At 41.4% G+C, this 71,295-nt stretch overlaps 3 protein-coding genes, 1 long non-coding RNA gene and 1 pseudogene across 6 annotated transcripts; 1 reads left to right on the top strand and 4 right to left on the bottom strand.

The window, feature by feature from the left end:
* Nucleotides 1-1,783: 1,783 nt before the first annotated feature.
* On the bottom strand, nt 1,784-5,734 carry ARF6 (ADP ribosylation factor 6). The gene is made up of 2 exons (XM_036274003.1): nt 5,628-5,734; nt 1,784-5,529 (listed from the first exon to the last, which is right to left on the bottom strand). The coding sequence occupies exon 2, from the start codon at nt 5,053-5,055 to the stop codon at nt 4,528-4,530; it is 528 nt and encodes a 175-aa protein (XP_036129896.1). The 5' UTR covers nt 5,056-5,529; nt 5,628-5,734; the 3' UTR covers nt 1,784-4,527.
* A 13,154-nt stretch (nt 5,735-18,888) lies between these two features.
* RPLP1 (ribosomal protein lateral stalk subunit P1) lies at nt 18,889-21,244 on the bottom strand. Its single transcript, XM_036269177.1, has 4 exons — nt 21,031-21,244; nt 20,013-20,087; nt 19,254-19,371; nt 18,889-19,025 (listed from the first exon to the last, which is right to left on the bottom strand). Exons 1-4 carry the CDS (start codon nt 21,100-21,102, stop codon nt 18,946-18,948), a joined length of 345 nt encoding a protein of 114 aa, XP_036125070.1. The 5' UTR covers nt 21,103-21,244; the 3' UTR covers nt 18,889-18,945.
* Nucleotides 21,245-26,881: 5,637 nt separating this feature from the next.
* LOC118635630 lies at nt 26,882-27,157 on the bottom strand (annotated as a pseudogene).
* Nucleotides 27,158-36,946: 9,789 nt separating this feature from the next.
* KIF23 (kinesin family member 23) lies at nt 36,947-70,648 on the bottom strand. 3 transcript variants are annotated; one of them, XM_036270274.1, is made up of 24 exons: nt 70,623-70,648; nt 68,696-68,765; nt 66,610-66,738; nt 61,002-61,107; nt 60,646-60,782; nt 60,325-60,434; nt 59,718-59,888; nt 58,357-58,398; nt 57,594-57,706; nt 57,121-57,242; nt 52,356-52,458; nt 48,463-48,542; nt 48,262-48,381; nt 47,633-47,759; nt 47,159-47,317; nt 46,214-46,371; nt 44,857-45,030; nt 44,403-44,582; nt 43,576-43,887; nt 40,478-40,708; nt 39,199-39,281; nt 38,946-39,024; nt 37,982-38,052; nt 36,951-37,201 (listed from the first exon to the last, which is right to left on the bottom strand). In XM_036270274.1, the coding sequence occupies exons 1-24, from the start codon at nt 70,631-70,633 to the stop codon at nt 37,186-37,188; spliced, it is 2,904 nt and encodes a 967-aa protein (XP_036126167.1). In that variant the 5' UTR covers nt 70,634-70,648; the 3' UTR covers nt 36,951-37,185. The 3 variants fall into 3 exon arrangements, with proteins under 3 accessions (XP_036126182.1, XP_036126167.1, XP_036126176.1); XM_036270283.1 differs by lacking the exon at nt 58,357-58,398 and having other exon boundaries at nt 36,957-37,201; XM_036270289.1 differs by lacking the exons at nt 66,610-66,738; nt 68,696-68,765; nt 70,623-70,648 and adding an exon at nt 62,457-62,489 and having other exon boundaries at nt 36,947-37,201.
* Nucleotides 38,082-43,731, top strand: LOC118635633. Its single transcript, XR_004960544.1, has 3 exons — nt 38,082-38,099; nt 40,669-40,762; nt 43,623-43,731. It is a non-coding gene; the product is annotated as an uncharacterized LOC118635633 (long non-coding RNA).
* Nucleotides 70,649-71,295: the final 647 nt, after the last annotated feature.

The following is a 71,295-nucleotide window of genomic DNA, read 5'->3' as shown; positions in this document are numbered from 1 at the left end:
GAGGAAGGAAGGGAAAGGAAGAGATAGAAACATTGATGAGAGAGAATAAGGACTGGCTGCCTCCTGCATGCCCCCCACTGGGGATCCACCAGGCCAACCTGGGCATGTGCCCTGACCGGGAATTGAACTGGCGACTTCTTGGTGCATGGGTTGATGCTCAACCACTGAGTCACACTGTCCAGATTATCACCTAACATTTTTATTCATCATCTGATCTTTGTCTCCTCACCTCTATTGCTGCCCCACCACCACAGAGATAAATTCTATGAAGGAAGATCGTTTTTTTTCACTGACGTTACCTCCTATCCCTAAAACAGTGTCAGGCATATAGGTGCTTAATATATAAATCTACCCTCACACTTACAAAACAAATACTATGGAGGAAATATATAGTATCCTAATAAAACAATTTAACATGTGAAAAGGTGTAAGGACACGAATAACAAATACTTTCACTTTAAAATTGTTTCTAGTCATAAAACATTTTAAAGTAAAGTAAAGAAAGGTTCAAAATTAAAGCATTTTCTCCGTCCCACAATGTGAAGTTATCTCTTATACAGTGATTTCCTGGACGTTTACAATTACTTTAGCTTATTTAATAACAAATTTCAAAATTGTCATTCCTAAACCCCTTCCACAGACCTGTTCTGCCTCTTTGATCTTATCAGTACTATTCCCTGCCCATTAAACTCACTAATCCAGTCTGGCAACTTCAGAGTTTAGTAAAGCAGGGAAAAGTTACTTTGGCCTCATCTATGGCTCCATCTCCCAATATGCCCTTTTAATAAACTTCCTAATATTGTCATCTTTTGTCCTATTTTGTCCTTACCATTCAATATAAACAAAGCAAAAAGGTGTTTTTATTTAATGTTATATTACAAACACATTCTCAGTGATTAGTCAGACTTAAAAGTTACTTTTAATTGCTGTATGTGGTTTTACAATTTCTACCTATGAAAAAAGAGACAAGATTTGCCTTACCATCACCCTGATACATACTTGGCAAGGTACTGAGGAAATAACTTTGGGAATTTAGTAAGCACCACCACCATTCAGAAGATGGCTACTATATTTCTAAACTTCTATTAACATATAAAAACCCACTAAACAGTAAAAAAGTTTCTACTGCTATCACTCATAAATTGACACTTGATAGCCATTAGTAAATGATAATAATGTTAATAACATCAACGTGAGGGTTAAATCATGCTAGAGATCACACTAAGGCATTCTAAAATCAAACTACAGTAACTGCTGATACATGAAGGAATGCTTACAGCAAAGGAAATGTGTTTTAAAAACCCTTCTACCCAACAAGTTATTCTTCATCTACTACTTTTTAAATTGCTACAATTCTGCCATTCTTATCAGACAAGCAACAAAGTCCAACTTTAAAACCAAGTCAGTTGTTAAGGGTTAAGATGACTCTTCAGGCCAATTCTTTATAGACACAACTCTATACTCCTAAAAATGCTACGGTTGTGGTTTTGAAAAAATTAGAATAAAAACTATCGAACTTTATTTTCTAAAAATTATTTCAACTGTCTTTGTGTCCTAAATTATCAAAAAATCAGATTAATTTTGGTGGAACTAAATTAGGGCAAAACCTCCTTATAGAGCTAGCTTATAATCAAGAACTAAATTGATTCTCTTTTTTGTTCTTAAAAAAGCTTGGTGACTCCCAAATTAAGGCACTTTATACCATATGTCCCTGGAGAATAACATGGCCCAACACACATGTCCCACTTAATCTAGTTCAAAGGAGTAACATAACGTGAGAAACTGCACTGTGTAATTCCTTTATTTTCTGCATATTAGTGCTTTACCAACACTACAACCATTAAGAACACAATTCCAGGTACTATACTTTTTAGTTTGGGGCAATCAGTCTACAGACTCATTTATTTATATTAGACAAGATTAACCTCATTCAAAACTTACTGCAATTTATAAATTCACATAAATACAGAAATTGATGCAATTAAACAAAAACTTTAGGATCTCATTTTTAAAATTCTTAGATTATAACTGTCTCTTCAGGCTATAATTACCTGCCCCATGATCAGCAATAGTTATGGTTCAATTTAACTACATCAAGTATCAGCCTTTTATATCCTTAAAAAAAATGTAAGTAAAAATTACAATTTCTTACCAAAAAGTTTAGGATTTTCCAAATTTCAAATATTTGCTTCCCCCCTCTTCCACCCCTCCAGTTATTCGACAATTCAAATAAACTAAAAATAACCACATCTCACCTGCAACATTCAACAGCAATCACTTGATATATAAAATTTTAACTATGCTCCCAGTTACTTTAAGACACAAAAAAATGGCTGCCTATCAATCTAACTTTCATAAGTTAGAAATACTACATTTAAGAATTAATATGAGGGTTTCAAGTTTCCTCCAGTTTAGGCATTTATACCTTTGTGCTTGTCTTGTTCCAGGATGTTATTATAGTATTGATATTTGTATTACCCATGTATGTACCTTAATGTAATCATTTAAAACACTAAGAATTAAATTTATGGTGGAGCCTTGGGAATCTTAAAGCAACTAAAATGTTCTTGGATGTGTCTGCCAGCTTCATTTCTAGAGATACTTCTACTAAAGTGAAACTGAGAATTTTATACTTTTGTTGCATTTTTAATTCAAAAATCCCTCTGCACCATCAGGAGCCTACAGCATAGCACCTTTGCTCATCTGCTTTAAGTAAAATGTTTGTGAAGAGTTTTACTTTGAATAGTTAATTTATAGCTTTATGCTCCTCATACATCTTTGGTAAAAGCTCCATTATACAATATGGCCAAAGCACGAAGGACCAATACTGTCCAACTACATACCATGATATCCCGCTCAATTTGTTTTCTGACACCCTCATAAAACCCACATCTTTTTCTGTATACTGCCTTTGCAGTCTACATTTCTGAAATTCCCTAAGTTTAATTCCTTGAGGATCTCTAAAATTAATCCTCAAGGTTATATAAGAACCAGATGCTGCTTCACAATTCTTTATCAAGCATTAACATTTGGTTCAAAGTATTATACTGGTCTCAATAATCTAGTTACTGGTCCTAACCAGCTAAGCAAGTAATCTTGTTAGGATCTGGATACCACCAAGAGAGCATACTGCTTACATTGAAGAAAAGTAAGTTTACATTCATTGTCATCTGTAGGTTCTTTCTCTTCATCCTACTTCCCCTTTAATTGTCATTCTTCAAGTCTACACGTCATTCATTCATCACATTTCCTTCCTTAAAGGAGACAGTATTATTGAACCAACAGGATATCTGACGTACTATTTGCATGAGTTAATACTACACTCAGAATTAAATACCTTTTTTATAAAACATTTTTTCCAGTGTTCTTATTAATGGAGGTGTAGATCACTTATCTATAAAAAAAAGGCATTTATCTTCAATCAGTTGCTATGATGTGAAACAGGAATGTATAGTTTTCCAACTAGGTAAAAGGTGCATACAATTTGAATTGTTAAATGCTTTACTAATGAACAAAATAAACATTCTAGTAATTTAAAAACTGTTGGTCTTAGACTTTTGAAACATGGTAAAAGTATATATTCCAGTTTTGCCCAAGTCACTTAAAATAGCTACAAATGTTTTGACTGTGTGTGGATACACCATTATTACTCCATTTTCTGGAGTCTTTTTAAAGTTAAAAAAGGGAACACACAGCAAAGATGCTAACTTTGCAGTAAAAAAACAACTGTGTTCTTGACGGGTTACAATTCTTATTTTTATGCAGTGTAAGTTGCTACATAATGGGGAATTTGAGTTTTATCCCTACTCATGCATCATGTATGTTTCAGAACTTAATAGCTGGTATTTCAAATAACTTCTCATATTACCTTTTCAACACACTGATCTGCAACTGGAACATATTACAATGATATTACTCATTACTTGCCACTGTGGGCTAAGTTTTACTGTACTGGTCTTAGATATAAAAGATCACATTTGAAATTACTAAGTTAAAGTTAGAACTCATAAGGGAGGGGAAAGGGGCCTTAAATATAAAAGACAAACGGCAGTTTGATTAAGCAATAATTTTCAGTTTACTAGATGAAACAGACTTGCAACATAGTCTGCAGGAAAGCAAAATAAGCCATCTACAGCAAGTGATAAGGAAACTGGGCAAAAAGAGAAAAAAGCATACAATGGGAAAAGAACTCTCTCGAAATAAAAAAATCATACCATTATTATAAAGGACTTTACCAAGAACTGCTATATTTTCCCCACCCCATTTGCTGGAAAGTTAACAAGAGTATCTAGCACTTTGTGTTCATGTCAAATGTCAGATCACAGCATCCTAACGAAAAGCAAGAGGAGAAAGAAAAAAAGAAACAAAAAGGAAACCCCTTAACCACCCCCCTCCCAAACGATAGAACAGTAACTCAAGAGTTCAAATTCAAGAGAAAGTGGCAATTGAAAGAGGTGATGATGGCGATAATCCTATGAATGGGTTTTTGATTTCTCTCCTTCCGGGGGGATGGGTGGAGAATGCTCATTAGGATTTGTAGTTAGAGGTTAACCATGTGAGCCCCTCATAGAGTCCGTCCCCTGTGGTGGCACAGGAGGGCTGCACATACCAGTTCCTGTCCCGAATCCGGGTCAGGCCCAGTTTCTCCTGGATCTCGTGGGGTTTCATGGCATCAGGTAGGTCCTGCTTGTTGGCGAAGATGAGGATTATGGCGTCCCTCATCTCCCGGTCATTGATAATGCGGTGCAGCTCCTGGCGGGCCTCGTCGATGCGGTCGCGGTCGGCGCAGTCCACAACGAAGATCAGACCCTGGGTCCCCGTGTAGTAATGCCGCCAGAGCGGCCGGATCTTGTCCTGGCCGCCCACATCCCACACGTTGAACTTGACGTTTTTGTAAGTCACCGTCTCCACGTTGAAACCCACGGTGGGGATGGTGGTCACCGACTGGCCCAGCTTCAACTTGTACAGGATTGTTGTCTTGCCGGCCGCGTCCAGGCCCAACATGAGGATCCGCATTTCCTTGTTCCCGAAGATCTTGGATAGCACCTTCCCCATCGCGTCGGAAGAGCCGGGGCCGGGGGCATTCAGGTGTTCCGGGTCCTCTCAGCCAACAACGCCGCCGCCGCCGCGAAACCGAAACGAAGCCTCCCAGCCGCGAGGGCGCCCGTGCGGCCTGCGTGGGAGTTGCCTCCTCGGGGCAGAGGCCAGGGCCGGCGGCTCACTCGGACATCACCGAACGCACAACTTGACTCCTCCGGTCGCCGCTGCCGCCGGGGCCCTGAGGCTGCGACGGGAGAGCCGCCGCCCTGCTGAGGCGCGGCCCGGCCCGGAACTGCCCTTCCCCCCCGCAGGCGCCGCGCGAGCGCCGCTGCGGTTCCCGCTCCTCCGCCTCCTCCTCCCAACGCCGCGGGAGACTACGACCCTCCGGTCCGCGAGCACCGGGCTCCCCACCGACCTAGGCCACCGAGAGGCAGCGAGGCTCCGGCGGCTCCTCAGGTCATTGATCCTCGCGGGAACTCGGTGCGCTGCCTGCAGAGACACAGAGAGGGAGAGGGAGTTACTGCCGGAGTTCCAGAGGGGAGCAGGGGCCGAGGTGGCCCGCCTTTCCAGCTCGGCCGGGAGGTTACCTCTAGCCGCCGCCCCGAGCGCGGGCTCCCTTCGGCCGCCACCTCCTCCTCCCAGCTCTGCCTCCGCCGCCGCCGGAAAAGGCGCCGAAGAAACCGCCTCACTTCCCCTCCCGACCACGCATGCGCAGGCACCGGCCGACCGTTCGGACTAGAGCGACCTCTGAAAGGAGAGCGGCCCGCGCGCCAAGCGTCATGGGCGCCACGCTCAGTAGGGGCGGGACTACGGCAGCCTGGAGAGCTTGCAGGTGCCGCCCCCCCCCCCCCCCACCCGCGACTCTTCGGCTCCGACCGCTGCCCACCTGTCGCTACTCTAGCTTCTCCTCCCCTTTCTGCTATCCTCTTCCCCAACACCCACACTCGAACTAGAGAAGCAAAAAAACTGGGGAGCTGCACAAGATGGGGCCCGCTCCCATGACGAACGCCTCCCCACACTGCTTCCAGATCTTTACTCAGACCTCGTTGCCCGCCAGATGCTCCCAGAGTTCCCTCCATGCCGCCCCTGCCTTCCCTCGGTCTAGCAGGAAAGCCCTGTTTGCTGTTTTCACCTTCTCCCCAACCGTTCTTCGGCTTCCTTTATTCCTCGCGCTCTCCGTTTCCTGAAAGACACGTGGAAGACAACTATTTCCTGTGGAATCTGCTAGGCAGTGAGTGCGGTGCTTTCAGTAGCTTGGGTTTGCTCTGAAGCCCATCTTTTAAGTGCTGAGCCCCATCTTTATACATCTCGTCAGGACCAGTCCGCGTTTCTTAAAAATTAGTTATCAAGAGTTTCTGTGCCTTGCCGCATTTTCAAGTTTTTAGAATGTAGTAACTTTTCATATCTAAATATATCCTTTTAGTGTGTTGGAAGTAGCTCCTCACCCCCCACCTTTCTTTTAACTTTGAGAGGCCTAGCTAGATGATATAATTTTAGCATAGGATTTCGAATGAGAAGACTACTTCTAGGCATTTAACCTTTTTTTTTCTTTATTGATTTTAGGGAGAGAGAGAGAGAGTAACATCCATGAGAGAGAACATGATTGGCTGCCTCCTACATGCTCCCCACTGGGGATCGGGCCCACAACCTGGGCATGTGCCCTGACCAGGAATTGAACCTGCGAGTTCTTGGTCCATGGATTGAAGCTCAACCACTGAGCCACACTGGCCAGGCTGGAATTTTTCTTTTCTTTTCTTTTTTTTTTATCCTCACCCGAGGACATTTTTCCATTCTTTGTTCAGGTAGAGTGGGAGGGAGAGAGAGGAACAGAGAGAGAGAGAGAAACATCGATGCGAAAGGAACACATCGAGTGGCTGCCACCCGCACAACCGACTAGGGCCGGGGACAAACTGCAACCGAGGTACGCGCCCTTAGCGGGAACCGAACCCGGGTCTCTCAGGACCGCAGGCTGACGCTCTAACCGCTGAACCAAACCGGCCAGGGCTGGAATTTTTCTTTTTTAAGGAAGATGGTATAACAGCCCATGGTAACATACTTTTTATTTAATAATTTAAGAAAATTTGATGATGGTAGATAGGCTAAATGATAACCTTATAAGCTCATGCATGAAATAACTAAAGTTATTAATACATGGATAATGATCTAATTTACTTTCCATCTGCCTTAATATGCACTTAACCCCAAGAGACCTGAGGGATGGTAGCATTAATATGGTCCCTTTACACTTGAGGAGGAGGAGCCAGGATTCAAACATAGATAGCCTAATTAGCCCAAGTCACAAAACTATACTTTCTTGAGGAAAATGCCCCTGTCTGGGAGCCTCACTTTACTGTCATTTCTACATGGACAGCCCTCCTAGACGTTCTTCCTGGTGAATTTGCTCCCAGCGGTAGCAAAACTGGAAAAAGAAAGCCTGCTTTTCTCCCATGTCCCAGCATCCAAAAGGGTCCAATGGAGGCTGCTTGGTGAATGAACTGGCCTTGCTTAGGCAAGGACAGATTACCTATGTCTCTGTCGCCCCCTCTCGTTACAAAGGAGAACTTCACATGTCCATAGCTCTTGGGGAGCATCCCAAGCCAAGTACAGGCTGAAAAAGGTGGTCAGGAGCAGTGCTTTCTAAGGCATCTGTGAAGAATGACCAGGGCATGGTTGTTGTTTTTTTATTTTGTTTTTTAATCCTCACCTGAGGATATTTTTCTGTTTATCTTCAGATAGAGTGGGAGGGAATGGGAGAGAGAGAAACATCGATGTGAGAGAGACACAACCGGTTGCCTCCCACATGACACTGATCAGAGATGAACCGCGACCGAGGTAGGTACCCTTGACCAGAATTGAACTCACAGCTCTTTAGTTCACGGGCTGAAACTCTAACCACTGAGCCAAACCAGCCAGGGCTGGGTGGGTTTTTTTTGTTGTTGTTTTTGTTTTTTAAACTTGCTGTTAACTTTTTGTAAAATGCAATAAAAATGAATTAGTTAAAAAATAAAAATAAGCCCTGGCCGGTTTGGCTCAGCGGTTGGAGCGTCTGCCTGCGGTCCGGAGAGACCCGGGTTCGGTTCCCGCTAAGGACATGTACCTCGGTTGCAGTTTGTCCCCGGCCCTGGTTGGTCGTGCGGGTGGCAGCCACTCGATGTGTCCATTTCACATCGATGTTTCCCTCTCTCTCTCTTCCTCTCTCTCCCTCCCACTCTATCTGTACAAAAAATGGAAAAATGTCCTCGGGTGAGGATAAAAAAATAAAATAAAAGCCCGGCTCAGTGGATTGAGTGTCGTTCCATGGACTGAGAGGTCCCAGTTCCATTCCCAGTCAGGGCACATGCCCAGGTTGCAGGCTCAGTCCCCAGTGGGGGACATGTAGGAGGCAGCCAATCGATGATTCTCTCTCACATCGATGTTCCTAATAGTTCATGAGCCAGCACGGGTCCAGGGACCACACTTGGAGTAGAACTGGTGAAACAACCACTGCTGACCTGAGGTCACATTCGCTGGGGCACTGCCTCAGCAGCCTGCAAGGAGTCCTGTGCCATTCTGAGACTTGGGTCCTGCTGCTGACTCAGCTCAGCTCTGGACCTGCAGCTGGAGCACAGGTGTAACTTAAGCCTGAAAGAGCCCCAGGGACAGTGCCCAGAAGCCAGGCTCCGGGCTCTGCCCTCTGTCTGTGAGACAGACCAGCAGGAAGTCAGGCTGTCCAAGCCAGGAGGCCTCTAGAAATACAATTCTTTCCCCTGACAAGCTGGGATGTGGGAGTTTGTAACCTGATATGGGGGCAAGGATGGTGGATGTCCTGGGTTTGATTCCAAAATTGTATAGCCACAACACCTTGCCACTCTAAGCTTCCTCCTCCAAATGTAAGAAAGGAAAACGTCCGGTGCACTCTGAGTCCCTTGTAAATCTAACACGTTGTGCTTGTCCTGGAGAATCTACTACCTGCCCTCAGGGGCAGCAAGACTAATGCACCACCCATAGGACAGACCAGACTAAGCTCAATGAAATGGGCATTAATTGTGCCTTACAGGCGGCCCCCAGGGCTTCTTCAGGGACAAGGAAGACCCTGCATTAAAGAGACCAGAAAAGGAGCAAGAAGCAAATACATTATTCATTTGGGTCAATTTAATTGCTAAGATTGAGCATTAAACTTGGCACTGTTTCTCAGCAGCTGAGGCAGAGAAGTGAGTGCCGTAAGTCACAGAGCACTTATTATAAAGGAGGCATGGCTACCAATTACCCAGAGGATAGAAACTTTCTCCTGGGCCTAAATCGTAAACGAATTTTTCACAGGTGACCTTTATTTATAGGACAGTAAGGACACAGCAGCCCCCACAGGTTTTATGGCAAAAGCAGTAGTGTTTTTTATTTATTTATTTTTCTTTATTGATATTAGAGAGAGAAGAAGGGAGAGGGAGAGGGAGATAGAAATATTGATGAGAGAGAACATCGACTGGCCGCCTCCCGCATGTCCCCCACTGGGGATCAGGCCCACAACCTGGGCATGTGCCCTGACCGGGAATCAAACCGGCAACCTCTTGGTGCATGGGTCGACACTCAACCACTGAGCCACACTGGCTGGGCTGTCATCTTAGTTTTTAGACAAGAAATGAACTTGAGTATATTAAAAGGAAAAGTCAAACGTGCTAAGTAAATTACACAGGAGGCAAAGCCATATTAGAGGGCACTTGGTTTCCTCTTAGACTGGTTATTGGTAGATATGCAAACATGCCTTTCCTTTCCAAAGTATGGACTGACTCACCCCTGGGCCAACATTGAACTTCCTCGCCTGCCTGACTCTCATACCCAGGCCTAGGGGCACTCTGGTATGAAGAGGCCAATTTAGCCATGCCTATCATTAGCCACTGTTGGGCAGCATTGAGCCAGCAACTGAAAAGCAAACTTGCAAAAATTCCCTTTGTAAACAAAGCCATTCAGTTTGTGTGCAATTCTACCAATCTACTAATTCTATTAATCTTAAAAACCCAATATTTAGCTGTTTTAATAATTTAAAGGGTGTAAAAATGAAACAGCAGTTTCAGTAGTAGGAATTATTTCTCAGATTCTTTTTAATATTTTAAATGTCAATCTATGAGAAATAGCAAAGAAATGCTAACATTTTTTAACACAAATTGAAGGTGCAATTTCTAGATGATGATGACTAGAATCCAGTCATTTTACTGGAACACAAAAATATACAAGGGCACTTAACCCTGCACAAAAGATTTGTGGGATCTCACAGCTAGAAGAGGTCCCTGGAGTCCACACTTTTTTTTGAAGCAGGTTATCCTCCCATCTCAGCCTCAGCCTAATGCCCACTGAAACTTTTCCTTATTTTGAGCTAAAACTTTCTAAAACTTGGCCAGAGTTCTTCCCTCCGGAGCTTCTTGGGATAAGTTGAGTTTCTTTTCCATATTAAAGCCCCTTCCAATTAAAAAACATTTTTTTTCTTTATTGATGTCAGAGAGAGAAAAGGAGAGAGAGATAGAAACATCGATGAGAGAGAACATCGATTGGCCGCCTCCTGCAGGCCCCCCACTGGGGATCGGACCCACAAACTGGGCATGTGCCCTGACCAGGAATCAAACCAGCAACCTCTTGGTGCATGGGTCGATGCTCAACCACTGAGCCACACTGGTGGGGCAAAGCCCTTTCCAATTTTTGAAAAAAATAACTAGCATTAATTGTTGCTCCCCACCCCTCAAACAGCCCTATGGCAGAAATAGTGTCTTTATTCCCAGTTTACAAGTATGTTCCATCCTGCTGGTTAATGAAAGTGCTGAAATCTCCTGACATATAAGTTTCACAACAGATCAATATTGGAAGACGATTATTAATTCAGTCATTTAGTGTTTAGTATGCACCTTCTACTTGTCAGGCACTGGAAGAGGAGCTGGGTTTGCTCTAACACAGGAGTCCCCAACCCTAATCATCAGACTCTTCAGGAGATCTTGTTAAACTGCAGATTTCCAGCCACCTCCCTTGGTTCAGTGGCCTGTGGAGGAGCCCAGGAAGCTGTGTAGTTGTTTCATTCTGTTTTTTATTTTCTTTAAGATTCCCAGGTGACTCAGCTAAAAGATAAGCAGCCAAAAGTAGAGCAAATCTTTTCACTTCTTTCGCTGGACAAAAATGCTTTCTGGAAATGAAGGTGCTGGGAGCAGTCTGGATCCACTTCCCCAAAGCAAAAGATAAGGGAACCAGGAGACGTGATCATAACTAGTAATGCCCAAACGCTGAAATCTATTGTCATTTCCTACCCCCTCAAAAAAAAACCAGCGCTGTGGCAGGAACGGGTCATTATTCCCAATTTACAAATATGTTCCATCTCATCCCTGCTGGTTAACGAAAGTGCTGGCATCTGATATAGAGATTTCACAACAGATCAGCTGCCTTAGTCCACTAACCCGCGCCTGAGACTGCGAGGTCTCCACTAAACCAGCCTCGAAAAGCTATTAGCAGGACTAATGCTAGTGGGCATGCGCAAAAGGCCCAAAGGCTCTTCGAGCGCCCCTAGTGGTCAGTGGGCCTCAGTGCAATTGAGAAGTTCGGTCACCCTCGACTTCTAGCCCCGCCTCTCGTCCCGCCTTTTCCTCCCAGTGCGGACGTTGACTGGCAAGCGGCGGGCTAGAAGAATTTGAACGCGGGCGCAAGACTCTCACGCACCTGTCTCTGTCCTGAAGCTTGGTTCTTCATGAATGAAAGGCTGAGGAGAGTTGTGAACACTTCATCCGGCCACCTGTCTTGAGTCTCCGAGCTTTCTTGCACATCTGTGACGTGACCTGAGAGATGACAGGTCATCGTGTCCAGAAGGAAGTTTACGGACTCAGGGATGCCACGCCTTGGTTTTACTCTCCCACCTGCTGAGAATTCTACCTTCATCAATAAGGCCTGGCATAGCCCTGGCCAGTTTGGCTCAGCGGTTAGAGCGTCGGCCTGCGGTCCTGAGAGACCCGGGTTCGGTTCCTGCTAAGGGCATGTACCTCGGTTGCAGTTTGTCCCCAGCCCTGGTCGGTTGTGCGGGTGGCAGCCACTCGATGTGTTCCTTTCACATCATGTTTTTCTCTCTCTCTCTGTTCCTCTTTCTCCCTCCCCCTCTACCTGAACAAAAAATGGAAAAATGTCCTCGGGTGAGGATAAAAATAATAATAATAATAATAACAATAATAATAATAATAATAAAAATAAGGCCTGGCATAGGCATCACCTGGGGGGTTTCCCTGACGCCTTTGCGTCATCTCTGCGGAGTTGAGTCCTCTGGGTTTAGGATTAAAGGATGTATAAGGCCAGACCTGGTACCAGCGAGTCGGCCTTCCGTCCTCTTCTAGGTCCCTGGGTTCCCATCTCAGGACTGAATACCCACATCTGTAAAGGTGCATACTAAGTATGAATTAAATGAGTGACTGAGCCTTGTGGGGACCAGGATAGGTTTATGTGGCATACTACAGTGCAAAGAATATTTGCTGGGCCAGGGACTTGTGTTCCAGTTCTGGCTCTGTTAATCATTGATGCTGAATAAGTTCCTCTTCCTATCTGGGCCCTAATTTCCTCACAGTTAAACGAGAGGTTGAATGCCAACAATGAGCTGGGCATTGTGATAAGCACTGAAAATATAGGAAAGTAAACAGACAGCCCTGATTCCCAAACTTACCGAGTAGAGAGGGAGGATATATATATATATATATATATATATATATATATATATATATATTTGAACGAACTATCACAAACACATAATTACACATCTACCTTTAAAAAAAAATCCTCAGCCCTGGCTGGTTTGGATCAGCGGTTAGAGCGTCGGCCTGCGCGGTCCAGAGAGACCAGGGTTCAGTTCCCGCTAAGGGCGTGTATCTCTGTTGCAGTTTGTCCCCGGCCCTGGTTGGTAGTGCGGGTGGCAGCCACTTGATGTGTCCCTTTCACGTCGATGTTTCTCTCTCTCTCTCTCTCTCTCTCTCTCTCTCTCTCTCTCTCTCCCTCTCCCACTCTATCTGAACAAAAAATGGAAAAAAATGTCCTCGGGTGAGGATTTTAAAAAAATAATAATTAAAAAAAAAATCCTCACCCGAGGACATGTTCATTGATTTTTAGAGAGAGAAGAGAGAAAGAAACACGATCTGTTGCCTCCTGTACAAGCTTCGACCGGGGATAGAACCCACAACCTAGGCATGTGCCCTGACCAGGAATCAAACCTGCATCCTTTCAGTGACACTCTGACCAACTGAGCAGCACGGGACAGGGATACACATCTATTTTTAAGATGTGAAATACAGGGAATTTAGAGCAGAGATTTAATATAGCCCAAGGTAGGCTTCTTAAGACTGAAAGTAGAATTAACTGGAGTAGGTAGTCAGTGGCCCAGAGAAAAGGAGGATAGCAGTACAAAGATCTGGAAACTGAAAGAAGAACATTTCTTATTGTAATTGGACATTATAATAACCCTCAAAGTATATGAGGGTTGGAAGCTTCAGTGAGTTAAATTGAATAGAACTTGAGGTATTCTTTGGACCCCATTACTATTTCAATTCTGTGAAAATATGTGATGGCCCCTGACCCTGTGTCCTGATATGAGTATTTCAGAACATTGTTGAATCTGACTTGAACAATCAGGTTTCATGATGCATCCTGGGTGGTAACTGTGATCTTACTTTTGATGGACATCTCCTGGCTCTTTCAGAAGAACTAAAAACGTTAGTGCTCTCTTGAAAGCAGTCCATTGTCTATCTCAAGCTTAATTATCCAGACTTGTTTGCAAGATAAAGAGTGAAGGGGGAGTGGCTTGTAAAGTGACAGAGAAAAAAATCAAGGGCTGGTCATTGTACCTTAAAAAAGTACTTGTGTGAAAGGGACACCATGAAATGGTAGAATTGCTGAATTGAGACAACTGAGGTAGCAGGCCCAGCTTTGCCCTGCACTAGCTGTGTGAACCTGGCACTCAAACTCGGATCAAGTTTCTTGATACAGGCATACTGCATTTTATAGCACTTCGCTTTATTATGCTTCACAGATGTTGTGTGGTTTTTTTTTTTTTAGGTTTTTTTTTTTTTACAAATTGAAGGCAAAAGAACAATAACAACAAACTGAAGGCAAGACACTCCACCAACTAAAAGATTACGAATCACTTTATTGTGGTGGGCTGGACTGAACGTGCAATATCTCTGAGGTGTACCTGTTTATAAACAGGGCTATTGTAGCCCTGGCCAGTTTGGCTCAGCGGTTAGAGCGTCGGCCTGCGGTTCGGAGAGACCCGGGTTCGGTTTCCGCTAAGGGCATGTACCTCCATTGCAGTTTGTCCCCAGCCCTGGTTGGTAGTGCAGGTGGCAGCCACTCGATGTGTCCCTTTCACGTCGATGTTTCTCTCTCTCTCTCTCTCTCTCTTCTTCTCCCTCCCACTCTATCTGAACAAAAAATGGAAAAATGTCCTCAGGTGAGGATAAAAAAAAAAAATTAACAGGGCTACTGTAATTATGTTCTACTGATGTGGTGAAGTTCAGAATGGGAGAACATGTGAAAGTTATTTCTAAACTATAAAGTGCTGATACCCTGGCTGGTTTGGCTCAGCGGTTGGAGTGTTGGCCTGCGGACCAGAGAGTCCCAGGTTCGGTTCCCGCTAGGGGCACGTACCAAAAAAAAATTAAGTAAATAAATAAAAACAAACTATAAAGTGCTACCCAGCCAAATCAATAATCACCTGGCTCACACTGTTCCTTCAGAGTTTTACTGTATATGCTCTTTCAAATTATGGGAGAGCAAGAATTTGACACATTTTATTTGAATTTGCAGCAATATACCAAGTTGTTTTGTTGTATAATTATTTTGAATTCTTTCATTTTAATTAGTGTTTATTTTTTCCAAAAGGTGGTTTTATTTTTATTTTTTTATCCTCACCTGAGGACATTTTTGCATTTATCTTGAGATAGAGCAGGAGCGCGAGAGGGAGGAAGAGAGAGAGAAACATCGATGTGAGAGAGACACATCAAGTGGTCACCACCCACACAACCCCAACCAGGGCCAGGAACACACTGCAACCACCCACATGACCCCAACCAGGGCTGTGGACAAACCATAACTGAGGTACGTGCCCTTAGCGGGAAATGAAGCCGGGCCTCTCTGGTTAGATTCTCTAACCGCCCAAAAGGTGGTTTTAAAATTTCACATGTAGGCATCCTCTCCCTCTAGGGAGCGGGCCAGCAACTTTCCCTTTCCCCTCATCTTCCCCCAGGCCTATTACCATTGCCTTTTTCTCCCCTGAACGCCAAGGGCCCTTCTTCTGCCCTGTAACTTGTTTCCTGAGCTTAGGCAGCCTAGTTGGCTCACTTGTACTACCTTTGTAACTTTCTAAATAAACTTTATCTAATAATTTGAAAAATAAATAAAATTTCACATATGGTTTTCTATTATTTTTAATTGAGAAGCTAAAAATAGCCCTGGCCGGTTTGGCTCAGCTGTTATCAGCCTGTGGTCCAGAGAGACCTGGGTTTGGTTTCGGCTAAGGGCACGTACCTCGGTTGCAGTTTATCCCCCGGCCCTGGTTGGTCGTGCGGGTGGCAGCCACTCGATGAGTCCCTTTCACGTCGACGTTTCTCTTTCTCTCTCTGTTCCTCTCTCTCCCTCCCACTCTATCTGAACAAAAAATGAAAAAATGTCCTCAAGTGAGGATTAAAAAAAAAAGCAGCTAAAATAAAAATAGAGGAAAATAGTTGACAGGAGCTTCGGATTTTGTACTTATTCCATTGTGCAACATATTCAGTGACAATTAGGATTAAAAAAATTTTTGTTATTGTTAATCCTCACCCGAGGATATTTTTCCATTGATTTTTAGAGTGGAAGGGGGGGGGGGGAGAGGTGTAGACTGGTTGCCTCCCGAATGACCCCGATTCTGCTGGGGACTGAACCTACAACCCAGGTACGTGCCCTTGACTGGAATCGAACCCTCAACCCTTTGGCCCGCAAGCTGACATTCTAACTGCTGAGCCAAACTGGCCAGGGTGAAATTAGGATTTTTAAAAAGTTGTTCTTAGATGGTTTGTCCGTGAATACAATCTTTTCCTAAAATTCTCCAGAATATGAGAGGGATTAGAAGCTTTACACCTAATCTTGGCTTCCTGCCGATGCTGGCTGGGTGAGTCAGCCAGCCAGCAGTGGATTTTAGTGTTTTCAGTGGCCACAGGATAAGTTTAAGAACAGTGTTTAAACAGTAGCAAGTATGCTTGGTATACAATCGGAAGTGTAAAACCAGTTATGAAACCAAAGCTTCTGCTTGACTGGGAAGGTTGGCAGGAATGGTTTTGAGGAACACAAGACTTAGGCCTGCTGGACCAGGGTTTCTGGGAACCAGGGGTACCAGCTGTGTTCCTTGTATCCTATGCAGAAGAGAAATAACATCACATGCCAGCAAGCATGTGATGATTGGTATATTCACTTATTCTGTTCATTCCCCAATATGAAGTAGATCTTATTTATAGTTTTCAAAGAGCAAATCAAGGTTCAGAGAACTAAAAGATAGGTAGAACTGGACAGTTTTATTCAATATGAAATGAATAAAAGATTAGCACTTGTATATGTATATGTGAGTCTTCTAATTTGATTATCAGATCAAACCTTTTGAGAGGTTTTTAGTTCTATTAGATTTTTACTATATTAAGAGATTTGTTTTTAAAAGCCAGCCATCTATTAGATCATATTAACACTTAAGTCTTGCTACAGTGAACATGTGCAATTGTATTATTTAGTTTGGATAACTGTATTTGATATTTATTTCCCAATTTTTAAAATTTATTGATTTTGAGAGAGGAAGGGAGAAAGAGTGAGAGAAACACAATTTTGTTGTTCCATTTATTTATGCATTCATTTTGGTTGGTTCTTTTATATGCTCTGACTGGGGATCAAACCCAAAACCTGGCACATTGGGATGACAATCTAATCAACTGAGCTATCTGGCCAGGGCTTATAATATCTCAATTTGCCAATTAACTCTCAATTATTCTAGATGCTGATGCTGTACTTTTCTTCATTTTCTCTTTAACCCATTCAAAGTAATTGCCCAGCTAGCCCAGGCAGTTTGGTTTAGTGGTTAGTCAGACCAGAGTCCCAGGTTAGGTTCCCGCTAAGGACACACACTTTGGTTGGTTTGTTCCTGGCCCTTTGGGGTCCTGTGGGTGGCAACCAGTCGATGTGTCTCTCACATGGATGTTTCTCTCTCTCTCTTCCTCCCTTTCCCTCCTGCATCTGAAGATAAATGCAAAAATGAGTGAGGATAAAAAAAAAAAAAAGTAATTCCCCAGCTAGGTGAAGGGTATTTCCTACTTCTGACACCTGAGTGCTAAATGCAAGGAATTCCTGTAATCTCAGGCCTCTCCAGACCTGTGAGGTAGGTAGAATCATACTGATGCAGGAGGAAAGAAAGGACAGGAGCATGGAGAGATGCTGACAAGCTTTGGAGGCAAAACCTGCTTTTAACCCTTCTACCACTTAGTAGTTTGCAACCTCAGGCATATTAACCTTGAGCTTCCACATACTCATCTGACATGGGGTTTCCCCATGGGATTACTGTGCAGAATAACCACACACTTGTGATTAGCAGTGCTGACCCTTAGCTGATGGATAAGGGAAAAGTAGGCACTTAACATGTGGGTGTGGATGACTTTTTTCTTGGTTAATCTTCATCCAAGGATATTTTCCCATCAATTTCTAGAGTAGGAGGGAGACAGAAACATGTGTGAGACAGCACATTGATTGGCTGCCTCCCAAAAGACCCCAACTTGGGCTGGGGATCAAACCTGAAATCCAGGTAACATGCCCTCGACTGGGAATCAATCCTGAGATCCAGGAGTCAAATCAGCCAGGGCTGCATTAGTCTTCCTTGACAAGCATCCATTACTTCACAATGGCCCTTTTCTAAAGGGGAAACTCCAAAATTAGAGTAGCAGTAAAATTTATGTACTTTCCCTCATTCTACCCTCCCTCTTACTCAAGGCCCTAAATTGTTCACTGAACTTTTCTATCAGTAGATATATGTACACCCAATGAATATTACTGTGGACCTTTATGAAAAGGGTATGTGCTGTAGGTAATTTACTGGGATTTGTTTTTAATATAACCTATCAGTAAGAATTCTCATCTGTAGTTTTTCACTGCTGGTAATTTAGGCCATTTATTTTCTGAAGAGTCAGCCTGAGTTTATCCTCACCAGAGGACATCTCTCCATTTTTGTTCAGATAGAGTGGGAGGGAGAGGAAGAGAGAAACATTGACATGAAAGGGACACATTGAGTGGCTGCCTCCCACACAGCCCCAACTGGGGCCGGGGACAAACTACAACCGAGGCAAACTGGCCAGGGCCAGCCTGAGCCCCCCCCCCCCCCCAATTTTTAAGCGCCTTGAACATTCCTAGAGATGTATCTCAATATCTGTATATGCTGGGTTACATAGTGCTCAATTATACAAGATATAACAGCCACTTGCCCAAGTGGGTGTAGTAATTTACACAAATGGTCCTGTACACTGGAGAAAGGAGTGGGACTAGAAAGTCCTGCTTTTCATCAACTTCTGAATCTCATGCTTCATTAAATGGAGACATAGATTAAGAGCAGAATGTTCCAAGTGCTTGACACATTATGGATGCTCTGAAAATACAATGTTTTATAAATCCAAGTCCTCTGCTGTCTTGGCATTTTGAAAAGTGAGCCTAGCCCTGGCCAAAGTGGCTCAGTTGGTTGGAACGTCTTCCCCTGCACCAAAGAGTGACGGGGTCAATTCCCCCATAAGGATGCGTGCAGGAGACAGCCAATGATGTTTTTCTCTCTCTAAAATAAATAAATAAAAAAAACCACAGCACATCCTCAGATAATCAGGAAGACCAACAGCAACAGAGTTCAGCTTTTTATTGAACGTTACAAAAGATTTAGTCAAAAAGACCAAAGCCCATGTCATCATCAGACTCCTCAGATTCTTCTTTCTTTGCTTCCACTTTCTTCTCCTCAGCTTAAAATTAAAAAAATAAAATACGTAAGTAAATCACACACCTTTATTTTAAATTCCAAAGAGCTCCAGGTCCTTCATCTTACGTGATCAAATACCCCAGACTTCCCTCATCAAATTATGTTTCTGGTCTTAGGATTTCTATACATCATCTACATAGCAAACCAAGGGCAATTTTGCCTATAATAATTTCTAATTTCCACCCCTCCCTCCAATACAAAAGTTTCCTACCTGGTGCAGCAGTCGTGGAGGGGGCAGGACCACCTGCTGGTGCAGCACTAGCTGCTGGGGCAGGTCCACCAGCCCCTACATTGCAAATGAGGCTCCCAATGTTGACATTGGCCAGAGCCTACAAAACAAGTACACACACAGGTAAATGCCCAGTTCTGTCCTTCTGTTATAGTACTCACCCAGAAAAAAAAAAAAGGTACCACCTTTTTGAACTTACAGTGATCCACCTCATCACCATTATCTAATCTTTCCTCTCCCCTTTGCTAGAGTATGCCAGTGAGTTTGCCTGGTACTCAGATTCCCTAAAATTTAATCCACACAGCAGCTATACTAAGCAATCACAAAAAATCTCCCCAAGCTTTGTATCTCATATTTGCATTGCTATATTTAAGTAGTAAGGTACAACTAGTAGCTGAATTTCTTTTACAGATGAGAAAATTGGCCCCAAAACGCTGGCTTAACTTGTCATGCTATCATACTAGAAGGATTTGCTTGGGGTAGTATGCAAGTGATCTCCTCAGTGGCCCCTTTAAAGAAGGCATAACCTGGTTTCAGAACAGAAGGAAGGAGAAACCAATCTGAGATCAAGACAGAAAGCCAAGAAGCCTTAATTGCCTCCCAGAGATAGAAATGTGAGGAAATATCACTTAAGAGTTGGTCCTTCTGGTAATTTTGAATGTTAGCATTAACACCTCAGTTGGTAATCAGTAGGTCTTCCCAAATTTACTTCTCCAAATCACTTCGGCACCATTACCTTACCTTTGCAAATAAGCCTGGCCAGAAGGGTTCAACATTTACACCTGCTGCTTTAATGAGGGCATTGATCTTATCCTCCTGAAACAGATAAAATGACAATCCATCAGAGACCAAACTGTAGCTTTCTTAAATGCCTCCAAAATACTGCAAATGAAAAGGAAATCATTCTAAAAGTGTATACAAAACCATGTTTATCAATATTTTATCTGTATTCATGTTTGTTTATTTATTTTAAAAATCCTCATCTGAGAACATTTTTCCATTTATCTTCAGATAGAGTGTGAGGGAGGGAGACGGGGGTGGGGGCAGTGAAACATCGATGTGAAAGAGACACAGATTGGTTGCCTCCTGCAGGACCCTTATCAGGGCTGGGGCGGAAACACAACCGAAGCACAAGCCCTCGACCAGAGTCCAACCCGCGACTCTCTGGTCTGCAGGCCGATGCTCTAACAGCTGAGCTGAACCGGTCAAGACTGTATTCGTGTTTATTTAAGACGACCATTTCTTACTCTTTTCGGCTGTCACAAAAGAAAAATACCATCTGCTCCGTATGCCAGGCACCTTGCAATTTCACGGGCTGGGACTTGCCCAAGTCATGCTATTTTAAGTTATGAGTAAAGGTTGGGAGGTAGGGCAGAGCACACGTGCTCTCCTCTACATCAGGCAGCCTGGCCCACACGGCCCAAGAGAACCAAAAGAATTCACGGAAATCACACCAACATGATAGTGTCCTAGCATATAACTACGTGCGCATGAGCCCACGCGCTGCACAAGTTTCTCTAAATAGAGGTTCTTCAAGCCAGAGTGCGCAACCGCTAATGTGATCCAGTCCCTCCCGGAGCCGACACGTGGCCGAGGCCCCGGGTCAACTTGTGGGCCCACCTGATAAGCGTCCGGCCCAAAGGCGCCCCGCGGGTGTCGACGGCCCGGACTACGGCCGGAAAGGCCTAACCTGGCTGCCCGGGAGGGCGGGATCTGCCGCCCGCAGGCCGTCCCTACTGCCGGCCGGGCCCACACTCACCGTCACCGTCACCTCATCATCGTGCAGAATAAGGGCCGAGTAGATGCAAGCGAGCTCCGAGACGGAGGCCATGGCGTGGCCGAGTGCTGGGCGAGCGCTGCCGGGAGCGGTGCTAGTCGCCGGATGAAGTGAGGGCCTCACCCCAACGCGGCCTTAGCTTCCTCGGAAGGACAGAGCACCTTACCGGCAGCTGGGGAAAGGGGCGGTGCGCCTGCGCTCCGGGTCTTATACAGGCCACGCGGACCAATCCTCGCCCGCGTCTGGCGGAAAAGGCGGAGCGAGAGCTGCCCGCGTTGACCCCAGGGAGGCGTCTGCGCACACGGCGTGACTCGAGTTCAAGACGTAGCTAGGAACCTATAAATGCTAATGAACTCCATTGGTTTGGGGGAAGCTCAGGGCTCGTGAACAGTACAGATATTTTGTAGGAAAAAGTTACCTAGGTAAATGGACGTTACCCTATGTGCTGTAGCGCCTGTGACACTATTTGGACAACAATTTAATAACGTCCCAGCCATCCCACCACCACCACCTGGAGGCAGGAGCTACTTGACTGCCTTTAGTCTCGGTCCTGACACCGCGTCTCAGGTAAAATAAATGAATAAAAGAGGAAATGAGAAACTTGCAGACTTACGATAGCAGTGGCATTTGAGCTCCTGCAATGTCCCAAGTGCTGAGCCACATGCGACAAGTTTTCATTTAATCTTCACACAGCATAGGTACTATTCACAGCGGTAAGTACTATCATCTCAGGTTCAGAGATGGCGAAACTAAGGTGTAGACCCCGTAACTAGCCCAAGATGACAGCGTGTGGTGAAGCCTGGATTTGGAATCGGAAATCCTCATTAAAGTGTCTCCTGCTTGTGTGTGCGGAGGGATGGGTTTGGGGATTATGAGTACATTTTGTCTTCCTCTTCCAAAGTATAAAATATATATTGGGAATGTAGTGGAACTTTACTTCAACTTCAATTTTTATAACTTAAGGCACCTGGTGATTGGGTGGAACTGCCCTGAAACGGCACTAGAGATGTTGCAAGACCTCTTGCTGCAACTATATTGCATTTTCTGCCCCTTAAGGCTAATAAAACAGCTGTTGGGTTCATATTGAGAGTATTAAAAAACTTTTTTATGGTGCTATTGACATATAACATTATATTCGTTTAATGATTTGACATTTGTATATATTGTGAAATGATCACAATAAATTTGCTTAACATTGTCACCATACTGTAGTTACAATTTTTTTCTTTATGTTTTGTTTTGTTTTTAAATCAGTACAGAGGTCTTTTATTTTTTTTTTTTTATTTTTTTTTTTTTATCCTCACCCGAGGACATTTTTTGTTCAGATAGAGAGGGAGGGAGAGAGAGGAAGAGAGAGAGAGAGAAACATCGATGTGAAGGGACACATCGAGTGGCTGCCACCCGCACAACCAACCAGGGCCGGGGACAAACTGCAACCGAGGTACGTGCCCTTAGCGGGAACCGAACCCGGGTCTCCCAGGACCGCAGGCCGACGCTCTAACCGCTGAGCCAAACCGGCCAGGGCCAGAGGTCTTTTATTTTTTTGTTTTACACTTACCATGCCATAAATGCATAGGGAATGGCCAGCAGCTCAGGCTCCTTTCCATTGGTTCTCACAAAGTGTGCTTCTCTGAGTGGAGCAGGCTGACGCTTTCTTTGAACCCAGGCACCTTTCTCTTAGAGTGCTTAATATGCTCATTATGTACATTAATTCTCTTGGCAAGAATCTTGTCCTTCCACGGACAACAATGCGGTGATTGCCGGAGGAGGGTGGGGATGGGAATGGGGACGGGGACAAGGACGGGGGTGGAGGAGGGTATAGGGGGATAAGTGGTGATGGACCAGGATTGACTTGGGGTGGTGGACACACAATACAGTGTACAGATGATGTGTTGCAAAATCGTGCACCTGAAACCTGTATAATTTTGTTAACCAGTGTCACCCCTACAAATCCAATAAAAAGGGGGGAAAAGAATCTTGCCCTTAACTTGTTTGTTCACATCAATGCCCACTGCATGCTGGGTGACACTGTAGACTCTTCCAGTTTTGCCATGGCAATATTTGTGGGTCATTCCTTTTTGAACAGTGCCCATTCCCTTGATGTCTACAATATCACCTTTCTTATAGATTTTACACGTACGTGGCCAAAGGAACAACTCCATGTTTTCTGAAAGGCCTGGGGAACATATAGCAGGTGCCTCTCCTCTTTCCCTTTGTGTTAATCATTTGGTGAATTACTGGAAGATGGCAGTTCTGGCTGAAAAGAAACAATTTTTTTTTCTTTTGATGAGGACTTAAGATCTATTCTCTTCACAACTTTTAAATATGCAATACAATATTGTTAACTATAGTCACCATGTTGTACCATTGTATGCCCAGGATTTATTTTTATAACTGGAAGTTTGTACTTTAAAAAATACTTTTTTTTCCCTTTATTGATTTTACAGAGAGAAGAAGTGAGAGGGAGAGAGAGATAGAAACATCGATGGAGAGAGAACATTGATTGGCTGCCTCCTGCATGCCCCCCAATGGGGATCGGGCCCACAACCTGGGCATGTGCCCTGACCGGGAATTGAAACTGTGACCTCTTGGTGCATGGGTCATTGCTCAACCACTGAGCCACACCAGCCAGGCTCCTTTGTCAAATATTAATTGAGCATAATGTCTTAGGTCGATTTCTGGGTTCTCTGTTCTGTTTTATTGATATATATGCTTGATTTTGTGCCGGTACCAGGCTGTTTTGATTACAGTGGCTTTGCAGTATAACCTGATATCCAGAATTGTGATCCCTTCAACTTTGTTCTTTTTTTTTTTTCAAGATTGCTGTGGCTATTTAGGATCTTTTTTTGGTCCCATATAAACTTTTAGAGTATTTGTTCTAGATCTGTGAAATATGCTGTTGGTATTTTAAATGATTGTATTGAATCTGTAGATTGCTTTGGGAAGTATGGACATTTTAATGATACTGAATCTTCCAATCCATGAACCATGATATATGCTTCCACTTTTTTTATATCTTTCTTTATTTCTCTTTTTAATGTCCTGTGATTTTCTGAGAACAGGTCTTTTACCTCCTTGGTTAAGTTTATTCCTAGGTATCTTAATTTTTCTTGTTGCAATGGTAAATGGGATTCTTTTTTAGTTTCTCTCTGAGTTTTCATTATTTTATTATTATTATTTTTTAATCCTCATCTATGGATATTTTTCTATTTATCTTCAGATAGAGTGGGAGGGAGAGGGAGAGAGAGAGAGAAACGTTGACGTGAGAGGGATACATTGACTGGTTGCCTCCTGCATGACCCCAACCAGGGCCGGGGATGAACTGCAACTGAGGTACATGCCCTTGGCTGGAATTGAACCTGAGACTCATTGGTCCGCGGGCCAACATTCTATGCTAAGCCAAACTGGCCAGGGCTGAGTTTTCATTATTGGTGTATAAAAATGCAGATTTCTGGATGTTAATTTTGTATTCTGCTACTTTGCTGAATTGATTTATTAAATATAGTAGTTTTTTGGTGGAGTCTTTAAGGTTTTCTGTGTACAATATTGTGTCATCTGTGAAAGGAGGTAGTGAAAGGACAGTTTCACTACCTCCTTTCCAATTTGGATGCCTTTTATTGTTTCTTCTTGTCTGATGGCTATGGCTGAGACATCCAGTACTATGTTGATTAAGAGTGGCGAAACATCCCCGCCTGGTTACTTGAACTTTCCCTTTAGAACTCTTTTGCTGCATCCCATAATATTTTTTTTTTTGGTACGTGCCCCTAGCAGGAACCGAACCTGGGACTCTCTGGTCCGCAGGCCGACGCTCCAACCGCTAAGCCAAACCGGCCAGGGCTTAATGTTTTTTTTTGTTTTGTTTTTTTGTGGTACATGCCCCTAACAGGAACCGAACCCAGGACTCTCTGGCCCACAGGTGGATGCTCAACCACTGAGCCAAACTAGTGAGCCAAACTGGCCAGGGCCTTTTTTAAAAAAATTTTTTTTTCTTTATTGATTTATTATTATTGTTATTGTTATTTTTTCACCTCACCAAAGGACATTTTTAAAGTTTTTGTTCAGATAGAGTGGGAGGGAGAGAGAGGAAGAGAGAGAGAGAGAGAAACATCAAGGTGAAAGGGACACATCGAGTGGCTGCCACCCACATGACCCCAACCAGGGCCGGGGACAAACTGCAACTGCAGTACATGCCCTTAGCGGGAACCAAACCCGGGTTTCTCTGGACCGCAGGCTGATGCTCTAACTGCTGAGCCAAACCGGCCAGGGCTCTGCATCCCATAAATTTTGACAAGTTGTGTTTTCATTTTTATTTGTTTCAAGATAGTTTTACTTTCTCTATGATCCATTGATTGTTTACTAGTGTATTGTTTAGTCTCTACCTACTTGTGTTTTGTTAGTTTTCTTCCTGTCGCTGATTTCTAGTTTCATGCCATTTGGGTTGGAAAAGGTTCTTGATATGATTTCAGTCTTCTTGAAGTTATTGTGGCTTGTTTTGTGGCCTAATATGTGATCTATTCTGGAGAATGTTCCATGTGCACTTGAAAAGAAATGTGTTTTCTGCAGTTTTGGGATGAAATGTTTTATATATGTCTATTACGTCAATCTGGCTTGATATGACATTTAGGCCTTTATTTCTGTATTAATTTTCTGTCTGGATGATCTATCTATTGATGTGAGTGGGTTATTAAAAACCCCTACTGTTACTGTATTACTGTGGATTTCTCCCTTTATGTCCATTAATAATTCCTTTATATATTTAAGCACTCCTATGTTGGGTCTGTAGATGTTTATGATTGTTACATCGTCTTCTTGGATTGACCCCTTTATAATTACGCAATATCCTTTTTTTTTTTTTTTTTATCCTCACCCGAGGACATTTTTCCATTTTTTGTTCAGATAGAGCAGGAGGGAGAGAGAGGAAGAGAGAGAGAGAAACATCGATGTGAAGGGACACATCGAGTGGCTGCCACCCACACGACCAACCAGGGCCGGGGACAAACTGCAACCAAGGTACGTGCCCTTAGCGGGAACCGAACCCGGGTCTCTCTGTACCGCAGGTCGACGCTGCAACCGCTGAGCCAAACTGGCCAGGGCGCAATATCCTTTTTTTTTTAATTTTTATCCTCACCCGAGGACATTTTTCCATTTTTTGTTCAGGTAGAGTGGGAGGGAGAGAGAGGAACAGAGAGAGAGAGAGAAACATCAATGTGAAAGGAACACATCGAGTGGCTGCCACCCACACAACCGACCAGGGCCGGGGACAAACTGCAACCGAGGTACGTGCCCTTAGCGGGAACCGAACCCGGGTCTCTCAGGACTGCAGGCCTATGCTCTAACCGCTGAGCCAAACCAGCCAGGGCTTTTTTTTGTTTTTTTAATGTATTTTGTTTTAAAGTCCATTTTGTCTGATATGAGTATTGCTACCCCACGTTGTTTCCTTTTTTCCCCCTATTTTTGCAGGCCACTGACTTTATTGACTTAAAAAACTTGATATGGACAGTGACTGTTCTGCCAAAAGAGAAGCCAAATGGCATAAGACAGACCAGAGGTGAGAGTGGGGGTGAGGGTAGGGGCCAGAAATTCACTCAGAAAAGCTGGTTAACAATTGACCTAAAACCGGCAGGGGAAGGAGAAGGGACATGCACGCAAGAGCAAGAATTCCAAAAAGGTTGAAATGGTGAGAGGAGAGAACTCCCCCAAAGACCCTGGAGGACATCAGAGGTGAGTAGACAGCAGTCGTTTCCTTTGTAGAGGACAAGGGAGTGGCCCCACTCAGCTGCAAATTCTGGAGACTCAAGACTGGTGTTAGGGATTGGGGGCTCCCCAGAGAGCATCACAAGAAGGCGTCACACCACTCTCGAAGGCACCCGAAGCAGTCACGGGACTGCTGGCATTGGCGCCACATGAGTCCTTTAGCCATTCCCGGAAGAGGTCTTCATCTTTCTTTAGCACCAGAAACTGGCCAAGGACCACATAGGTCTTGTCAAAGCCTTTTCCTCCAGCTTCTTTCCCAGGACTTCTCCAATCCCAGCCAGGCTCCCCACTGGCTTTTCCCCCATGGGCTCTGCCACGGGGTCTCGAAGTCTCGGTGCTTTTGTGAGGTTGTCATCTTGATAAGGATTAATAGGCGCAGGCCAGAGCTTGCATACCGGCTACCCGGCCTTGCCGGATCCACACCTGGGCCCCCCTTTTCTTTCCTTTTCTATTTGCATGGAGTATCTTTTTCTATCCCTTCACTTTCGGACTGTATGTATCTTTTGATGTGAAGTGAGTCTCTTGTAAACAAGATATAGATAGGTCATTTTTTTGGTGTTGTTTAATATGTTTTTATTGATTTTTTGGAGAGAGAGATAGAAACATTGATGTGAGAGAGAAACATCTATTGGCTGCCTCTTGCAGGACCCCTACTGGGGATTGAGCCTGCAGCCCAGGCATGTGCCTTGACTGGGACCTCTCAGTCCATGGGACTACGCTCAATCCACTGAGCCACACCGCTGGGCTGGGTCGTGGTTTTTTAAAAAATACTTTCCCCTTACTCTTTTTTTTTTCCTTTATTGATTTTAGAGAGAGAAGGAATGAGAGGGAGTGAGAGATAGAAACATTGATGAAAAGGAACATCTGTTGGCCGCCTCCTGCATGCCTCCCATTGGGGATCAGGCCCACAATCTGGGCATGTGTCCTGACCATGTTCAATTCAGCGATCTCTTGGTGCGTGGTTCAACGCTCAGCCACTGAGCCACACCAGCTGGACCTGGGTCATGGTTTTTAATCCATTCAGTCACCCTATGGTTTTTAGTGCAGCATTTAAGTCATTTACATTTAAAGTAATTACTGATAAGTATGTACTTATTGCCATTTTTAAAAATTGTTTTCTTAGTGTTTTTATAATTCTCCTCTGTTCCTTCCTTCTTCTCTTGTGATTTGCTGGTTATCTTTTGTGTTTTTTGGAAGGTTCCTTTCTCTTAATTCTTTGTATATTTAAAAAAATTTTTTTTCTTTGCTGATTTTTATAGAGAGAGGAAGGGAGAGGGAGGGGAAGAGGGAGATGGCTGGGGACCGGGCCCACAACCTGGGTATGTGCCCTGACCAGTAATTGAACCGGCAACCTCTTCGTGCATGGGTTGACGCTCACCCTGAGCCACACTGGCCGGGCCTTTGTATATCTTTGTGTGTGTGTGTGTGTGTGTGTGTGTGTGTGGTACGTGCCCCTAGTAGGAACCGAACCTGGGGCTCTGGTCCGCAGGCCGACACTCGCCAAACTGGCCAGGGCTGTATATCTTTTTTTTTTTTTTTAATTCTCACCTGAGGACATTTTTGCATTTATCTTCAGACAGAGCAGGAGGGAGAGGGGGAGGAAGAGAGAGAGAGAGAGAAAAAGAGAGAGAGAGAGAAACATTGATGTGATAGAGACACATCAACAGGTTGCCATCCACACAACCCCAACCAGGGCGGGGACAAACTGCAACCAAGGTACATGCCCTTAGCGGGAACCGAACCCAGGACTCTCTGGTCCGCCAGAAGATGCTCTAACCGCTGAGCCAAACTGGCCAGGGCCAGGCTGTGTATCTTTTGAAGGTGTTTTTAGTTTGTGATTACCATGGGTTTATGTATATCATTCTGTTTCTAGAGCAACCTAATTTAAGCTGCTAGGCATTTAAATTGGAATATATTCTACAAGGACTTCATTTTTACTCTCCCTCCATTCTTTATTAGTGACATGCTTTAAGTATTTTTTGTTTTGTTTTGAGTATCTCCTACTTATTATAGTTTGAGTTTAATTTGAATACTTTTTTCTTTTGACCTTTGTAGTAGCTTTTAAAATTTCTGATTTGCTATATTTATTAAATATTTGACTTTACTTGTGATATATTCCCTTTCTTATATTTTCTTTTTTTTTTTTTTTTTAATCCTCATCCGAGGACATTTTTCCATTTTTTGTACAGACAGAGTGGGAGGGAGAGAGAGGAAGAGAGAGAGAGGGAAACATCGATGTGAAAGGGACACATCGAGTGGTTGCCACCCGCACAACCAACCAGGGCTGGGGACAAACTGCAACTGAGGTACATGCCCTTAGCGGGAACCGAACCCGCGTCTCTCCGGACCGCAGGCTGACGCTCTAACCGCTGAGCCAAACCGGCCAGGGCTCTTATATTTTCTTATTTCCAGTTATGCTGTTTCCTTTTCTGCTTAAAGAAGACCCTTTAACTTTTCTCGTAAAGCTGGTTTAATGGTGATAAACTCCTTTGGGTTTTGCTTCTGGGGAGAACTCTTTATCTTTCCTTCACTTCTGAATAACTTTTCTGGGTCAATTATTCTAGGTTGTAGGTTACTTTCAGCACTTACAAAAATATTTTTAATTAATTAAATTTTTTTTTTTTTTGAGAGAAAGAGCAAAAGCGAGTGAGATTTGTTGTTCCCACTTATTTGTTGTTCCCCACTTATTTATGTATTCATAAATTGATTTGTTGTTCCACTTATTTATAATTCTTTGGTTGATTCTTGTGTGTGCCCTGACGGGACTGGGGTTCAAACCCACAAACTTGGCATATAGGGACAGCGCTGTAACTAATTGAGCTACCTGGCCAGAGCCTTTCAGCACTTTAAAGCTGTTTAACCACTCCCTTCTGGCCGTACAGTTGCTGCCAAGAAATCAGTTGATAGACTTATGGGCTTTTTCTTTGTATGTAATTTGTTGTTTTTCCCTTGCTTCCTTCAAGATTATCTCTTTAACTTTTGACATTTTTTAAAACTAGTTTATTTTTGTTACAGATATTTCTCCTTTTTCTCCACTTTTTTTTATTAATTTATTTTTGTTACAGATGTTTCTCCTTTTCCCCCACATCTTTTGCCATTTTAATTACAATATATCTTGGTGTGGGTTGATCTTGTTTGGAACTCTCTGTGTTCCCTCTACCTGGATTTCTGCTTCCCTTTCCAAGTTAGGAAAGTTTTCAGTAATCATTTCTTTAAATAAGTTTTCTCTTCCTTTCTTTCTCTCTTCTTCTGGAATCCCTGTAATGTGAATGTTTACATTCTTCATGTTATCCCTGAGGTCCCTTACACTATCCTAATTGTTTTAAATGCCTTTTTTTTTTTTTTTTTTGATGTTCTAACTGGTTGACTTCCACTAGTCTCTCTTCCAGTTGCTCATCTGTTCTTCTGCATTAGCTAATCTGCTGTTAATTTCTTCTAATGTTTTATTCTTTAAGAAATGTATTGTTATTATTTCTTTAATCCTCACCTGAGGATATTTTTTTTCATTGATTATTTTTAGATAGAGTGGAAGGGAGGGAGGGAGGGAGAGAAACACTGATGTGAGAGAGAGACATTGATTGGTTCCCTCCCGCATGACCTTGAGTGGGGCTAGGGACTGAACCTGCAACCCAGGTACATGCCCTTGACCAGGAATTGTACCTGTGAGCCTTCGGTCCCCGGGCCAATGCTCTAACTGCTGAGCCAAAATGGCCAGGACAAAAAAAATATTTTTAGTTACAGTTGACATGTAATATTATTTTAGTTTTAGCTTCTAGTGTATTTTTTATTTCAGTTATTTTATTCTTCAGGTCTGCTTGGTTCTTTATTATACTTTTATACTATTTGTTGAAGTTTTCCCTAAGCTTTTCTATTCCACTCTCAATTTTGGTGAGCATCCTTATGACTGTTTTCTTGAATTCTTGATCAGGCAAATTACTTATCTTTATCTCCATTTCCTTAGGGTTTATTTTCTTCTTTTTTCTGCTAGATTTTTCTTGTTTCTTCATTTGAGAGATATTCTTTTGTCTTTTCATTTTGTTTGACTTTCTGTTTTTGTTTATATGTATTAGACCAAATAACTCTCTCTCCCAGTCTTGAAAAAGTGGCATTATGTGGAAGCAGCCGTTGTGTAGTCTGTGTGAGCTGGGTGGTTTTGGCAGGCCAGTAGGAGCTGAGGGGGTGCCTAAAACATCCAGGCACTGCCTACCAAGCCAGAGTGTTCCAGGTTGGGAGGTCAGGTATGGGTAGTAATTCACTGTTGATCCTGCTTTCTCCATTTGTTTGGGGGCAAAATGGGCTTGGGAGATTATCCCACAAATACACTGCAGTGTCCTTGCAGGTAGGCCAGGGCACCTGATAGAGCCTCTGCCCGCTCTATGGATGTGAAGGTGGATGTAAACAGTGGCACTCACTGGCATCTTCAACCTTGGAGAATTCCCACTGTCCCTGGAGAGCACCCATGACTCCCAGCCTTCTCTATCCATACTCTCTCTAATTTGTTGTAGAGAGTGGTCTTATGAAGGCTTTGGTATGTGCCAGGTAGTTTAGAGAAACTGGTTGGAGCCAAGTTTTTAAAAATCTTTTATTAATGTGATATATTACATTTATTGATTTGTGTATGTTGAACTATCCTTACATCCCAGGGATAAATCTCACTTGGTCATGGCATATAATCCTTTTTGTGCGTTCTTCAATTCAGTTTGCTAGTATTTTGTTGAGAATTTTTGTTTCTGTGTTCATTAGGAATATTGATATATAGTTTTCTTGTGGTGTATTTATCTGGCTTTACTAGCAAGATGATGCTGGCCTCGCAAAATGCGTTTTGAAGTACTCCCTTCTCCTCAATATTTTGGAAGAGTTTGAGAAAGATTGGTGTTAATTCTTTAAAAATGTTTGGTTGAATTTGCCAGTGAGGCCATCTGGTCCTGTGGAATTCTTTGTTGGGAGGTTTCCATTGCTGATTCAATCTCCTTGCTTGTTGTTGGTCTGATCAGAGTTTTCTGTTTCTTCCTGATTCAATCTTGATAGGTTGTGTTTCTATTTTTTTTTTTTTATCCTCACCCGAGGATATTTTTCCATTTTTTGTACAGATAGAGTGGGAGGGAGAGAGAGAGAGAAACATCGATGTGAAGGGACACATCGAGTGGCTGCCACCCGCATGACCAACCAGGGCCGGGGACAAACTGCATCCGGAGTACGTGCCCCTAGCGGGAACCGAACCCGGGTCTCTCCAGACCGCAGGCCGACGCTCTAACCTCTGAGCCAAACTGGCCAGGGCAGGTTGTGTTTCTAGAAATTTATCAATTTCTTCTAAGTTATCTAGTTTGTTGGCATGTAAATGTTTATAATAGTCCCTTATATTCCTGTGTATTTCTGTGATATCAGTTGTAATGTCTCCTTTTTCATTTCTAATTTTATCTGAGTACTTTTTTTTAGTCTGATTAAAGGTTTGTTGGTTTTATTTATCTTTTTGAGGAACTAGCTTTTAACTTTGTTGATCCTTTTTTATTGTTTTTCAGGTTTCTATTTAATTTATTTCTACTCTAATTTTTATTATTTCTTTCATTCTGCTAAGTTTGGGCTTGTTCTGTTTTTCTAATTCTTTGAGGTGTAAAATTAGGTTGTTTATTAGAGATCTTTTGAATTTCGTAATATATGCATTTATCACAGTAAACTTTTCTTTCAGAACTGCTTTTACTACATCCTGTAACATTTGATGTGTTGTAGTTCCATTTTCATTTTATTTGAGATAATTATTTCCCTTTGATTTCTTCTTGACCTCTTGGTTGTTTAGAAGTATGCTGTTTAGCTTCCACATATTTTTAGACTTTCAAGCTTTCCTCTTGTTGATTTTTAGTTTCATACCACTGTTTTGTGCCCTATCATATGATTTATTTTGGAAAATATTCTGTGTGCACTGGAGAAGAATGTGTATTCTGCTGCTATTGTATGGAATGTTCTATTTATGTCTGTTAAGTCCGTTTGTTCTAGACTATGCTTCAATTTCATTTCCTTGATTTTCTGTCTGGATGATTTATTTATTCACTGTTGAACCTAATTAGTGTCTTTTCACTTCAGCTTGAAGAACTTTCAGCCTTAGTTTTTGTTTGTCTGAAAAAGCCCTTATTTCTCCTTCATATCTGAAGGATAACTTTGCCAGGTAAAATATCCTGGGCTGGTAATTTCATCTTTCAGTGCTTTGAATATGTCATTCACTCTCTTCTGCCTGTAGAATTTCTGCTGAGAAATCTGCTGATAGCCTAATGGAGGCTTCTTTGTAGGTTACTTTCTCTTTATCCTTGACTGTCTTTAAGATATTTTTCTTAATCATTGATTTTTAAGTTTCATTATAATGTGTCTTGGAGACTCTATTTTTGCATTGGGAAAATAAGGTGTTCTGTTAGCTTCTTGGATTTGTATGTCCAGTTTATTCCCCAGGTTTGGGAAGTTCTGTTACTGGTTTTTTTTGTTTTTTTTTATCCTCACCCGAGGACATTTTTCAATTTTTTATTCAGAGCGGGAAGGAGAGAGAGGAAGAGAGAGAAACATTAATGTGAAAGGGACACATCGAGTGGCCGCCACCCACACGACCCAACCAGGGCCAGGGACAAACTGCAGCCAAGGTACATGCCCTTAGCGGGAACCGAACCCGGGTCTTTGTGGACCGCAGGCTGACGCTCTAACCGCTGAGCCAAACCGGCCAGGGCAAGTTCTATTACTGTTTTCCTAAATACACTCTGCTCCCTTTCCCTCTCTTCCCCTTCTGATAGACCAGTTATTCTTTTTTTTATCCTCACCCGAGAACATTTTCCCATTTTTTTGTTCAGATAGAGTGGGAGGGAGAGAGAGGAAGAGAGAGAAAGAGAGAGAAACATCGACGCAAAAGGGACACATCGAGTGGCCGCCATCTGCACGACCCAACCAGGGCCAGGGACAATCTGCAACTGAGGTACATGCCCTTAGCGGGAACTAAACCCAGGTCTCTCGGGACCGCAGGCTGATGCTCTAACCGCTGAACAAAACCAGCCAGGGCTAGACCAGTTATTATTATTATTTTTTTAAATCCTCACCCAAGGACATTTTTCCATTTTTTGTTCAGGTAGAGTGGGAGAGAGAGAGAGGAACAGAGAGAGAGAGAGAAACATGGACGTGAAAGGGACACATCGAATGGCTGCCACCTGCATGACCAACCAGGACCGGGGACAAACTGCAACTGAGGTACGTGCCCTTAGCAGACACCGAACCCGGGTCTCTCGGGACCGCAGGCTAACCACTGAGCCAAACCGGCCAGGGCTAGACCAGTTATTCTTATATTTGTTGTTCTCATCATTATCAGATGGCTCTTGTATGGTTTAATTTTCTAAAAATCTTAGTTTACTCTCCTTTCCCAACTAATTTCTAAATTCCTATCCTCCAAGTCAGATTTCTTTCTTTAATGTGCCCTTTACCCTAAGCTCTAATGCATTTTTCATCTCATTCATTGACTTCAGCTCCAGAATTTGTCTTTCCCCCCTTTTTATTGAATCTATTGGGGTGACACTGGTTAACAAAATTCTACAGGTTTCAAGTACACGATTCTGTAACACATCTGTACATTGTTGTGTTCACAACCCTGTCTGTTTCCTTTTAAAAATTTCAGTCTTAGGTACAGAATGCCTTCTCTTCAGTAATTGTATTCCTAAATTCATTGAGATGCCTCTCTGAGTTTTCTAGTAGCTCGTGGAATTTCTTCAGCTATTTTGACTTCTTTATCAGATCATTATATTCCACTACTTTGGATTCAAGTGCTGGAGAATTATCACTTTTATTTTTGCAATAACAATTACCATGATTTCTCAGTGTTCAACAAAGTGTGCCTCTACTGATACATTTGAAATAGCACACACCTTTCTTAGTTGTTCACTTTGTTACAATTCAACAGACTAACGATTAGGAACCTTCCTTTATTTTCCAGGAGGTGGCGCCATAGCTCAAGTTTTTGGTTTCTCTTTTTCCAAGTTGGCTCTGGAGCTGGCTGCACTCGGGAAGGAGTAAAACAAAAGCTGGTGTAGAAAAATCTGGGCATGGTTAAGGGAAATGTGTGCTTAGCATTTGGGGCTTTGTGTTGCCCGCAGTCTAGGAGGGGGATCCTCCAATGGAGGTACTCTCAGAGGTTCATGCACAGACCTCCTGCTGAAACCAGTGTTTTTTTTTCAATACCCTTAATCCTTGTCTGCCACCTTCCCTTTCTCCTTCGATCCAGTCATGAGGTCCTTCCTCATTTATTCCTGCTACTAAAGAGAAATAGGCAAGCCCCCGTGGTCAGTTCCTCAACGCCTCCTCTTTCCACCTCCTTTGTGAGGGAGGTAGCTGTTTTCACTGCTGGCGAAGCCCAGCTTGTTGCAGAGTCACCTGGGGAGGACTGACTTGTTACTCCTCCTCTGCCTCCAAACTGGTCTCTATCCCACCTGATGACGCGCCAGTTCTCCCATCAGGCTGGCTGAAACGCCACAAATTCTCTACCTCCTCTGTCCAGCTGTTTTGCACTCTCCAGTTTCACTCCTCGCAGCCCCCCTCACTGCAAGTGGGGGTAGGGCAGGCTCACTGACTCCCTTGGATCTGAAGTCCCCTCTGAGGTCCTACCCACCTACTTCCTGAAGCACATGTAGGTAGAAATCTCTTGGGTGTACTGGTGTAATGTGCAAAAACGCTTTGTTCAGTTATGGATGGACCAAATTAGTTGTAAGTAAAAGGGGAGAGAAAAAAAGAAAGGACTCATGCTGCCATGATGCTGATGTCCCTCTTCATTTAAAAAAATATATATATTTAAAAAATTTATTTTTTTAGAGGGAGAGAAACATTGATGAGAGAGAACATAGACAGGCCGCCCGTTCCACTGGGGACTGGGCCAACAACCTGGGCATGTGCCCTAACCAGGAATCGAACCCATGATTTCTTGGTGCATGGGTCAATGCTCAACCACTGAGCCATACCAGCCAGGCCACTCTTCATTTATTATATATGGATTTACGTTACATATAGCATCAAGAATTAAAATTTTCCATACCTGGAAATTTATGAGCGCTGCTCTTAAAACAGTGGCAAGTCAACTGAATTTTAAAAAAAGGGCGGGGGGGGGGAATTCCAGGTCAAACACTATATTGAGGATTATCTATGGGTCATGACATCAGCAGGTTGTAGATGTGAATTGGGCTGTGAGATTTCTTGTTCTTGGCAGAGGAAACATCCCCTTTCAAAGCCATTTTCTTTGTGTGCTAAAACAAGTTGCCCCGATGTGAGAGAAACTCTAGTGCTTTTAATTCATTCCATTTTTGGGGGGGAAAATTTTTTTATTGATTTTAGAGAGGGAAAGGGATAGAGAAACATTGATTGGCTGCCCTCCTGCACGTCCCACCCCCACTGGGGATGGAACCAGCAACCTCTGGTTGCTCAATCAACTGAGCCACAGTGGCCGGGACCATTCCACTTCTTAATTCATCCAACAGTGAGTGCCAGCTAAATGCAAGGCACAATGCTAGAATGTTATGACTACCACACAATTTGTATTTCTTAGTGCTTTTTATTTCAGTTCTTTTGGTATATGTAAGTAGCTTTAGAAAGTGGTTATATACACACAAAATTTAAAATAAATTTCTAAAATGGTTTTAGTATTGGCCAATCACTGACATTTTTTTTTTTTTTTTTAAAGTAACTTTTAAAAAAATTGACTTGAGAGTAAGAGGGAGAGAGAAACATTGGTTGCTTACCACACACACCCTGACCAGGGATTGAACCTGCAACCTGAGTATGTGCCCTGACTGGGAGTCGAAACCCCCCCTTCTTTTGGTGTATGGGATGACGTTGCAACCAAGCCACACCAGCCAGGACCCGTCATTGACATCTTTATTTTGAAAGTTTGAATTGTCCAAATGTCTAAAGTGCATTTTTGTCGCTAATCAGTAGCAGCATTTGTTTTGTTTATAAAACCTTAAGAAATATTCAGGCAAGAGCTGGAAAAGTCACACACACACAAAAAAAGTGTGATCTCTATATCTTCCTCTTGAATCATCCAAGACAAACACTTGCACAAATTAGTTTATAAGTATACAAGAAATATACAAAAATAGCATCATTAAAAAGTTCACACGGCAATGAGAAAAGAGGGTCTTTCTTTGCTATTAATATTAAATATGGCAAGGCATATAATATAAAAAGTTTGTTGAATCCTAGATGTCTTTGGAACCATAGGGGAGTCTTTGATCTAGGCCAGTGTATGATGTAGCTGAGGTCTGTGAGAGTCAACAAAGCTGAACTTCTACAGGATGACTCAGAAAACTCCTCCTGGCATGGTTTTGGAGAAATCACCAACACACTGAAAATATTTTTATTACCGAGACTGTCAGTTCATGGCTTCTTGCGCCTGAAACACAAAAGCCAGCATTTAGTGTTGAACTTTGCAATGAATAATACATTCAGAGCAATTTAATCTCTAGGGAAGCTTTAAGAGAATTCCTGGTTTTATCATGGGAAAAGTTCAAGTCCTTCTGAGAAAGCAAATAACTGTTACAAAGTATGCTTATCCTAGTATTAAATGGACACATGGACTTATATAAGTAGATATTTAAGAAATTTTACAAATATGGAAAAAGAATGGGCCAGACTCTTGGGTATATGTTTAATAGACGAGGGAAAAGTATGATTCCTTTCCCAACCACAAATTCCACCCTTGTTGTATTTTAGTGAACACTTCATTGCTGAAACAAGACCAAGAGGTATGCCCTGGCCAGTTTGGCTCAGCGGTTGGAGCATTGGCCTGTGGACCAGAGTGTCCGGGGTTCGGTTCCCTCTCGGGGCACGTACCAAAAAACAAAACAAAACAAAACAAAAGACCAAGAGGCAAATTAGGAAAGAATGAATTACAGGAAGAGCTGCCATCCCTGACTAAAGCCATTCACTTCTCCTCCTTATAGGTGATCTCAGTTCAGCCTCTGAAAGCATTGAGCATTGGCAAAATATGAACAAGAGTGAGTCAATCTTCCATCACCTCCTGTTCCTGCCACTTTAATTGCTCTTATCAAGCCTTCCAAGGTCCTCAGCACTGTTGCTGCCTACTGCAGTCTGCCAGTAGGGCCCAGATATTCCAAGGGGTAAACAAAAACCACTTATGTCCTCTTAAAGGCCTCAATTACCCAGTACTCACTTGGGTTGTGCATGATGCTGATATCCAGGTCCCAGCTGAGACCCTGCTCTCATCTCTACAGCTACAGAGCACTGATAGGAAAATTACAGAAGAGGAAAAGATCAGTTCTTCTCAGTAGGTAATAAAACACAATTCTGTTTAGATAGGTTCCACCAAGGTGAAATCCAACCTTGCTTTCTAGTTCAGCATAGGCACCTGTTCAAGTACTGTTCAGATACTTGCAGTTTATTTAACATTGGCCACAAAGACTGTGATTTGGAATGGTCTTTAGAGATTGTCCAGGTAAATTTCATCATTTTAGATAAGGAAAAGGAGTTCTCGAAAGTTAGTGGCCAGAGCTTGGCCTCCTGGCCCCCACCTTTCCATACTCTTTCCATACGAGCTTCTCATTATGATTAACAGCTCCACAGCTAAGTCCTGTTTCTGAGAGATTCCCATCAATTTGATGTGAATTCTTGTTTTTCTAGGGCAGCGATTTTTAACCTTTTTCATCTCATGGCACACAAACTAATTACTAAAATTCTGCCGTACACACAAAAAAAAGTATACTTTTGATCAATTTACTGGGTGGCAATTGTTGTTACTTATTTATTTGACAATCTAAGGGAAAAGAGATCAGTGCCCCTGACTAAGTAGTCAGGTATTGCATTTTACAAAACTTATTGCGTCACACCAGTTGAAAATCGCTATTCTAGGGTGATGCTCTCCGACTTGATTCTTGGGCCCTATCCCTCTACACTGAAAACAGAGGCTTTGAGCCAGAGAGCTCCAGTAAGATCAGACCTAAAGAAATACAAAATAAATACCTTCACAGATTGGCTAGGACAGGCCTATTGGCTGCACTGGCAATGTGAGATCAGACTTCAGCTACTTCAAAGAGCATGAAAAGCTATAGTTGTAGCACTTAAAATATGACACCCCCTAATTTTTATTAAGCAGACAAGTATTTAATTTTTACCCCTACCCTTGTTTCTACATCGGTCCATTCAGACTCTGCACCATCTGGTTGGGCAGGTACTAGTGTGGAAGATCTTCGTTTTCGACTATGGGAAAAGAAATACAATATAAATTATTTTTGCATAAAACATATTAGAAACAGGGAAATACCATTACACTTCTTCAAAGAATACAATTTTCCAGGCTATTCTGTTCCTTGAGAATGAGCAGCTATGAAAACAACAGCCTTCTAAAGACATGTATATATGATAATCACTCACCCAGTCGGTGATTCTTGTTTCAAAGTCTCAATATCAGTAAACTGAACAGATTGTCCACCACCCCTTGTTTTATAAACATCACCCTAAAGTCAAAAGAAAAGGTCACCATTACATTTTGATACATCCCAATGATAAACACGCATATATATTTCAAATTGAATTTAAGACTACTATTTTATGGAAACGCCAATCCACAAAACCAGACGGTGCTTGGGACTGCTGGGGCTGTACTATTAAAACACTTTATTTATTTTATTATTATTTTTTTATCCTCGCCCGAGGACATATTTTTTTCTTTTCGATATATTGTTCAGATAGAGTGGGAGGGGGAGAGAGAGAGAGAGACATCGACGTGAAAGGGACACATCGAGTGGTTGCCACCCACACAACCCCAACCAGGGCCGGGGACAAACTGCATCCAAGGGCGTCCCGGGTCTCTCTGGACTGCAGGCCGACACTCTAACCGCTGAGCCAAGCCGGCCAGGGCTGTACTATTAAAATACTTTACAAATTTGAGTTCATCTCTCTCACAAAACAAAAGAAATCTAATGCAATATAATCAATAACATTCTTAATTTAGAAAATAATAATTCCTTTTCATTCAATTTATAATATGAAAACTATGCTTAGGATCAGGAAATCTGCCAGAAATTTCTAAATGTTCTAAGACACTATACTTTCCTCTCTGAGTGTACCACCCCCCTCATATTCAAATAACAGTACAGGCTTATTTGAAACTATAGTTTAATAAAAACCATCCTCTAAATTGAATATGAAATTAAAAACTCTTTTCCCCCAGTCTTGTCTTTTACTTCCCTGATTCTTCATTTACTCTATGATCAGGGAAAATTCTTCTACAGACAGAAGGGAAAGGGCTTTGGCAGCTTAATACTAAGTAATTTTGACAGGTCAAATTTTAATGTGGGCTTTTTATCTTGCACTGACAGAGAGTAAAGGTAGTTCTGTGTTTAGGTTTACTTTTTAAGTAGGGGTTAAAACTAAATATGCATTTATAATTAAAAGTACATAATAAATCTGGAGTTCCTCCAACAAACCTGAGAAGCTAAGCTTCATTCAACAGAAAGGCAAATTTAGTCCCAGTTTAACAGATTCACACTGTGAGCAGTTACTTTAATAAGAGGTTATGTCAAATATTTATGTTCCAGTGGACAATGCCTGTGTGTCATCAAAGGAATAGCAGGGTAAATTTTTGTTGTTGACTTTGTGTGTATATATATACACACACACATATATTTCTCCTGTATAAATTTGTTTTTACCTTAATTAGTTTAGTTTCAATCTCCCCATCGGAGGCTAGTTCCTGGTGGGTCAGCATGTACTTCTCACATTTAGCTAGTGCCTTTTCATTTGCAACAGACACTGTGATGGCATGAGGGACATGTGGCTGCATGACTGTTTCAGTTTGCACGTTAGAGGCAGGCTTATGATCTACCCATCTGTCTCCTGCAGAGCGTGATCGTCTGTGTCGGAGACGAAGTGGTGGTGCATTCTGATCAAGTTGAAAGGAATCAAGAAACAAGCATAACCCAGAATTAATTTGAAGGTATTATTTGAAGTGCAGCAGGTCTGACTACATTAGTTGCTGACAGTTATCAAAACAAATGCATGAAATGCATGAACCTTTTCAAAAGCTAAATATGTTATTCAAATAATTTAAACATCCTCTTGAATTTAAACACAAAACCAACAAACATCTTAACACCAGTTTGTATATTATATATTCTACCAGGGAGTTCTCTTTCAGCAAAGAATGGAAGGAAGAATTCTGGTAATGCTGCTAGTCTTTCCTGTGTAGATGGTATTTAAGACAAATCATTTTGTATTCTTGATCCAAAACCAGTATTTGTGCTTGCTATTGTGAGATAATCTGTTAGGCCCATAACTATATCAAAAGCTTCAATAAGATCAATGAGAGCCTAAACATCTCATAGGCCTCTAAACAAATGAGAAAACACTCCTTATATGAAGACCAAAAAAAAAAACCCTAATTGGGCTGTATAGTACAAAATGTTAATTAAGAATCTTATGTAGAAAACGATTAAATGAATGTAAATAAAGTACTTCTGAGTACTCCTGAAATTCTAAAATCTCTAAACAGAATTTCATTAAAAAGTCAAATACAACAATGGCTGTAATTTATCTTGTTTCCCTTCCACCCCCCACATTTCATAAATGGTTCCAAGTACCAGATAAAGATTATAGTGTCAAATCAGTCTCTATTATACAATAAAAAACTAGTTGCTTCCAGTCAAATATCATGTAAGTTTGAAAAAGCTAAATTTAGCATATTCAACCTTAGAAAAAATACTTCACATATAAGACGTAGTTAATAGTAAGCAGTAAGTTATCTTTGGTATTTTGCCAACATGTTTGTAAAAACGAAAGCAAGTAGAACAGTATACCACAGGCCAAATCCTTCAAAGCTGTTCAAGTATGAAGATCCCAATTTCAAAATGTGTAACTGGAGAACTAAAGCTTTTCCCCTATATAATTAGAAGAAATAAATGAAGTGCCAGTGACACATCATGACAGTATAAAACACAGGCAATGCAGTTTGCCCCTAAAAATGCCCAAGCCTCACAGCAAACAGGAAACTTTCCATTTCCATTCTTAAAATGGCTCCATTAAATGTTGAATAAGATACTCTGGCTCTCATGATCTATCACTTAGCAAAAGTGATAGTTTTCTTGAACACATTTAGCAATAAATACATTCTGAAACAAGCTTCAGAAAGATGCTACACCTTACAGTCTACTACCATTTATGAAATAAATGATACTTAAAATTTCTTCCTCTGGAATTTCAGCCTACTGGACATAATTTTTGACCAACAAACCTAGATGTTTAGATGCTAGCCTAAACTTTTCTGCTGCACTTCTTAGAGATTTTGATTTCAAGTGAGTTCAAAGATCTCTAGTAAATCCTCTTAAATATCTCCTAGCCAAATTAGCTATTAAGTTAACGTTGGCCAGGCATAAGCAAACCTTGAATAGTTTTGTCTATAAACTTTCATGAGATAAAAGGGATTTACTAGAGTTGATCAGAAAGACCAGTCACCATAATTTGCTCCCTGAAAAGGTTTAAAAGAAGTATCTGCAAAGTACAGAACTCAAGAGGCTTTAAAATCTCTGTTGTTTTAGAATATACCTTGGAATTCATCACCATTCCTTAATAATCAGGAATGCAGATCATCTGAATGAAAATTTTCTGCACTCTAAATTATACAAGAAAATCTAAAGCAAATAGTTACTATAAAGTTAGTTTGTTTAACTAAATGTATAGTAACTTGGCTCATTTATTCAGATTTAGGGAGAAACTTTACCTTAAACCTTAAGAAGCAAATATAAATGTGAATTTGTTTCAACACCCTTGAATGAGGCCGAGCCCTTGTAAATTGAAATAAAGGTCTTGAGATTAAAAGCAATTTACTGGGCATGCAAACCTTCAGTAGTTACAAATCAGCTGTCCTGGACTCTTCAGAAACAGTCAATGTCATGAAAATTTTTAAAAAGGGAGGGAGGGATAAAAAAGGAAAAACATCTGTAACAAAAATAAATAAAAAATTATTAAAAAAAAAAAAGTGGGGGGACTACTTTATATTAAAAGATATTAAAGAGACATAACCACATGCAATGTATTTACCTTGATAGGATAATGGCTTGAAAAAAGAAATAGCTATTACTGGGACAACTGGGGAACTGTAAACATGAACTTTATATTAGAGGATATTTATTCAGAGTTAAAGTTAGCTTTCTTTTAGTGTGATAAAGATTAGGGTTACATAGGACGATGTCCTTATTCTTTAGGGATGAAGGGCCATGAAGTCTGACTACTTTCAAAGGTTCAAGGAAAAAATGTTCACATATCTGTATAAAGTAACAATTGGTACAGCTAGGTAAGGGGAAAAGATGATACTGTACCATTCTTTCAATTTTTCTTTGGTTTTGAAATTTTTCAAAATAAAATTTGGGAAAAGTTTTAAAAGTAAAAGCTCAAAAGCAGCAAAAAATATATAATTTGGGGAAGAAACCAAAAGAAAAATATTGGCAAATGTGCTCTAAGACACCCATATTAGTTTATGCAACAAAAAAGCATAGATTACCCTGGTATGTGCCCTACTCACCTGTGTTTGTTTAACACAAGGCATTATTTCTATTGCCAAGTGTGTTTAGACTTTTTCAGCTGAAAAGCTAGGCCTCAATTTTGGGCTGATTTGATCTTTCAAATTAACATAAAAATTAGACCTTGTTTATATTGGAGCTCACCCACCTTTCTGTTGGATTTTCTGAACCAAGTTACAAGAACACAAGATTAAAATCTATTGCTATAATGCTATAAAATAATACTGGCACTAACCCTGCTGCATTGATCCTCTTCTACTTCTATCTCATTTCTGAATGTAGGAACCAACTCCCTGCCTTCAGTCCAGTACATCCCTCGCCTTCTGTCTGACACGATACAAGTTTTACTTTGTCCTGGCTCCTGCTGCCTACGCCTTGCAATGGATGTGACATTGAGAGGTGTGTTGTACGGAGGAATTTTCTGCTCCCATTCCGAAATACAGGAAGCTACAGAAATGCTGCTGCAAGAGTTAGAGCGCCTATGTAGCTGTGGCTGGCTCATGAGTTGCTGGCCGTTGGAAATCTGAGCAATATAGTTATCAGAAAGCTAAAAAAATTGAAAAGAAATTAATGAGCAAGACTGAAAAACTGAGAGAAGCAATTCATTATTTTCTATAATTTAACACATGAAGATAACATAATTATTTGTTTTTTTTATCCTCTCCCGAGGACATTTTTGCATTTATCTTCAGATAGAGTGGGATGGAGAGAGGGGGTAAGAGAGAGAGAGAAACATAGATGTGAGAAAGACACTTCGAATGGTTGCCACCCACACGACCCCAACTGGGGCCAGGGACAAACTACAGCTGAGGTACATGCCCTTAGCGGAAACTGAACCTGGGTCTCTCTGGACCACGGGCCGACGCTTTAATCGCTGAGCCAAACTGGCCAGGGCAACATAATTATTTGTACTAAATTACATTTTTATACTAAATTAAAACAATTAAATAGAAGCTTGAGAAATATAATATATAACAAAAAATTAATTCTCATAGAAATAGTCACCTAATCTGAACACATTTTATTTAGCCCTAAATTTCTACACAACTACAAATAACTTACAGGGACTGGCGATGGAGAAACAGATCTCTGCGTAGCTTTTTCTCGATCCCGCTCCCGAGAGGGTCTCTCTGGCTTTTCAGCTTTGGGTTCAGTAACAATAGCCTTCAGTTGTTTAAGTTTTTCATCTTTCACCCAGAGTTTATTTTGCATCTCCAGTTGTTTAGCTGCCACTCGACGCTCCTATAGATTGTCAATGGCAATTACACCAAACAAGTACACCAGATTACTGACACACTATTCTGTAAAAATTATAGTTCTCCTATTCTTCCTGAGATTAACTATACCTCAGAATGCTAATGAATTTCAAGGGCAGAGAAAGGAATGAACTGAACAGTAAACTACTGATTGCCACCACCACTGCCAAAACCCTAACCCAGATACAGCCAGTTATTCAAAATACAATTTGAAATGAATCACCCATCTCTGTGATAAGCACTACAGGAATGACACTCACACATTCTTTCTCCCACTTCATTGTTGTTTCTGTCACCATGCCTTGCAGCCTGGCTTCTAGTCTACGTTTGTCAGAAAACTGTTGCTGAAGTTTTTGATTCTGGGATTCAAGTTCCTGTTGCAAATTGCGCTTATCTTCTTCATAGATAGTAGTTGTTTTCTCTAAAATTTCAATCTGGAAAGCAGATCATTATGTTCAATAATTGGTATGTAAATATTTCATGTAGCTCTAAAAATAACCTTTTATAATTTTTTTTATGCAAGCACAGTTGTGGAAAGAAAATCATGGAGAAAGCGTTCTCCTCTAAAATTTCATCTTAATTCCTACCTTCATGCCTAGAAATGAGAACTTTTAAACAAGTTCCTCAATAAAAGACTAAGTTAGAAATGACTTAATGTAAAAATTACTTTCCTCTAAAATTCAGGCCTACATTTTTTTTCCCTTTTCTTTAGTGGCCAGGTCATTCTAGCAGTCTGAGCTCCCAATCACTGGACTGCTGCTTGGTCTGGCCGTAAGTCTTTCGTCACTGGACCTGTGCTAGCAGAGGTTGGTCAATGTTGGTCAGGCCCAGGGTCTCTGGACAGCTAATTGTACTGTTGGCGGCAAGAATGGCACCAGGTGTTATACCGGTGGAATCAGATTAGACATTGGTTCAGCAACCTCAGTACTTGAGTTCTGACTAAGCAAGAATTCAGAGCCAATACTCAAACGATAAGATAAAGTTTATTTAGAAAGTCACAGAGGTAGAAGTGAGTAGTAGAAGAAATGGGCTCAGGAAACAAGTTACAGAGGCAAAAGAAGGGGCCCTTGGAGCTCAGGAAAGAGAAGGGTAAAGGTAATGCGGCAGGGGGGGAGGGGGCGGACGGGAGGGACAAGGAGGGATTCAGAAAAGGAGCAGGTGTACTCTGGAGAGGGAGAGTACCAGGCCTAAAATGTTATTTTCAAGGCTATTTTGGGAACAGAGAATACTATATTGGTTGAGACCAACTTCTCTCTAGAATGAGTGTTTCCCCCTAAATGAGCCTTGGTAAATGAGGGAACAAACATATACATACTATCCAGTAATAAGTTAAAAAAAACCAAGCTATAATCATCGGAGCTAAACTCTAGAAAGTCCACTATAAAGCTCACTTGTTTGGGCCAGAGACTGCTAACATCTAACTCATACAATTAAAGAGTATAATATCCCTTTTATTTTTTCATTCACATTTCCTCTTTTTTTGGGGGGGGTGGGGGGGAGATAAAGATAAGTAAATAAGTGAGAACTCTCAGTAAGGAGCATTTACAGGTCTGGAGAGCATAAAGGCTAAGTCAGAGAACAGTCGTAAATAACCATTATAAAACTGCCAAAACCAACCTTATATTCTAAAGTTTTGGTTTTTTTCTCCAGTCGTTCTATTTCCAATTTCTGTCCCGAGATCACCTTTTCTTTTTCATTTAGTTTTCCTTGAATGGAGTTTTCCTTATTTAAAACACTCCTATCAAATTCTTGCAACATAGCTTTAAAAGTAAGAGCTGAAACAAAAGCATGCAGGTTTTGTTTACTCCAATTCCAAAGTAACCAAATGCAATCAACTTTTATTAGCCAATACTGTCAAGTCTTTCATTTTACACTATGACATCCCCTTCCCAATTCTTATGGGTAAATAATTTTCTCCAGAATAAATGCAATAACAGAAATAACAGATTCATTTTAGGAGCAGTTAGATCCAAACTGAATCCCTAGTACACCCGCTTACTAGATATGTGACTTGGGCAAGTTATTTTTTTGAGCATACTTCTTCATTTAAAAATGGGAATACCACTTATCTCACACCTTCTTTTGTGAAGATTAAAATGAATTGATGATGCTGCTAAAAATAGTAGATACATTCAGTGAGCACTATGTACCAGGCTATTCACTATTCTACATGATTTTCATACATTATCTCACAACACCCTCTGAGTAGGAACAATTACAGTCCCCAATAGAGGATTAAATAATTTGCCCAAAGGTAAAGTTAATTAAGATGTAACATATGTTAAGTGCCTTGCAAATAAGTAGTAGGAACTACAAAGTAGCTATTATTCCTTTGGGTACACCATGTTAATTTTAAAATGGGAGAGAACACACACCAAGAGTTTTCTTTTGCTTTACTTTCTTGGAATATAATAAAAAGAGTCCTGGGGAAAGTTCCTTGTCAGTCTAATTAAACAATGCCCTCAGCCCTCAGATCTACCTTAAAGATCTATCCCACCACAGAAGTCAGATTCATTGCAAGTTTCTGCAGTTAAAATGATAGCAAATGGTTTTTGCCCTTACATTGTTTGTTGAACTCATCAATCATCATTTGTCGTAGCTGATGGCGTTTCTCTAATGCTTCAATAAGCCTGGGGAGAGTCTGCTCATCATTGATATCCAAAATCTCACAGGACGGCAAAGGTGGAAAACTCTGTAAAACCACTTCTGTAACCAGCAGTTCTGTATTGTATTATAAAAAATTTTTATGAAAGGTTACACAGGAGAGAAAGAGCTTATTTAAACAAGTTTAACACTGTGGTTAGAGCCTCAGTCCAATTAACTGTGTATTTTCTTGAGTTGTCATAATCATACTTTTAGCTGTAAAAAAAAGAGGAAAAGTAAAAAAATGAGTTATCATATGTAACAAAAGAAATCTCATTTATACATTGGTTCAGATTTCTTTTTTGCATTTGGTTCTTGAGGGGAAGGGAAGTAAACAGTTCTCTTATGTGAAATAGATTGAAAAGAGAGAGACTCATCAGTGGGCAATCATACCATCTCCAACTGGACCTGCCCGAGTGTGGTTCCTGTATCGCCGTCCAGGTGTTAAACCACATATTGCCTTGTCTATTGGTCTTGCTACTTCAACTTCTTGGGTCACTTCAGCAAATCTCATGACTTGCTAAGACACAAAACAAACAGAGTTTTGTTTTGTTTTTTTTAATAAATAAACATATCCAAGTCCTTACTCAGAAATTATTATAAAACAATATTAAATTGGACATCAGCACATTTCTGTAACTGATGGTTCTACATCAATATTTTTTTTTTTGCTAATCCTTTACCCAAGGATATTTTTTCCATTGATTTTTAGAGAGTGGAAGGAAGGGGAGTGGGGGTGAGAGGGAAAAAGAAACATGGATATGAGAGAGACACATCAATTGGTTGCCTCCAGCGGACACTCCAACTGGGGCTGAAGATCGAACCTGCAACCCCAAACTGAGGTACATGCCCTTGACCGGAATCGGACCTGTGACCCTTCAGTGCACAGGCCGACACTAACCACTGAGCAACATTGGCCAGGGCTGCATCAATTTTTAAAATGTTCAATATGTCATTCTTCACATGCAGGTGTTTCTGTGCAGAAACTCTGAGACTGTATAGGATAAATACATTAAAATTACCAAGCTTTCTTCATAATCTTCAGCCTTTGGATTCACACACACGATCATTCGTACTTTTCCTTCCCCATCAAAGTAGTTCTTGAATAGATGGGTTAACTTTGAATCTCGATATGGAACCATCTATAAATACATTCAAATCCAAATAAATACGTAAGGCAAAAAAGGCACACAAAACTATACAAACGAAAAGCTGTTGCTTACCTTGTTGGTTCCATACATTTGATTCTCTCTCAGGACTTCCATACATGTTCTTAGCGTCATTAGTGACTGGTTAATGTTACCTGACAGAAAAATATACACAGAAGACATCTGAAAACAAAGTAGAGTGTGGTGTGTTTGCCTATAAAATCCCTACTGCATAAAACTATTAGATGGAAATAACAGACTTTAGTGGCTCAATTTAAAGAGCTGTCCATGCGTGGTCTGGCAGTATTTCCGGAGTATTTTAATAGCAGTTTTTCAGGAAAGGACTCTCCAGTGAATGCAACATTACACTTCATGACTCATTAAGTTTCTCCCAAATCTTAAATTCTCTGAAAGAGCATATTAGATGTAGATGTTTAATACCCTCATATAAAGTATTATCTCTATAAAGCACGACCATTTCAGGCTACAGTTGGCTCCACCAACACTGAAATTTCACCTGCACCCAAAGGAGCTCCTGTTTCTAACAGTCAAGTGTCTTAGGGCCCAGCGAACTCTTGTTCCCTCTATATCTCAAGTAACAAGTATTTCTTAGGTGGTCAATTACGCAGAAGATCACCTGTACAGATCCCAAAAGCATTCAAGAATTTGTTCATTTTGGAACTTTAAGGTTGACTAACTCTACCATGTTTTCATCCTTGGCCACCTCTCAAAACACATGGCTCCTCTGTACCCCCACAATATTCCATGGTTCATAATTTTTCTTCCTTGACTCCAACTCCCACTGTCCTATCTTTTTTCCACTGTGCTCTCAGGAACCCATATTTGTTCATAGATTTTCCTAAACCCTCAAACCTCTCAGAGCGATCTATTCATTTCTTTCCCTAATGGCCAGGTGTCCATGCTGTCCATGCATACACTTCAGGGAGTCCGCATACTTGAATACACTTTTTTAAAAACAGCACTTACAGTTTATTGCTAATCTCAAGATATTTATGTTCATTACCACTTTGAAATTATGTAGTTATTAAAACCTGCCGGTGGATTTTTATTTAAGGTATTAATAAAGCAGCACATCAATTACTGTATGGCAAATGTTTTAAGAATACTTTAAAAATCTAATTAGTTTCCTTTATAATCCTATGTATTTTATGCCATACATTCAGAAATATTATTCTGGGACGTGTCCAATAGGCTTTAACCTGCACCCATGGCACAAAGCCCTGCAACCTTACTCTTATTTTCCCATAGGGGTAGTGCTTCCCCCCTGCAGCCCTGGTGTCTTTTTGAATAAAAATTACTTGTTTTCCAAACCTGACATTTTATAAAGATAGTGAATAGATGGAGGCCAGCAACATTTTCCTAATTCCTTGCAGGGCACATGCCCAGGATGTGAGCCTGATCTCCAGCGGGGGGCATGCAGGAGGCAGCCAATTGATGTTCTCTCTCTAATCGATGTTTCTATCTCCCTCTCCTTTCCTCTCTCTCTAAAATCAATAAAGAAAAAATAAATTAATAAAAATTAAAAAAACAAAACAAAAAAACAAAACATGGATTGGTCTCAAGCAGGACTGTGCATGATTTCATAATGCTACTCAGAACAGTGCAAAATTATAAGTCATGAATTATTTCTAGAGTTTTTCATTTCAATATATTCAGGCTGCAGTTGAACATAACTAAAACCATGGAAAGCGCCCTGGCGAGACCCGGGTTCGGTTCCCGCTAAGGGCACGCACCTCGGTTGCAGTTTGTCCCCGGCCCTGGTTGGTCGTGCGGGTGGCAGCCACTCGATGTGTTCCTTTCACATTGATGTTTCTCTCTCTCTCTGTTCCTCTCTCTCCCTCCCACTCTACCTGAACAAAAAAAAAAAAAGGAAAAATTATCCTCGGGTGAGGATGAAAAAAAAAAAAAAAAAAACCACGGAAAGCAAAACCACAGATAATGTGGGGACTAATCTATATCTATATCTATATATACACACACATATATATATATAAAACGTGTGTGTGTGTGGGTTTTTTTAGTTATTTCATAATCCCTTAAGTCACCTTCTCTTTAATCATCAAGGACTTATTGTTCAAGGCTCTGCCCTCAGCTTATTCCTATCTGTTCCCCATTAATATTATCTCCCCCATTGCCTCTTATCATTTCTCTATTGGCAAAACCTAAATCTATAAATCTCAAATCATATACAGTGATACCTCGGTTCTCAAACATAATTCATTCCAGGAGGACGGTCGAGAACCGAATTGTTCGAGAACCGAAGCAATGAAACCCAATAGGAAAGCGTGACTCCACAAAGCGTGACTCTCTCTCTGCACTCACACTGATGATGCAAGCAAGGCGCGCTGGGCCGAATGAACGCCATTCGGCTCAACTCGGCTCATCTCGGAAGTTCGAGTTCCAAATATTTGTTCGGATTCCGAGACAAAAGTTTCTCGAATCTCCTGGTCGAATACCGATTTGGTCGAAAACCGAGGCGTTCGAGAACCGAGGTATCACTGTATCTCTACTTCCAAACCTATGTACATTCAATTACTAGGCAATTCCCCTTGAAAAATTTGAACATACCCAATACAAAATTCATGAACTGCCCATACCTGTACTTCAAACTGCTTCTCCTCAACCATGATCTTCCTCCACTTCCTTACTCTCCACATGCAGATGGACCTACTTCCTAACTAGCTGTTGGTTTTGTTTGACTTTTGCCTCCAGGTCATATGATTGCTCATCTAAATTACATTAAGAAGCTCCTCCTAACTGCTTTTCTTCTCTAGACTTGCCTCTGACAAATTCTCTTTACTGGGAAAATGGTCTTTCTAAAAGACTAATCCTTCATTGACTTTATAGGGAGGCTGTATAATGATAGAAAGACACAATTTTGAGAGTCCAACCAACCTGGCTTTGAACCCAGACTCTAACTGGGAAAATTACATCTTCCAACCTTCTCAACTGAAAAATGGCTAAGATACAATCCTGAAGTCAGACTCAAGAAATCAAGCCCATGCACAGTAGATACTATAAAACACAACAGTCCCTTAATAACTGGTGGTCATCATTATTCCCTCAAGATAAAAATTCTGATTTTTAATATGACAGACAAGGGGTCTTCATGACCTTGCCCTACCCTCCTGCCTCTTTGTCACTGTTTACCACCCACACCCTGCCATGTTCTCTCAGTACTAGTCTGTTTACAAGTGGCTGCCTTCTCTGTCAGGGATGATGCCTTTAAACCTATCCTCTTTCACAGAGCTCACTCCTCAATTTGTGTCAACTCTCTGAATTCTTCCTCCAATCCCCCTCTCCCACCTCAGATTGGATGAAGCAGCTCTACTCTGTACCCACACAGAAACTTGTGGTCACTTCCATTATATTCTACTGAAAAGGTCTTGTTATCTGCGTATCTCTTGTACTAGACTGGGCTCTCTAGGGCAGGGCTCCATCCTTTACATCTTTGTTAATTCCTGGCACAAAGTAGGTACACCATAAATGTTATTAAAATAAAACATAACCATGAATGGCTACACAAAATAAAAGATAAAAAAAAAAAAAACACCCACAGATTTCCTTTCAATTGGCTTTTGTGTTCAAGATTTTTCCCACCTTCAGAAGCCAATTTTTACCAATATGAATGCTGGAGTAACTGTTAACTAAATTCATTTTAAGGACCCAGTACTGATAATACCAGTAATAGATATAATAGACCTTTTCAATATGAATATAATCTGTATTTATTTTAGTAATTTTTCTACACTCTTATTTAAGAAATTAGTGTATTATAATAGATACCAAACCAGCAGAACTAAAGAAAGAGCACTAACCACTAAATTTAGTCTCTAAATTATGAAATTGAAGACACTTATGTTTATACCTCCTATCAATAAGCAGATAAACTGGCATTGCAAGTTTAAAAAAGTTGTAGCAACAGATAAGTCATGTTTTTTACTCACCAGCTTCACGTAATCTGTTCCCTTCTGCTTTTGTCCGGTTAGTTCTTTCACTTCCAGCAAGGTCCACCAAGGACAACTGGCTCACAGTGATTTGTTCTTTTTCCTGAAGGGAAGATCACAATGCCAGTAAGATGACATGAGCTATAAGTGGTTTACAATGTTCTTTAAACATATTCAAATTAACAAATTACTGTATTATGAATATAATATTTGCTAGTACAAAACATACTGGTAGGGGCAAAGGATACAAGTTTTGGAGGAAAAAGTTTGCTAAAAGCATATGACAAATATACTCATGACATTAATGATTACTTGCCCATTGTCTGGTCTTCTACATTATGCTATATAAGCTCCATGAGTACAAGGACTGTGCCTTTTAATGACTTTCTCTCTAGCATCTTTGCACAATGCCTAGCACTCAGCAGGAACTCAATAAATATCTCCTAAATAGTGAGTCTAGAACAGGGCTATCCCCAAAATTTCTATAACCAGATATTTAAGAACTTCATAATCTAATAATTTCATAAGCTAATAATTTTTATAAGAAATGAAAGTCATGAGGTACATAACTGATATTGCAATGTTAGATGTGATTCAAAGGAAATCAAGTGTATAATGGAAGCTTGACTTATAAGCATTTCCTAGCTAACATTTATCAAGTGCTGACTATAACCCAAACACAGGACTAAGGCCCTGGCCAATGTGATTCAGTGGTTAGAGTGTTGGCCCACTCAGGGTGTGTGTGGAAGGCAACCAATCTATGTGTCTTTCTCACATTGATGCCCCCCCACTCTCTCCCGCATTCTGTCTAAAAATCAGTGGAAAAATATCCTTGGATGAAGATTAACAAACAAAAACAAATAAAAATGGGATTAAGAGCCCTGGCCGATTTGGCTCAGCGATTAGAGTGTCAGAGAGACCTGGGTTCAGTTCCCACTAAGGGCACGTACCTTGGTTGCAGTTTGTCCCCGGCCCTGGTTGGTCGTGCGGGTGGCAGCCGCTTGATGTGTCCCTTTCACGTTGATGTTTCTCTCTCTCTCTCTCCCTCTCTTTCTCTCTCTCCCTCCCACTCTATCTGAACAAAAAATGGAAAAATGTCCTCGGGTGAGGATTAAAAAAAAAATGGGACTAAGAACTTTATATGTACTACCTCCTTTAATCCTCTCAACAATATGAGGAGTTTATTACAGTTAGGTCAGATAGCCAGTAAATCAATAGGAATCAGAATCTGAATCCTGGTGGTCTTCAGTACCATGCTATACTATCTCCCCTGCCATCTGGAAATGTTCAAGATACCAATTTCATAATTTTAAAATCTTAGAACCTGGACTTCTGCTGTGAAAAAAGTGTACAGACCTGCCCTGGCTGTTGTTGCTCAGTGGTTAGAGTGTTGGCCCATGGACTGAGAGGTTTCAGGGTCGATTCCCAGTCACAAGGGGGCATGTACCTGGGTTTCAGGTATGATTCCCAGTTTCATAATGCATTTTGAAAAAAATTACACTTTAATAGCTTAAAGTTATTTGGCCTCAAATGCAGTTACGTAAGTCTTGTAGCATGACAGGGCCAGCAATAAAGAGTGATCAACAGATGGGGCCCTGGCCAGTTTGGCTCAGTGGTTGGAGCGTGGGCCGGCGGACCAGAGAGTCCTGGGTTCAGTTCCCGCTAGGGGCACGTACTAAAAATAAATGAATGAATGAATGAATAAATGAATAAATAAAATAAAATAAAAAATAAAAAAACAGATGGGGAACCCTACTGGCCTATCAGCCAAGAGAAGAACAATTTAGAATTGGCCATCTCATGAACTAACAACCCTACCCTGGAAAGTTAATCACTGACATTTAAAGCCATTCCACATACAAAATAAGTCTGTTTTTTTTTTTTTTATATTCACCCGAGGATATTTTTCCATATTTTATTCAGATAGAATAGGAGGGGGAGAGAGAAGCACTGATGTGAGAGACACATCGAGTGGTTGCCACCCACACGACCCAACCAGGGCCGGAGACAAATTGCAACCGGGGTACGTGCCCTTAGCGGGAACCAAACCCAGGTCTCTTTGGACCGCAGGCCAACGCTCTAACCGCTGAGCCAAACCGCCAGGGCCAAAATGAGTCTTAAGAGGTAAAACAATGAATCACACATTCTTCTTATTTTACCTCCTTTAAAGAGATTTATAAAGGTCTGTAAACCTCTTTTTTTTTTTTTTGGTTAATCCTCACCGGAGGATATTTTTTCCATTGATTTTTAGAGTGGAAGGGAGGAAGGGATAGGGAAAGAGAGACAGAAACACCAACTTGAGAGAGAGACATAGATTGGTTGCCTCCCACACATGCCCGGACTAGGGCTGGGATCATACCTGAAACCCAGGTACATGCCCCCTTGTGACTGGGAATCGACCCTGAAACCTCTCAGTCCATGGGCCAACACTCTAACCACTGAGCAACAACAGCCAGGGCAGGTCTGTACACTTTTTTCACAGCAGAAGTCCAGGTTCTAAGATTTTAATAGCCAGTTTCCCAAAACAACACATTTAATGAAACAATTACAACCATCACCTACATATATTATTAATTCTAGATCAGTCATTTTCAACCTTTTTCATCTCATGGTGCACATAAACTAAGTGCTAAAATTCTGTAGCACACCAAAAATATATTTTTTGCTGATCTAAAAAAAAGTATAATTTTTATTCATTCACACTGGATGGCTATTATGTTGGCTGTTGTCACTTTTTTGTTTGACACTCTAAAGGAAAAGAGGTCAGTGCACCCTAGTCGGGTATTGCATGTTTTAAAAATTCTTGCAGGGTGCCCTGGCTGGTGTGGCTCAGTTGGTTGAACAACGTTCTGTGCACTGAAAGGTTGCAGGTTTGATTCCCAGTAGGGGGTGTGCAGGAAGCAGATGAAAAATGTTGTGCTTTCACATGGATGTTTCTCCTGCTCCCTTCCTTTCTCTAAAAAATTAAAATATTTAAAAAAAATTATTGTGGGGAGAACCAACTAATATAAAACAAATGAAGTCCATCTTGATGGTCTCAACACTAAATTTTTTTAAAAATTTTCACCCGAGGATATTTTTTACATTTATCTTCAGACAGAGTGGGGGGACATCAACATGAGAGGGATACATCGACTGGTTGCCACCCACACAACCACAACCGAGGTATGTTCCCTTGGCAGGAATTGAACCTGGGACTCTTTGGTCCACAGGTTGATGCTGTACCCGCTGAGGCAAACTGGCCAGCGATCAACACTAATTTTTATGACACAAATTTATAAACAGATTTTTGTAAAGAACTAGGTTTTAAATGTGTATTTATTTTGATGGTTTTTTTTAATCAGCATAATAAATTAAGACGGTCATTTAATAGTCATTAAAAACAGCTGCCAGAGAAAATCTGCATAGAGGAAAAAAGCTTGCAAATGACTATTAAGTTGGAAGTATTGTTTTTAATATGTAAGAGATATTCAGAATGCTCACAATGAAAAATTTCTCAACTTTTTTTTTTTATCCTCACCTAAGGACATTTTTTCATTTTTTTGTTCAGATACAGTGGGAGGGAGGGAGGGAGGGAGGAAGGGAGAGAGAGAGAGAGAGAAACATCAACGTGAAAGGGACACATCAAGTGGCTGCCTCCCGCACAACCCAACCAGGGCCAGGGACAAACTGCAACTGAGGTATGTGCCCTTAGCTGGAACCGAACCCAGGTCTCTCTGGACCGCAGGCCGACACTCTAACCGCTGAGCCATACAGGCCAGGACATCAACTTTTTTTTTTTCTTTATTGATTTTGAGAGAGAGAAAGGGAGAGAGAGAGAGAAACATTGATAGGAGAGTACATCAACTGGCTGCCTTCTGCATGCCCCACATTGGGGATTTGGCCCACAACCTGGGCATGTGCCCTGACTGAGAATAGAACCAGCGACCTTGTGTTGCATGGGTCAACGCTCAACCATTGAGCCACACCAGCAGGCTCAAGGTTGTTAAAGAAAAAAAACCCATAAGAGAAAATTGGACACATTAAAAAAAAAGGAAACCACCTTGAGTGGCATCTCGATTTCTAATGAAGGATATAGTTTGGATTAAATATCTTGGGCTGGTTTTACACAGTGCTATTTTTGTACTGGATCTGCCGAAGCATCTGTCCAGCTTGGTATCCTGTGAAAGTTTGTTATTTTCTGGTTAGACATTCTTATAGAATATCGTCCTTAAAATCAGACAGTCTTGCCTATATTGAAAGCATTTTTTTTCTAATTTAAAAATTAAGATTTTCTTATAGATATTGTGCAATGAAGCTGAAGTAGGTTGTGTAGTTTTTGCAAATGCTTTAACAGCAATTTGCAATTTACAATTTTACATTTGTAAAATTAATATATTGTACTGGTATGAATAGTTTTAAATTATATTTTAGTGAGCCAAAAAAATTTCTTGTGACACATTGGTAGAATCATTGAAAATCTTTGTTCTAGAGCAGTTTTCAACCTGTGGGTCGCGATCCCTTTGGGGGTCAAATTACCCTTTCACAGGGTTTACCTAAGACATAACAGGAGCAAAATTACAGTTATGAAGTAGCAACAAAAATAATTTTATGGTTGAGGGTCACCACAACATCAGGAACTGTATTAAAGGGTCGTGGCATTAGGAAGGTTGAGAACCACTGTTTTAGAACAATCTTCATTGTAAAAAACCTCCCTGATTTAATTATAATTCCAAAAGTTAAGGATTCAGTTATAAAAAGAAAAACTCCACACACTACAACTTACCTGTAAGACATTGTCTCCATCTGCATCCAGAGGAGCTTGAACTAATTTAATGTTGAACACGCTATGGGAACGGCTGGATTCACGATTCAAATGTGTGTTAGCAATACGTCTCTTTTTCTGGCCTATGACAGAAAAAAAAAAATCATTGCTTAAACCTGAACTCAGACATTTCAATATACCTGCCCCCCCCCCTTTTTTTTAAGTTGATTTTTAGAGGGAGAGAGAGAGAGAAACATTAACTTGAGAGAGAAACATCGAATGGCTGCCTCCTGCACAACCCCTGCCGGGGACTGAGCATGCAATCCTGGCATGTGCCCTGGCTGGGAATTGAACGGGTGACTGTTTTGGTGCACAGGACAACTCAATCAATTGAGCCACATTGGCCAGGGCTATGCATGCTTTCTACTAAACCAAAAAGTACTACTGGGTCAAATATATTTATCATTTTATAGTGTTCTAATTTTAATTCTAACCTCTCCAGAAAATTTCAAAAGCCTCTTCAGTAGATTTCACTTCTACTTCTGTACATCCTGCAACATACATATTATGATTCTTATCTTCACGAAGCAGTTTAGATTGTGGAGGTCTATGGGGAAGAAAAAGTATGTAAGTTTCCTAAATTCTGAGTTATTCATAAGTTGAGTTATCTCAATTTAAGACTAGGACTAAAATGCCAGGCAACATCCATGGTTATAATGGAAATAAGCCTAAGCAAGAACCCACAAAAACATTAAACAGATAACTTTAAGGACATATTAGTTATAAGAACCTGTTTTGTTTTAAAAGTTTTGATCTAACTTGTTTTAACAAAGCACATGAAACAACACTAAACAATTAGAGATCAAAATAGTATAGCAACATCACATGCATAAGCATCAAAATCTAGCATTTTCCTAAATTTAAAAAGAGCCATAAACAAATTCAGAGAGAGTTTGGTATATACCAGGAGTGGCAATCCTTGCAAAGTGGCTAGTCAAGTTTTAGTCTGTATGGTAAGATAAGAATGGGAAAGGGCGCTGCCTGTTTGGCCTGTCTTGTGAATGGTGGGGATAGAAACATTTACCAGCTACCATTACTCAGTAAATGGCAGATTTTTCAGGAAGCAAGGAGAGGCTCATAGGTAGCAGACAGCCCAGTGCCAATGAAAAACCACCGACATGCAAACATGCCACAGATGCCAAACACTAGTATATCTGCACCCTTCTCCTTAAGAAAAGAGTCAACACAATCACATACACAAAGTCTGTGTTCCTCATGGGCGTGCTGCAACTGTTCCACCTACCAAAGGAATAAGGAATGTTACAAGTTACTGTTTCTACAGCAGCCATCTCACAGTAACATGTTCAGTTCACAGTACGTGACAGTCACAATGAGTCATATCTTAAAAATCCTCCAATGTAGTATTTCTTCATTGTAGTAAAAAGAATCTAAACATTAATCAGTTCAAAAGAGCAAGTTATACACCACCCTCACAAATTAAAGCTGAACTCGGTGCCAAATAAGCACCTTGTGAGTTCATTCGAGGAGTTACCAGAAAGGTTACAGTAAGGCATACAAATCATACTTGTCAGTCTTTTTGTGTAACTAAATAAAACCAAGATAATAGGCTCCTTTGAAAATAATCTCATTTAGAACAAATCAAACAAAAACTTGGCACATGCGCAGACATGAAACTGGCAGCAATGAACATCATCACAAAAGTTTAGGAAAATGGGTATGCAGAACTGACACTGAAACAAATAGGAAAATAGTTAATCTATACATGATTTAATGTAAATAAAAGTGGATATACTGACACCTGTTCTCAGTCTACTAGTTTTCCGAATCCAGCTCTTTCTCCAATTATGTCAGATTAGACATACACACAAAAGTTAAATATATGACACAGTTCTTCATATTATGTATGTCCTGAGAGGCCCTAATGAAGAGGGCACTGAAGATAAGCATTTAGCTTAAGAATAAAACCATCAACTCAGGAAGATATTAATATTAGACACAGGAATCCAGAGTTAGATCTGACACAAGTGCAGATTTAGTATTTGTGATGACAGGTTGTGATTGGTTTTCATCCTCATCAGGGCAAGACTTAAGGATATCTAGGGAGTAGTCTTTTAACTCTGGAAAAATGACAGTACAGATGTCACTTCATGTTAATCAGTGAGGGAAGGTCTGTATTAGTTGTACAGACAACAGCTTTAGGCTCCATTTTGTACAGATCCCCAAGGCAGATGGTTAAAATGGCTCCCAACATTCAATGTCAGGTTTTTGAAAGGTAGCCCCAGGGCACGGCTATAGGGACACCTCCTTATTTAATTAAGGTCCTTCTTAAAATATAGCTCAGTGACAAGAGTTTTCAAAAATAATGCCAAGTCTCTTTTCTTAGATGCTTTAACCCACTGGGTCTCTAATATACCTATATATCTAGTTAATAATAAAATGACTCATTGAGCACCAATGCATTATTCACAAGTTATTTTTCATTTTGAAAACAAAAATAAATATTCCTATTTATAGCTGAAGAAACTAAGGCCTACTAAGGTGAAGTGACTCCCCAAGATTAAGCTGCTAAGAAGGGGCTCTCTCTCTTCACTACTTACTTAGGCTTTATAGGATCAAACGGCACCTCTTCCAGTAGATCATATATGTAATTATTATATATTTCAATATAAGAGACAAACACGCCATAGACACTATCTTCATCAACTTCTTCTGCTTTGCAAAATTCTTGTACATTTATCATATCTGCAAACTCTGGATCTATTTGTCGTCTGAAAAGGGGGGGAAATAAAAACAAAAAAGTCTGATCTTCTACATTGTGCATTAATATTAAAAATAAATGATTCCACGAGGAAACTAAAAGATGTAACATAAATGACCTGCCTTGCAATCTGAAATGCAAAAGAACTTGATTCACTCAGTCAGCCAGCAATACTCCCATGTCTTCCCAGATACACAGCACAGGCTTTTATACCCTCTCCCAACCAGAGTGGCACCTTCTCTAAGTAGTGATTCAAAGGCAGTGTGCTCATAAACAAAGAGAACATCTGAGCAGATAAAGTTACTTAAGAACATTCCTCGTCTTTGATTTCACTAATGTCAACTGTCAGACCATCTTCACTTCATGTTCACCATTCCCTATGCCTGAGGAAACCATCGGACAGGGTTCCCTTTAGGCGAGTGTTATATACAAATGAAATTACTTACTTGCTAGAAGGGGTCTTTGGATTGGGTATGGCCTCTCTTTTCTGCCGTTCTAATAAGGCATCAACTTCACACTGTATATCCATGCTATTCCTATCATTAGATTTAAAAACCTGAAGTGGGGGCAAAAATCAGACCATGATTTTGAAAATTTGACTTAAATAGTAAGAAACATAGTAGAGAACTGAGAAACATTTATTTAAACATATTTAAGGTTTCAAAATGTATCCAAATTAGTTCTCCCATAATACTATTGTATCCATAGGTAACTTGGTCCCTATATCCTCAAGTGAAATAGTTACAACATAAAGGAATTATACTTACATATCTTTTAGCTTGAAATGATCCTATACTATTAAAGATCATGTCCAAACAACGAGGAAGCAGCCCTCCTTCTCCTGGAGAACCTGTCATGGTGTGAGTTTTTCCACTTCCTGTCACACCATATGTAAAAAGGAGACCTACAACAGAGCAAGTCACACTGGGTTATATCTTAAAAGTCCTCCATTTGTAGTATTCATTCATTGTATTTAAAAAAACACTTAGAATTAACCAGCTAAAAAAAGCAGGTTTAATACCACTCCAGCAAATCTGAATTCAAGGCCAAATATATAAATATCAAAAAAGTTTTATCAGAGGGGGAGAAAAAGGAAAATCTAACAAAACTCCAAGAATCATACCATTTTTGCCACGAATGAGGTCATCTACCAAGGGATTAGCCACAACATCAAAGAGCTCCTTCTGGGTGGTATGAGTGCCAAATACTTGTTTAAATGAATACTGAGTCTGTGGAGAGGAAAAAATAAAATGCATAAATGGCCCTGGCCAGTGTGGCTCAATGTCTCTGCCTGAGCACCGAAAGGGTCATAGGCTCAACTCCCAGTCAAGGGCAAGTTACCTAGGTTGCAGGTTTAATCCTCGCCTGGTTGGGGCATGCTGGAGGCAACCAATCGGTGTGTCTCGCTCACATTGATATTTCTCTCTCTCCTCCCCCTTCCCTCTCCCTTCCACTCTAAAAATTAATGAAAAAAAAAAAAAATCAAAATACATAGATTCCACTGTATCTAGGCTAGAAATACATGTTTAAACTTATTCAGATGATTCTTTATGAACATTTACAATCTAGATGCACAGAGAAAAAGTACAAATGGTTTTTAAACTTGTGGAACCCTTATGAAAGTCATGCCCTGGCTGATGTGACTCGGTTGGGTGTCATCTTGTGCACAGAAAGGTTGCCGGTTTAATACCCAGGTGGTTAGGGCATGTGCCATGCCAGGGGTTTCCAGCCAATCCTTGGTTGGGGGCATGCAGCAGGCAACCGATTGTTTTTTTTTTTAAACCAGCAGTGAACTATAAACATAAACTCATTTGAGCTATTATAGAAAATAAATTTTAAATAAATTGTGATCTTTAAGAAAGCAATAACACTTCAATTATCAAATATCTTTCAAAATATGAATATTATAAAGTATAACCATATTGCCAAAAACACTACTAAAACTTCTACTTGGAAAATTATATTGGGAGGTTGGGGTATAAATTATGTAAATTAAAATGTTCTAATTGTCTAGGGACTGGAGTTCTATTATTTCTATTTTCATTATTTTCTAGTTTAATTGGATTGTAGACATTGCAATTGTTTCTGCAGATTTCCTGAATTTCTTGCAGATTTTGCTTCATGAGTGCTGAGTTATTTAGTGCATGAGTATTTATTAGAATTTATTATGGATTATAGGCTTTTGTCAAATGGCTCCCTTTTTTCTGTTTTACACCCTTTATCTTAAATTGAACCTGCTAAGATATCAGTATCATGAACCTTGTTTTTAAAATTAGCAGTTTTGTCCCCCAAAAGGAGACATGTATAGATTAATACTCAAATATAACAGCAGCATCTGCCACTTCAGCATTGACCATGTCCCAAGCACCACCTCAGCATGGTAGTGAATCATTTTATTCTTACAACCTCTGATGTAGGTACTGTTAATTATTATGCTCATTTTATAACTTGTTAAAGATCACATGCCTAGCCCTGGCCAGTTTGGCTCAGTGGTTGAGTGTCGGCCTGTGGACCAGCAGAGACTCCCAGGTTCGGTTCCCACTAGGGGCACGTACCACCAAAAAAAAAGATCACACACCTACTTCAGCTAGGCTAACTCTCACCTTCGTGGAAGTTTTTATTCCACTCCTGTGAAAACAGCTCTAGAATTCATAAAAAGAACAATCAATCTTACAATTGAAAGGATACACACAGGATAGTGATGACAGGTTAGTCAGATGACCTCCAAGTCCTCATGAACAAAGCTCTCCTTTCCAGGTGAAGAAAACTGAGACCCAAAGGAGGAATTTGCCCCAACCCCACAGAGCTAATTAGTATCAAAGCCTTTTTTGGTCCAACACCCTTTCCATTATTCAATGTTGCCTTCTGTCACAAGGCAGAAGAACTTTTAATTTCCACCAAACCTTTTGTACTATTTGTACATATTGGAAATTAACTCTAATAAGGAAAATTTCAGTAAGTATGTTTTCAACTATTTAAAAATTTGTTAATCCTCACCAGAGGATATGTTTGATTTTGAGAGGGAGGGAAGGAGGAGGAGCAAGAGAGAGAAAACACTGACCGGTTGCCTCTCATATGTGGCCTGACAGGGGACCAAAACCACAACCCTTTGGTGCATGGGACAATGCTCCAACCAACTAAGCCACACCAATTTCCACAGTTTTCAACTATTTTACATCCTCAATGGCTTACTCTTCCATTAAGCCTCCCTGGATCATTCATTCATGCTTAATCCATATTTATTGTTTGGCAAACAGGACAGAGAAGGTGCAACATCCCTTGAAGCTTACATTATACCAGGGGAAAGAGACAATAAACAAGTAGATAAATCTACAGATTGTGGTAAGTGCTATCAAGGAAGTGACAATGGGGGAGGGGGTGCTACTTCTTCTGATGGGATAGTCTGGACATACTCTCTGAGGAGGTGATATTTAAGCTGAAATAGGATGAAGAGCCATCTGTGATAAGAGCCAAAGGATAAATCCAGGCCAACAGAAGAGCCCTGAGGCAGAATTCTGGCTTATCTAAGGAATCCAGGATTGCAGGAGTACTAAGAAATGAGGTGGCCAGATAGACAGGAGGCAGATTAAGCAGGATTTTGCCTATTTAAAAACTTTATTCCTTGGAAGGTTTCAAACATAAACATGGTGAGGTCTGGCTTATTTATGCTTTAAAAGATCATTCTGGCTGCTCTGTGGAAAATGGGTTGGAGAAGATTCTGAGTAGAAGCAGGCAGACCAGTTAGGCTTCAGCAGTCTGGTCAACATTACTCAGAGTAAGGTCCACAAACCAGTGCCCCTCTGAGAACTTTGTTTCCAGTTTAGGAGGAGGTAATTGCAGAAATTGAGAGGAAATGCTTAGGAACTGTTGTAGCCATTTGGCATAGCTGCAACATCCCAGGATGAGATAATGGGTTATCTCACCAAACAGATAAACATGTTCTCTGTTGTCTGACATGGTTAGTTCCAAGCAGTAAAGCTACATAAATATATCAGTCACAATTCCTTTAAAAGGCGTTTCTTCAGCAGAGTTTGAGAACCACTTGTCTCCATGATTAATAGGGCTCATATGAGGGTGGTAGCAGTGGAAATAGAAATGAAAAGACAAGTTCAAGATATACATTGGAGCCCTGGCCGGTTTGGCTCAGCGGTTGGAGCGTTGGCCTGCGGTACAGAGAGACCCGGGTTCGGTTCCCGCTAAGGGCACGTACCTCGGTCGCAGTTTGTCCCCGGCCCTGGTTGGTCATGCGGGTGGCAGCCACTCGATGTGTCCCTTCACATCGATGTTTCTCTCTCTCTCTCTTCCTCTCTCTCCCTCCCGCTCTATCTGAACAAAAAATGGAAAAATGTCCTCGGGTAAGGATAAAAAAAAATATATATACACACACACACACACACACACACACACACACACATTGGAGTAGAAGTGGTAGGATCTCCTGATGAATAGGCTGAGGGGGAACCAGAGAAAGGTAGGAACAAGGTTGAGCAAATAGATGGTGGCACCATTTATGGAGAAGATAAGAGAGGAAGTGATTTAGAGGGAAAAAATTAAGTTCTTTTGGACATGTTAAATTTGAGATGCCTGTGTCCAAGCAGTGGATGTTCAAGTTTAGAGCTAGAGAAAAGGTTTAGGTTGGAGCTAAAAATTTCAGAATTATTACCATATAATCAACATTTAAAGCCATGGTAGCCCAACCTGGTATTTATTTATTTATTTTAATTAATTTATTTTTTTATCCTCACCTGAGGACACTTTTTAGATTTATCTTCACACAGAACAGGAGGGAGAGGAGGGAAAGACAAAGAGAGAAACATCGACGTGAGAGAGACACATCAACTGGCTGCCACCCACACGACCCCAACCAGGGCCAGGGCTAAACTGCAACCGAGGTACATGCCCTTAGCGGGAACCAACCCGGGACCTTCTGGTCCACAGGCCGACACTCTAAACACTAGTCCAAATAGGCCAGGGCCCAACCTGGTTATTTAGAGGTTTGAAAAGGAGGGGGAGCCTGCAAAGAGTGGCCGAGACTGAATATGGAAAGTTGCAGGGGGTACAAAAGAGTGTTCCAAGAAGGAGGGTGTGCTCCTGAGAAATAGATTATAACGAGGACAAAGATGTATCCATTAAATTTAGTAGCAAAGAAGCCACTGATGGGCTTTTATTTTATTTTTTTATTTTTATTTTTTTATTTTTTATCCTCACCCGAGGACATTTTTTCCATTTTTTGTACAGATAGAGTGGGAGGGAGAGAGAGGAAGGGAGAGAGAGGGAAACATCGATGTGAAAGGGACACATCGAGTGGCTGCCACCCGCACAACCAACCAGTGCCGGGGACAAACTGCAACCGAGGTACATGTCCTCAGCGGGAACCGAACCCGGGTCTCTCCCGACCGCAGGCCAACGCTCTAACCGCTGAGCCAAACCGGCCAGGGCTGATGGGCTTTTAATGAACAATTTCACTGGAGTAAGGGGCACAAAAAAGTGAATAGCAACTTGAAAGTAGACACCACAGCATGAATTGATCCTGATACTGATCATTTCTTCTGCCTTCTCAGTCATCTCTTTTAGCACACCTATCTTTCTGTCTTATCTGTTTGAGGGTTACTTGTTTGTCATCTGTGCCCCCAACTACGCTGTAAATTCTATAAAGACAAGGACTGTGTCTCACTTATTTTTTTTAATCCTCACCCGAGGACATTTTTGCATTTATCTTCAGGTAGAGTGGGAGGGAGAGAGAGAAACATTAATGAGAGAGACACACTGAGTGGTTGCCACCCACACAACCCCAACTGGGGCCAGGGACAAACTGCAACGGAGGTATGTGCCCTCAGCAGGAACCGAACCCGGGACTCTCTGGTCTGTGGGCCGATGCTCTAATCACTGAGCTAAACCGGTCAGGGCTGTCTCATTTATTTTTTTAAAATCTCCTTCCACTCTCCAACTTAGCACAACATGTTAAACTGAATTATACTCATTTTGCTCACATTTTACTAAAAATAAAAATACTTCAGCCTAGCAGTGTGGCTCAGTGGACTGAGTGTTGTCCCATGGACTAAGAGGTCCTGGTTCAATTCATGGGCAGGGCACACGCCCGGGTTGCAGGCCTGATCCCCCGTAGGGGTTGTGCAGGAGGCAGCCGATCGATGTTTCTCACACTGATGTTTCTCTCTCTCTCTCCCCCTTCTGCTGTCTAAAAAAACAAACAAAAAAACCCCAAAAAACAATAAAAACATATTTTAAATAATAAAAATAACTTCATAAGAGGTAGATACAAGTTTACAATGCCCATTAAATGTTATTTCAATGTCCACACAAGAAAGTGTGTGTGTATATATAACTTCCTAGCACAATCATATATCATTCCACATGAAACTATCTCTAACAAGCAATAAATACCTGTACAAGAAATTATCTTCTATAAAACAGTCCTCTAACTTCAGTATACCAGAGGTATGTTTGTATATCCAAGTAATTAAAAACTTCAGGTATGGTGCTTACAGTGAAGTAGATAAGTCTTTCAAAAAAGTGAAAACAACCCTGGCCAATTTGGCTCAGGGGTTGGAGCATGGGCCTGCGGACTAGAGAGTCCCGGGTTCGGTTCCCGCTCGGGGCACATACCAAAAAAAAAAATGAAAACACATGCATTTTGTTAAATTTAAAACATGGAAAAGCCATTCAGAAAAGAACATATCAAGTAAAAACAGCTTGGTTTCAACAGGAAGTACCTCCTTATAGTCTCCATTTCGGTTGAATCTGTACCCCTCAGGAGTGTGAAGCTGAACAGTTGTATTATTGATCACTTCTATGCAACACTCTTGATCAGGAAAGCTCAGTGGGCGCACCCTACAGTATACCTGAAAATACAAGGAAGTGCTTAAAAAACAAAAGCTGACTTTTTAACCTAACTTTTCATTTAAGCTTCCTATTCATCCATTCAACAAACATTTAGTGTCTTAATTTAAGAGATCAACATCATAAACTTAAGAGCTATAAAAACTTAAATCTGCTACTCAAGATTGTCAAAAGCAAACAGATATTAGATATGACAGAAGATTTTAAATGCATATAAAATTAAAATATTTTGCTAACAAAAGCATCAAATTCACAGCTCTTCACTATTGTATTGGTACAGATTTAATAAAGTTACTATATACTACTAATTTAAAACGCTCTCTAAAAATCAATCACTTATCACACAATGAGAATTATTTGAAAACCTGTTAGAATTCTTTGAAATTAGATGTCAATGAAAACTTGCCAGCTTCAGTGCTGGCCAGTTTGGCTTAGCGGTTAGAGCTCTGGCCTACAGACCAGAGTCTTGGGTTCGATTCCAATCAAGGGCACTTACCTCGGTTGTGGTTCAGTCCCCAGCCCTGGTTGGAGTCATGTGAGAGGCAACCAGTCAATGTGTTCCTCTTATGTCAATGTCTCCGTCGGTCTCTCTCTCTCTCCCCCTCCTTTCCTTCCTCCCTCCCACTCTATCTGAAGATGAATGGAAAAGTATCCTCAGGTGAGGATTAAAAAAAATAATAATAATAAAAACTTGCCAGCTTCAAAGAACTTATATGCATATATGCACAACCAATGGACACAGATATTAGGTTGGGGAAAGCAGGAGGGGAGGAGTGGGCAGGAGGGGGATAATACTTTCAACAACAAAAAAACAAAAACTTGCCAGTTTAACACTTACTATATAAGTAGATGCAAGATCTGAAATGTGGTTTTTAAAATCAGAGATAGTGTTGAGAAAAAACTGTTCAGTTGTATGTGCAAAGTATCTGGTTCCCTCAGACCAAATACCCCAGAGCAGCCCAGCTGTTGTGGCTCAGTGACTGAGCAATGACCCATGCACCAAGGGGTTGCCGGTTCGATTCCTGGTCAGGGCACCTGCCCAGGGCCCGATCCCAAGTGGGGGGCATGCAGGAGACAGCCAATCGATGTTCTCTGTCATTGATGTTTCTATCTCTCTTCCCACCCCTTCCCCTCTTAAAAAAAACCAACAAAACCCAGACCAAACCAACCTTCTTGTGTTTGCCATCTGCTTTTATTTTTTTTTATTTATATAATTTTTTTCTTTACTGATTTTAGAGAGAGGGGAAAGGAGAGAGAGAGATAAAAACATTGATGAGAGAGAACATGAACTGGCCACCTCCTGCATGTCCCCAACTGGGGATCGGGCCCACAACCTGGGCAGGTGCCCTGACTTGGAATCGAACTGGCGACTTCTTGGTGTGTGGGTCGACACTCAACCACTGAGCCACAATAGCCAAGCTTCCATCTACTTTTAAAAACAAGTTCCCAAGCCTGAAACTCATTAAGTATATGCAAGTATAAATAGTCATTGGACTGAATTAAACTGTTCTATACCAGTCTTAAGCTTGGTCCCATAAAACATGGAATTTGGGGAATTTCCTTATGAAGTGTGCCATCAGTTGGTGTATAACAGTCATAAAGATGGGAGAAGATGCTCATCCAAACAAAGTTTTCTCCCATCTTACAGAGCATGAAGAATTCCCTGGGATAGCTGAATATTTTTCATTATCTATCTTCAAATTATAATTAGCTATAGTAAGTATGTAGTTGACAACCAAAAACTTCATTTTACTGGATTAATAAGTCCTACATAGAAACAAAATTAGAAAGCTGAAACCTGCCTTAAGCAATTTGGTACAGTCCTTTTAACTAAACATTCTTGGACTCCACTTCCATATCTCCATCCACTCCAAGCATACACTAAGACATAAAAGGAATGAAGAAAGAACACACACACACACACACACACACACACTCACACTCACAGGGAGACCTTACCCCAACTGGGTCTTTAAGACTTGTTTGGGATCCTTTCTTCACTATAGGTTTCCTGGGCGTCTTAGTCCTCCTGGTCATAGATTAAAAAAACAACATTTCAGTTCAACACTAGCATTAAAAAACCTCAGCTATAATTCAGAGAAAAATTTCCTAAGGTTTATAAGTTATTCCTTAGCAGTTCCATAACACTACACCTAAATAACTAACATGATTAAGAATAAATTGTATTAGAAGACTGTGGCATGCATAATCCAAAAATAATTAAAATTTGGTTTAGGACACATTTTTGGCACTAAATGTATCTACTTCATATTTAAAATAGCTTGGATCTTTTCTTGGGCAACAATTTTACAGAAACACTACAAGCTTGAAAAATCTAGATAATTGACCACACTTATTTTGAAAACATTTATATGCGTACACAAGCACACACACTGCACCAACAGCCAGAGCCCAAAGTAGACTGACAGGTAATTCACTTCAATAAATTGTAAAAACAGATGGAGGAATCCATCCTTTCACTAAGAGTTATGTCTGTACTTTAAAGGTCACTGAATTCTTAAAACCCATCATCCTTTGTCCCCAAACAAAATGTGGTCCCCAAACTGCAATTTCTTGCTTTCTTAAGTAGTGCAAAACAGACAACAGGCCCCAAATGGAGTCACCTGTGCTAAGCCCACATTCCCAAACCAAGACTTAATACTAACTTAATTGCAGTTTTAGTCTCTCCTAGGAATGTAATTTCAGCCCATCAGTATGGAATTTCCTGGTCAGTGCTATGGAGGTTAAACCCCTCACAGACCCCTGTGGTCTGTCAAAGGAAGATTTCCTTGCCTGGAACAGTGTGCCCTTTGCTTGTTCCTGCCCCCTTCTGCCTATAAAAACCTCCCATTTTGTGCAGCTCCTCAGATCTTTTTAGTTGCTAAACGGATACTGCCCAATTCATGAATTGTTGAGCAAAGCCAAGAAGATTTTAAAAATTTACTCAGTTGAATTTTTTCTTTTATCAGTAAGGGCAATAGAAAGTTATTTTGACTTATTTCACCATTTCTCTATGATGCCCCCCACCCCCAATTCATCTATAGGCTGGATGAACATTTACCTCTAAAATTAAGTGAAATTAAAATATCTTCTCAGCACTTTCCCAGGTGAAATTAGAAGCAAATTAGTGTTTTAGTGCAAGACATTACGGTAGGTTTACTTAAACTTGCATGTTTAAAAAAAAAAAAAAAAAAGATAAAAGATTTTGACTTTAGCCCTGGCCGGTTTGGCTCAGCGGTTGGAGCGTCGGCCTGCGGACCAGAGTCCCGGGTTCGGTTCCCGCTAGGGGCACGTACCAAAAAAAAAAAAAAAACTCAGTGAGGAATGTGGGCGGGTACGTCTGCGGCCCAAACACAGGGCAAAGGGACCCGCCTTTCCAAGCCGATGGTCTCAGCCTCAGGCCGCGCGGGGATAGAAGCACGCAGTGCTCACGGCTGCCAGAGCTCCCCGGGGCCTGAGACCACCTAACCAACCCCAACACCAGCGCTCAACACTCGACCCCACTCGCGCCACGACCCCCACTAACTCGGCACAACGCAGCCGTGCAGCCGGAGAGCGCGGGCGGCCGGGAGGGAAAGGGCACTGCAGAAAGGGCTGGCGAGGCGGCCCGCAGCCAGGTGCCTGGCCGCCCAGCTAACGGGAGCCGGCGCGGCGGCACAAACCTCCCTCCTCCTCCCCCGACCAGAGGAGGCCAGGGCGGGGCGGCGTCCCGGTCTCCGCGCCACGGCCGCCCCTGAGCAGTTCACGCGGGGACTCCCACTTCGGGGGTCGCAGCCCGGGATGCGCCGGCCTCGGTGCAGCCTGGAGGGTGCGCGGCGGGCGACGGCGAGGAGACGCCCGCCCCATCACCGCGGCTCGGTCCCCGGCTCCGCTGCCCGATACTCACGCTGGCTTCATGGCAGCAAGCTCCGCGCTGCCCAGACGCGCACGCGGGCCGCCGGACCGGACGGGGAGACCTGGCGAGGTCGGCGTGTGGCAGAGAAGCGCCGCGGGAACCTGGACACGGCGTCTGAGGCGCTGCGCTCAGCGGAGCCGGGCGGCGCGACTGCGAGTCCAGGTGAGCTTGCGCCCGGCGCATTTCAAACGGGCCAATCAGCGCCCGCCCACGGAGAAGAGGCGGGGCCTCCGTGGAAGTGACTGTTCTGCCGGAAGTGGCGCTGGTCTCCTCGGCGACTGACGTGGGGAGGGTGTGGGAAGTCTGGTGTCTACGCTGCCGCGCGGAAGCCGGGACCTCAACTATGAAGTCCAACTCCGTCCATTTCCGATGAGGAAACTGAGGGTTTGTGTTCCTACAGCACAAGAAGGCCAATGGAAGGACATTCAGGATTGATTTCAGCAGGCAGCCCTATCGTTCCGGCCCAGGAGTGCCTTATTCTTTGCCCAGGGCAGCCTCAGACTCCCTCTCTGGTTTTCCTATCACCACATCATCTTGGCTTCCTTTCTCTCTTCCTCACCTTTCCTGGGTTCTCCAGCTCGTGTGTGTGTGTGTGTGTGTGTGTGTGTGTGTGTGTGTAATCAAATTCGTAACAATGTTTGATGCTGAGATACAGAAATTAATA

Source organism: Molossus molossus, unplaced genomic scaffold, assembly GCF_014108415.1.
Source record: "Molossus molossus isolate mMolMol1 unplaced genomic scaffold, mMolMol1.p scaffold_m16_p_1, whole genome shotgun sequence".
NCBI lineage: Eukaryota > Metazoa > Chordata > Mammalia > Chiroptera > Molossidae > Molossus > Molossus molossus.
The sequence above is the reverse complement of the archived record's forward strand: the minus strand, read 5'-3'. Positions and strand labels throughout refer to the sequence as shown.

Coding starts and splice junctions, on each gene's coding strand:
- ARF6 (XM_036274003.1), bottom strand. CDS start 5,055: ATGGGGAAGGTGCTATCCAAGATCTTCGGGAACAAGGAAATGCGGATC.
- RPLP1 (XM_036269177.1), bottom strand. CDS start 21,102: ATGGCCTCCGTCTCGGAGCTCGCTTGCATCTACTCGGCCCTTATTCTG. Junction 20,088..21,030: donor ATGATGAGGTGACGGTGACG/GTGAGTGTGGGC, acceptor TATCTGTTTCAG/GAGGATAAGATCAATGCCCT. Junction 19,026..19,253: donor CTCCACGACTGCTGCACCAG/GTAGGAAACTTT, acceptor TTTAATTTTAAG/CTGAGGAGAAGAAAGTGGAA.
- KIF23 (XM_036270274.1), bottom strand. Junction 58,399..59,717: donor TTTGATCCTATAAAGCCTAA/GTAAGTAGTGAA, acceptor TTCCTTTGGTAG/GTGGAACAGTTGCAGCACGC. Junction 52,459..57,120: donor ATGGAGACAATGTCTTACAG/GTAAGTTGTAGT, acceptor TCTTCCCTTCAG/GAAAAAGAACAAATCACTGT.